We start from the raw sequence: 71,890 nt of genomic DNA on the forward strand, positions 1-71,890 counted from the left end.
TCCGGGCCTCGTGTCTGAGAGCTCCACAAGGTTTTGCTCTGTTGTGTGATGAACTGAGGCTAAGGCTGTGGGCCTGCACCAGTCCTCATTCCTGCGAGCTCCATGATGTTTTGCCCTGTTGCGTGATAAACTGGGGCCTAGGCTGTGGTCCCGCTCCGGTGGTTCCGGGCCTCGTGTCTGAGAGCTCCGCGAGGTTTTGCTCCACTGTGTGATGAACTGTGGTTGAGACTGTGGGCCTTCTCTGGGCCTTATGTCTGCAAGCTCCATGATGTGTGATGAACTGAGGCCAAGGCTGTGGGCCTGCTCTGGCTGCTCCGGGCCTCGTGCCTGAGAGCTCTGCGAGGTTTTGCTCCACTGTGTGATGAACTGTGGTTGAGACTGTGGGCCTGCTCCGGTGGCTCCAGGCCTCGTGTCTGAGAGCTCTGCGAGGTTTTGCTCCACTGTGTGATGAACTGTGGTTGAGACTGTGGCCTGCTCCGGTGGCTCCGGGCCTTTTGCCTTTTGATCCGAATGCCGTTGCTTGCTTTTATTTTTGCACAATTTGTGTTTTTTTTCTCTCTCTGCGCATTGCTGGTCTTCTTTTTAATGGGTTCTTTTGGATTTCTTGGTTCCTAGCTGCCTGTAAGGAGACAAGCCTCAAGGCTGTTTAATTTTCACAGACTTTGACAATAAATGTATTTTGAATTTTGAACTATTCATGCACCTGACCAAGTGTCCTTCAAACACGGTAATAGTGCACACATTGGACACCGAAAGCAAAGGAGCTGGTTGTGGATTACAGGAGGAATGGAGATGGGCTAACCCCCATTGACATCAATGGATCTGGGGTTGAGAGAGTGAACAGCTTTAGGTTCCTCAGCATAAACATCACTGAGGATCTCACGTGGTTTGTACATATTGGCTAGGTGGTGAAAAAGACACAACGGTGCCTCTTTCACCTCAGATGGTTGAGGAAGTTTGGTTTGGGCCCCCAAACCCCAAGAACTTTCTACAGGGGCACAACTGACAGCATCCTGACTGGCTGCATCACTGCCCGGTACGGGAACTGTACCTCCCTCAACCGCAGGACTCTGCGGAGAGTGGTGCGGACAGCCCAGCGCGTCTGTAGATGTGACCTTCCCACTCTTCAGGACATTTACAGTGACAGGTGCGTAAAAAGGGCCCCAAGGATCACTGGGGACCCGAGTCACCCCAACCACAAACTGCTCCAGCTGCTACCATCCGGGAAACGGTACCACAGTGTAAAAGCCAGGACCAACAGGCTCCGGGACAGCTTCTTCCACCAGGTCTTTAGACCGAGTAATTTGTGCTGATACAATTGTATTTCTATGTTATACTGAACATCCTATTGTACATAATATTGATGATAAATTGCTATAAATTGCACATTTAGATGGAGAGGTAACATAAATATCTTTTACTCCTCTTGTCTATGAAAGATGTAAGTAATAAAGCCAATTCAATTCAATTCTCATTCCATACTCCCACCTCTCTCCAAGTGTGAAAGTTAACCCTCGCTTCTCCCGTCTCACCTTAAACTATTGCTCTTTTGATTTGCTGTAGAGAAAAGGAGTCTCCTCATCTTTCCTGTCAATACCCCCCCCCTTCATATTTCTGTCACATCTCCAATATTATTGGAGATAATAATTGCAGAATAATATACTTGGCAGGATACTTGGTAGTGCGGAGGAGCAGAGGGATCTGGGGGGTACATGTCCACAGATCCCTGAAAGTTGCCTCACAGGTAGATAGGGTAGTTATGAAAGCTTTCTTAACTAGAGGCAGGTTCAGTATTGTCATTTAAAGTAAAATTGGATAGGTATATGGACAGGATAGAGGTGTATTAAGAGGAATAGATAGAGTGGACAGATACCCCCACCTTCCCCCCCCCCCCCCATTCCGGACAGTGATGCAGCCAGTCCAAATACTCTCTACAGTACATCATTGGAAGTTTTTGAGTGTTTTAGGTGACAAACCAAATCGCCTCAGACTCCTCATGAAATAGGCACAGAATGATAGCGTATTGGTTAGCATAATGCTAATATAGCGCCAGTAACTGACTGACCAGTCTGTCTTTGGATCATAGGAGGAGATTACAGTTAGCCTGACCTCGGTGGCTGGGAAAGTGTTGAAGTCAATTATTAAGCCTGAGGTTTTGACGTACTGGAAAACTAGTGACAAAATCAGTCAAAGTCAGCATGGTTTCTGGGAAAGGAAAATCTTGCTTGACTAATCTGTAGGAGTTCTTCGAGGAAGTAACAAGCAGAGTGGACAAAGGAGAGGCAGTGGGTGTCATTTACTTGGATTTTCAGAAGGCGTTAGATAAGGTACCTCGCATGAGGCTGCTTAACAACATATTCATGGTGTTACATGAAAGATAGATGGCTGACAGGCAGGAGGCAGCGAGCGGGAATAAAAGGGGCCTTTTCTAGTTGGCTGTCGGTGATGAGGTGTTCCTCAGGGGTCAGTATTGGGACCGCTACTTTTCACATTATTTGTCAATGATTTAGATAATAGAATTGATGCCTTTGTGGAAAAGTTCACGGATGATACGAAGATAGGTGGAGGGGTGGGTAGTGCTGAGGAATCAATGTGATTACAGCAGGACTTATACAATATTGGAAGAATGGGCGAAAAAGTGGCAGATGGAATACAGTGTTGAGAAATGTATGATAATGTATTTTGGTAAAAGGAACAATACTGCAAACTATTATCTAAATGGGGAGAAAGCTCAAACATCAGAGGAGCAGAAGGACAGGAGCCCTCGTGCAAGTCTCCCTGAAGGTTAATCTACGGTTGAGTCTGTGGTAAAGAAGGCAAATGCAAAGTTGGCATTTATTTCAAGCAGAATAGAATTTCAAAGCAAGGAGATTATGCAGAGTGTTTATAAGACACTAGTTAGGCTGCACTTGGAGTATTGTCAACAGTTTTGGGCCCCGTATCTCAGAAAGGACATGTTGTCTTTGGAGAGGGTCCAGAGGAGGTTCACGAGGATGATTCTGGGAATGAAGAGGTTAACATGTGAGGAGTGTTTGGCAGCTTTGGGCCGGTACTCACTGGAATTTCGAAGAATGCGTGGGGATCTCATTGGAACCTACCGAATGTTGAAAGGACTAAATGGGGGTGGATGTGGAGAGGATGTTTCCTGTGGTGGGGGTATCTAGAACTTGAGGGCACAGCCTCAGAAATGAGGGGCGACCCTTTAGAACAGAGGTAAGGAGGATTTTTTTTTTAGCCGGAGAGCAGTGAACCTGGGGAATGCTCTGCCCAGTGGAGGCATATTGAAGGTGGAAGTTGATGGTTTCCCGATCAGTCAGGGCACCAAAGGATATGGTGGGAAGGCAGGTGTGTGGGGTTGAGTGGGAGTCACAATGGAATATGTGCAATGGCCTAATTCTGCTCGTTTGTCTCATAGTTTTACGGGGTGTACAGGAGTGGCGTTGGCTGGCTGACCGAAGGGGGCTCGCAACAACAACCTCAACGTCAGCAAAACTAAAGAACAGATTATGGACTTCAGGAAGGGGGAGTCAGGCCACACACCGATCCTCACCGGAGGGTCTCTGGTGGAAAGGGTATCCGCACCTTAGAGATCCCATTCTGAGCCTCTACTTTCTCAGAAGTTCAGGCGAAGAAGCACGCCACCAAAAGCTCCGACAAACTTACAGGTGTACAGAGTTATGAGGGGTGTAGGTAGGGTCCAGGTGGGGGGGGGGGGGGTGGGTGGAAGACACTCCTTCCACCCCTCCCCTGAAGCAGGTGGTGGACGGTCGTACGAACAGCCGGTGCAGATCACAAGCCCTGGTTATGTGGCCATTGACGCCAGGCAGACAGTCTCTGAAGAGGATTGACAATGACTGGGGTGACCATTGTCTTGTAAAGACGCTGCCCAGAAGAAGACAATGACAAACCAGTTCTGTAGAAAAATTTGCCAAGGACGATCATGGTCAGGGTGCGCAACGGTGATGATAAAGGTGGATAAGGGTAGATGCAAGCAGGGTTTCACCACTGAGACTAGAACCAGAGGCTCATGGGTCAAGGGTGAAGGGTGAAACGTTCAGAAGCCGGTGAGAGCGTGGAACGAGCCGACAGTGCAAGTGGGGGAGGTAGGGTCGATTCCAGTGCTTGAGAGGGGTTTGGATAGGTACAAGGATGGGAGGGGTGTGGGGGGGGGGGGATCAGGTCTGGGTGCAGGTCGATGGGACAAGGGTCCATTTCTGTGCGGCATGTTTGAAGACTCTCTGGTGGAAAGGGCGTGTCCTGGTCTGGTACGGGAACTCCACTGCTCTGGAGTTCAGAAAGGGGAAACTCACGAGCATAGTCCCCCACCCCACCCCGACTGCTGAGAGCACACTCAAACGTTCATCCCTCTGAAGCATGGTGTCCCCCATCAATGGGGTCACGCCCTCTTGTCAAGGCCTGCTGTCAGGCCTCAGCTCCAGGAGCCTGACGGCCCTCATTTCCAACTCAGAGTCATAGACACAAACAAGTACAGCACAGAAACAGGCCGAACCATTTAAACAGCCTACTCCCATCGACCCGCACCGGGACCATAACCCTCCATAACCCCCCCTCCCATCCACGTACCTGCCCAAACTTCTCTTAAATGTTGAATGACATTTCCAGATGAGCTGAATAACTTCTACGCCCGTTCTGAGGTTGAAAGTGACGTGGCAGTGAGGACATCTTCAACATCTCCCTGAGCAGCGCCACCGTTCCAACAGGCTTCAAGGCCGCCACCATCGTCCCCGTGCCGAAGAAGTCTTCAGTGTCCTGCCTAACTGACCACCGTCCCGTTGCACTGACATCCATCATCATGAAGTGTTTTCAGAGGCTCGTCATGAGGCGTATCAAGACCCTGCTGCCCCCTCACTGGACCCCCTGCAGTTTGCGTACCGTCCCAACCACTCAGCAGATGACGCCATTGCCACCACCCTCCACCTGGCCCTAACCCACCTGGACAAAAAAGACACATACGTTCGGGCGCTGTTCATAGACTTTAGTTCAGCATTCAACACAATCATTCCTCAGAAACTGATGGGAAAGCTGAGCCCATTGGGCCTGAACACCTCCCTCTGCAACTGTATCCTAGACTGCCTGACTGGGAGATCTCAGTCAGTCCGGATCAGGAGCAGCATCTCCAACACCATCACACTGAGCACGGGGGCCCCCCAGGGCTGTGTGCTCAGTCCACTGCTGTTCACTCTGCTGACCCACGACTGTGCTGTAACACACAGCTCGAACCACATCATCAAGTTCATCGATAACACAACTGTGGTGGATCTCATCAGCAAGAACGACGAGTCAGCTTACAGAGAGGATGTGCAGCGGCTGACGGACTGGTGCAGAGCCAACAACCTGTCTCTTAATGTGAACAAAACAAAAGAGATGGTTGTTGACTTCAGGAGGGCATGGAGCGACCACTCCCCGCTGAACATCGACGGCTCCTTGGTAGAGATCGTTAAGAGCACCAAATTTCTTGGTGTTCACCTGTCGGAGAATTTCACCTGGTCCCTCAACACCAGCTCCATAGCAAAGAAAGATCAGCAACGTCTCTACTTTCTGCGAAGGCTGAGGAAAGTCCATCCCCCCCCCCCCCCTTCCTCATCACATTCTACAGTGGTTGTATTGAGAGCATCCTGAGCAACTGCATCACTGCCTGGTTCGGAAATTGTACCATCTCGGATCGCAAGACCCTGCAGCGGATAGTGAGGTCAGCTGAGAAGATCATCGGGGTCTCTCTTCCCGCCATCACGGGCATTTACACCACACGCTGCATCCGCAAAGCAAACAGCACTATGAAGGACCCCACGCACCCCTCATACAATCTCTTCTCCCTCCTGCCGTCTGGGAAAAGGCTCCGAAGCATTCGGGCTCTCACGACCAGACTGTGTAACAGTTTCTTCCCCCAAGCCATCAGACTCCTCAATACCCAGAGCCTGGACTGCCACCTTACTGCCCTATTGCCCTGTTTATTATTTATTGTAATGCCTGCACTGTTTTGTGCACTTTATGCAATCCTGGGTAGGTCTGTAGTCTAGTGTAGCTTTTTGTGTTGGATTACGTAGTTCAGACTAGTTTTTTGTACTGTGTCATGTAACACCATAGTCCTGAAAAACGTTGTCTCGTTTTTACTGTGCACTGTACCAGCAGTTGTGGTCGAAGTGACAATAAAAGTGACTCGACTTGAAATCGCTGAGCCCCCGAGGGAAGCTGCTGCTGCGATGCGACTGGCACCCTGGTCATCTCTGCGGCCGAAGTACGTGTTTCCAATGAGTGGACAGTCACGAGGCCGTGGGGACAGTCGGCATCCCAGGGCACGTACTCAGGACCTGCGCGGCACACTTTCAATCTCTCCCTCTCCCAGTGTGGAGTGCCCTCCTGCTTCAAACATCCACCATTGTCCCCTGTACCTAAAAAGACCAGGGTAACATGTCTGAGCGGCTGGCGCCCTGTCGCACTCGCCTCGGTAATAAGCAAATGCTTTGAGAGGCTGGTCAAGGATCACATCTGCAGCTTGCTACCACTCAAACTGGACCTCCTACAATTCGCCTACCGACACAACCGATCGACAGACGACGCAATAGCCACAGCCCTACACACCGTCCTTACACGTCTGGAGAGGAGGGAAGCTTATGTGAGAGTGCGGTTCTTGGACTACGGTTCAGCATTCGACACCATCATTCCCTCCAGGCTCGACAAGAAGCTCGGGGGCCTCGGCCCTCACCCTGCCTCGTGTAGCATCCTGGACTTCCTGGCTGATCGCCAGGCGGTGGTAAAAGTGATCCCTTGACGGTGTCGCCACCCACAGCTCCAATCTGCTAATTAAATTTGCTGTCCACTCTAACACTGATTGGCCCAATCTCAAATAACAACGAGGCAGCCCACAGAGAGGAAGTCATCACCCTGACACAGTGGTGTCAAGAAAACAACCTCTCCCTCAATGTCGCAAAAGCAAAGGAGCTGGTTGTGGATTACAGGAGGAATGGAGACGGGCTAACCCCTACTGACATCAATGGATCTGGGGTTGAGAGGGTGAACAGCTTTAATTCCTCAATACACATCTCCGAGGACCTCACGTGGTCTGCACACACCAGCTGTGTGGTGAAAAAGACACAACAGCACCTCTTTCACCTCAGACGGTTGAGAAAGTTTGGTTTGGGCCCCCCAGGTGCTTAAGAACTTTCTACAGGGGCACAATTGAGATCATCCTGACTGGCTGCATCACTGCCTGATACGAGAACTGTACCTCCCTCAATCGCAGGACTCTGCAGAGAGTGGTGCGGACAGCCCAGCGCGTCTGTAGATGTGAACTTCCCACTATTCAGGACATTTACAGTACAGGTGTGTAAAAAGGGCCCAAAGGATCATTGGGGACCCGAGTCACCCCAACCACAAACGGTTCCAGCTGCTTCTCTCTGGGAAACGGTACCGCAGCGTAAAAGCCAGGACCAGCAGGCTCCGGGACAGCTTCTTCCACCAGGCCGTCAGACTGATTAACTCGTGCTGATACAACTGAACGCGGGGTGATTGATAAGTCAGTGGCCTAAGGTAGAAGGAGTCGATTTTAGAAAACCTGGCACATTTATTTTTCAACATAATGCCCTCCTACATTTACACACTTAGTCCAGCGGTCGTGGAGCACACGGATCTTGGACCTCCAGAAAGTGGCCGCAGATGGGTGATTGATTATTTTGTGGCCTAGGGTAGAAGGAGGTGAGTTGTACAGGTCTCGTTACAGGCACTTATCATCTTATACAGAGAAAACTAGCTCTGACTGAAAACATAACAACAGAGTGTTGACTTGGATTTTCCAAAGGCCTTTGACAAGGCGCCGCACGAGGCTGCTAAGCAAGGTAAGAGCCCGTGGAATTACGGGGAAGATTCTCGCATGGGTAAAGCAATGGCTGACTGGCAGGAGACAAAAAGTGGGAATAAAGGGAGATTTTTCTGGTTGGTGCCAGTGACTCGTGCTGGGACTGAAGCTTTTTGCATTGTATGTCAATCGTTTGGCTGAATGGCTTTGTTGTGAAGTTTGTGAACGCGGAGGAGCAGGCGGTGTTGAGGGAGCAGGGAAGGACTCAGGACAGATTAAGAGAGTGGACAAAGGAGTGGCAGAGGGAATAGTGTCGGGAAGGGTCTGGTCATGCACTCCGGCAGAGGGAAGAAAAGTACAGACTGTTTTCGAAACGGGGAGGAAAAAAAAGATCAAAACTCTGGGTGCAAAGGGACTTGGGAGTCCTTGTGCCGGATCCCCCTGAAGGTTAGTTTGCAGGGTGGGTCTGTGGTGTCATTCCCAGAGGGCTGGGATGTAAAAGCAACCTTTCAAGGCAGAGGTGAGGCCCCACTCAGGGTGTCGTGAGCCTGGAAAGGACGTGCAGACATTTGAGGGGAGGTTAGACGAGTTAACTTAAAGAGTTAGCATACCAGCAACGATCGAAGGCTCTGGGCCTGTACTCACTGGGTAGATCTGAGAAAATCTCCGAGGATCTGCCCTGGACTCAAAATATCGATGCAGTCTGCAAAATCGGCACGGCAACAGCCATATTTCATCAGGAACTTGGGGAGATTTGGTATGGCACTAAAAACGCTAACAGATTTCCACAGGTCTACCGTGGAGAGCATTCTGAATGGCTGCATCACCGTCAAGGACCAGAGGACACAGACAGAGTGGATGTGGAGAGGATGTTTCCTATAGTGGGGGAGTCTAGGACCAGAGGACACAGACAGAGTGGATGTGGAGAGGATGTTTCCTATAGTGGGGGAGTCTAGGACCAGAGGACACAGATAGAGTGGATATGGAGAGGATGTTTCCTATAGTGGGGAGTCTAGGGCCAGAGGACACAGATAGAGTGGATGTGGAGAGGATGTTTCCTATAGCGGGGGAGTCTAGGATCACAGCACACAGATAGAGTGGATGTGGAGAGGATGTTTCCTATAGTGGGGGAGTCTAGGACCAGAGGGCACAGATAGAGTGGATGCGGAGAGGATGTTTCCTATAGTGGGGGAGTCTAGAACCAGAGGACACAGATAGAGTGGATGTGGAGAAGATGTTTCCTATAGTGGGGGAGTCTAGGACCAGAGGACACAGATAGAGTGGATGTGGAGAGGATGTTTCCTGTAGTGGGGGAGTCTAGGACCAGAGGACACAGATAGAGTGGATGTGGAGAGGATGTTTCCTGTAGTGGGGGAGTCTAGGACCAGAGGACACAGATAGAGTGGATGTGGAGAGGATGTTTCCTACAGTAGGGGAGTCTAGGACCAGAGGACACAGATAGAGTGGATGTGGAGAGGATGTTTCCTGTAGTGGGGGAGTCTAGGACCAGAGGACACAGATAGAGTGGATGTGGAGAGGATGTTTCCTATAGTGGGGGAGTCTAGGACCAGAGGACACAGATCGAGTGGATGTGGAGAGGATGTTTCCTGTAGTGGGGGAGTCTAGGACCAGAGGACACAGATCGAGTGGATGTGGAGAGGATGTTTCCTGTAGTGGGGGAGTCTAGGACCAGAGGACACAGATAGAGTGGATGTGGAGAGGATGTTTCCCATAGTGGGGGAGTCTAGACCAAGTGGCCTGGTTCTGCTCCACTGTCTTGTGGTCCGGCATTCTAATGATAACCGTGCCAGTCAGTGCGAAGTTATCGCAGTTCTGGTCGCTGTTGGTGAGGAGCCTCTGCACGTCCTCCTCGTGTGCCGGGTGCTGCCCTCCAGTGGGCACTCGGTGGAACGACAGGCCGGATTGCCGCGGACTGTCCTGTCAATCTGCGGGGTACGTCGCTCAGGGTCTTGGACAACATACCTGTGTTCTTGCATGGCCATGTCTTGTTCCCCCTACTTGCTCCTTTGAATGAGCTGCGTGTAGTTTTGCACCTTGGACCCAGACCAATGCGGTCTCGCTCGGCTGTCGCCCTGTCTGGTTGAACGACAATTAAACTTGTTTTGCTGGAGGGCAGCCAGGGACCATTCTGTGCCGTACCGTTAAATAAGTAAATGTAGATTAACCCATGAAATAGCTGTAACACCTGCTGTAGTTAAAATGAGAATCTTCCATGAAATAGAGAAGTGGCTGTGCTGCAGTTTCTGGGGAATTCACTGAACCGGAGATTATAAACAATTTAACTTCAATTTAACAATTAAACAAAAATTTAACTTCGATTAAATGAGCATTAAATGTGTAATCTAAAACTCTAGGGCTGTTGTAGCACTGATACACAGGGGCTCTGGAGTGGGGTGTACAATAACACTGATATCCAGAGGCCCAGGGGCTCTGGGGGGTGTTGTATCACTGATATCCAGAGGCCCAGTGGCTCAGGGGGGTTTTGTATCACTGATATCCAGAGGCCCAGTGGCTCAGGGGGGTGTTGTATCACTGATATCCAGAGGCCCAGGGGCTCTGGGTAGTGTTGTATCACTGATATCCAGAGGCCCAGGGGCTCTGGGGGGTGTTGTATCACTGATATCCAGAGGCCCAGGGGCTCCGGGGGGTGTTTTATCACCGATATCCAGAGGCCCAGAGGCTCTGGGGGGTGTTGTATCACTGATATCCAGAGGCCCAGGGGCTCTGGGGGGTGTTGTATCACTGATATCCAGAGGCCCAGGGGCTCTGGGGTGTGTTGTATCACTGATATCCAGATGCCCAGGGGCTCTGGGGGGTGTTGTATCACTGATATCCAGAGGCCCAGGGGCTCCGGGTGGTGTTGTATCACTGATATCCAGAGGCCCAGGGGCTCTGTGGAGTGTTGTATCACTGAAATCCAGAGGCCCAGGGGCTCTGGGGGGGGGGCGTAGTAACACTCATAATCAGAGGCTCTGGGGAGTGTTGTATCACTGATATCCAGAGGCCCAGGGGCTCTGGGGAGTGTTGTATCACTGATATCCAGAGGCCCAGGGGCTCTGGGTGGTGTTGTATCACTGATATCCAAAGGCCCAGGGGCTCTGGGTGGTGTAGTATCACTGATATCCAAAGGCCCAGGGGCTCCGGGGGGTGTTGTATCACTGATATCCAGAGGCCCAGGGGCTCTGGGTGGTGTTGTATCACTGATATCCAGAGGCCCAGGGGCTCTGGGGAGTGTTGTATCACTGATATCCAGAGGCCCAGGGGCTCTGGGGGGTGTTGTATCACTGATATCCAGAGGCCCAGGGGCTCTGGGGGGTGTTGTATCACTGATATCCAGACTCCCTGGGGCTCTGGGAGGTGTTGTATCACTGATATCCAGAGGCCCAGGGGCTCTGGGGGGTGTTGTATCACTGATATCCAGAGGCCCAGGGGCTCTGGGTGGTGTTGTATCACTGATATCCAAAGGCCCAGGGGCTCTGGGGGGTATAGTATCACTGATATCCAAAGGCCCAGGGGCTCCGGGGGGTGTTGTATCACTGATATCCAGAGGCCCAGGGGCTCTGGGGGGTGTTGTATCACTGATATCCAGAGGCCCAGGGGCTCTGGGTGGTGTTGTATCACTGATATCCAAAGGCCCAGGGGCTCTGGGGGGTGTAGTATCACTGATATCCAAAGGCCCAGGGGCTCCGGGGGGTGTTGTATCACTGATATCCAGAGGCCCAGGGGCTCTGGGGGGTGTTGTATCACTGATATCCAGAGGCCCAGGGGCTCTGGGGGGTGTTGTATCACTGATATCCAGACTCCCAGGGGCTCTGGGGGGTGTAGTATCACTGATATCCAGAGGCCCAGGGGCTCTGTGGAGTGTTGTATCACTGATATCCAGAGGCCCAGGGGCTCTGGCGGGGGGGGGGTGTTGTATCACTGATATCCAGACTCCCAGGGGCTCTGGGGGGTGTAGTATCACTGATATCCAGAGGCCCAGGGGCTCTGGGTGGTGTTGTATCACTGATATCCAAAGGCCCAGGGGCTCTGGGGGGTGTAGTATCACTGATATCCAAAGGCCCAGGGGCTCCGGGGGTGTTGTATCACTGATATCCAGAGGCCCAGGGGCTCTGGGGGGTGTTGTATCACTGATATCCAGACTCCCAGGGGCTCTGGGGGGTGTTGTATCACTGATATCCAGAGGCCCAGGGGCTCTGGGGGGTGTTGTATCACTGATATCCAGACTCCCAGGGGCTCTGGGGGGTGTTGTATCACTGATATCCAGAGGCCCAGAGGCTCTGGGGGGTGTTGTATCACTGATATCCAGAGGCCCAGATGCTCTGTGGGGGGGGGGGGGGTATCATAGCACTGATATCCAGAGGCCTTGGGGCTATGGAGAGTGTTGTATCACTGATATCCAGAGGCCCAGAGGCTAGAGTCTAGGACCTGAAGACACAGATAGAGTGGATGTGGAGAGGATGTTTCCTATAGTGGGGGAGGCTAGGACCAGAGGACACAGGTAGAGTGGATGTGGAGAGGATGTTTCCTATAGTGGGGGAGTCTAGGACCAGAGGACACAGGTAGAGTGGATGTGGAGAGGATGTTTCCTATAGTGGGGGAGTCTGGGACCAGAGGACACAGATAGAGTGGATGTGGAGAGGATGTTTCCTATAGTGGGGGAGTCTATGACCAGAGGACACAGATAGAGTGGATGTGGAGAGGATGTTTCCTTTGGTGGGGGGAGTCTAGGAGCAGAGGACACAGATAGAGTGGATGTGGAGAGGATGTTTCCTTTAGTGGGGGAGTCTAGGACCGGAGGACACAGATAGAGTCGATGTGGAGAAGATGTTTCCTATAGTGGGGGAGTCTGGGACCACAGCACACAGATAGAGTGGATGTGGAGAGGATGTTTCCTTGAGTGGTGGAGTCTTCGACCAGAGGACACAGATAGAGTGGATGTGGAGAGGATGTTTCCTATCGTGGGGGAGTCTGGGACCAGAGGACACAGATAGAGTGGATGTGGAGAGGATGTTTCCTAGAGTGGGGGAGTCTGGGACCAGAGGGCACAGATAGAGTTAATGTGGAGAGGATGTTTCCTTTAGTGGGGGAGTCTAGGACCGGAGGACACAGATAGAGTCGATGTGGAGAAGATGTTTCCTATAGTGGGGGAGTCTGGGACCACAGCACACAGATAGAGTGGATATGGAGAGGATGTTTCCTTGAGTGGTGGAGTCTTCGACCAGAGGACACAGATAGAGTGGATGTGGAGAGGATGTTTCCTATCGTGGGGGAGTCTGGGACCAGAGGACACAGATAGAGTGGATGTGGAGAGGATGTTTCCTAGAGTGGGGGAGTCTGGGACCAGAGGGCACAGATAGAGTTAATGTGGAGAGGATGTTTCCTATAGTGGGGGAGTCTATGACCAGAGGACACAGATAGAGTGGATGTGGAGAGGATGTTTCCTATCGTGGGGGAGTCTAGGACCAGAGGACACAGATAGAGTGGATGTGGAGAGGATGTTTCCTAGAGTGGGGGAGTCTGGGACCAGAGGGCACAGATAGAGTTAATGTGGAGAGGATGTTTCCTATAGTGGGGGAGTCTATGACCAGAGGACACAGATAGAGTGGATGTGGAGAAGATGTTTCCTATAGTGGGGGAGTCTGGGACCACAGCACACAGATAGAGTGGATGTGGAGAGGATGTTTCCTATAGTGGGGGAGTCTGGGACCAGAGGACACAGACAGAGTGGATGTGGAGAGGATGTTTCCTATAGTGGGGGAGTCTAGGACCAGAGAACACAGATAGAGTGGATGTGGAGAGGATGTTTCCTATAGTGGGGGAGTCTAGGACCAGAGGACACAGATAGAGTGGATGTGGAGAGGATGTTTCCTTGAGTGGTGGAGTCTTCGACCAGAGGACACAGATAGAGTGGATGTGGAGAGGATGTTTCCTATCGTGGGGGAGTCTGGGACCAGAGGACACAGATAGAGTGGATGTGGAGAGGATGTTTCCTAGAGTGGGGGAGTCTGGGACCAGAGGGCACAGATAGAGTTAATGTGGAGAGGATGTTTCCTATCGTGGGGGAGTCTGGGACCAGAGGACACAGATAGAGTGGATGTGGAGAGCATGTTTCCTAGAGTGGGGGAGTCTGCGACCAGAGGACACAGATCGAGTTAATGTGGAGAGGATGTTTCCTATAGTGGGGGAGTCTATGACCAGAGGACACAGATAGAGTGGATGTGGAGAATGTTTCCCATAGTGGGGGAGTCTAGGACCGGAGGACACAGATAGAGTGGATGTGGAGAAAATGTTTACTATAGTGGGGGAGTCTAGGACCAGAGGACACAGATAGAGTGGATGTGGAGAGGATGTTTCCTATAGTGGGGGAGTCTAGGACCAGAGGACACAGATAGAGTGGATGTGGAGAAGATGTTTCCTATAGTGGGGGAGTCTAGGACCAGAGGACACAGATAGAGTGGATGTGGAGAGGATGTTTCCTATAGTGGGGGAGTCTAGGACCAGAGGACACAGATAGAGTGGAAGTGGAGAAGATGTTTCCTATAGTGGGGGAGTCTAGGACCAGAGGACACAGATAGAGTGGATGTGGAGAATGTTTCCCATAGTGGGGGAGTCTAGGACCGGAGGACACAGATAGAGTGGATGTGGAGAAAATGTTTACTATAGTGGGGGAGTCTAGGACCAGAGGACACAGATAGAGTGGATGTGGAGAGGATGTTTCCTATAGTGGGGGAGTCTAGGACCAGAGGAACTTCTTTACACAATGGGTGGTGAATCTATGTCATTCCTTGCCACAGTCGGCTGTGGAGGACAAGTCACTGTGTATATTTAAGGTGGAGGTTGACGAGTTTTTGAATAGTCAAGGCAAGAAGGGATACGTGGAGAAGAATATGTGTTGGCGCGTGGCCAAGTGGTTAAGGCGTTTGTCTGGTGATCTGAAGGTCGCTAGTTCGAGCCCTGGCTGGGGCTGCGTGTGTGTCCTTCCGCAACTTACTTAACCACACATTGCTCTGCGATAACACCGGTGCCAAGCTGTATGGGTCCTAATGCCCTTCCCTTGGACAACATCGGTGGCGTGGAGAGGGGAGACTTCCAGCTTGGACAACTGCCGGCCTTTCATTAAAAACAAACCCTGCCCAGGCTTTCCCCTCCAAGCTTCCAAGGTGCAAATCCATGGTCTATCGAGACTAACGGAGGCCTACGCGTTGGGGGGGCCGGATATTTGGGCTGAGAGGGTAAAAGGATCGGCCAAGATGAAATGGTGGAGCAGACTGGACGGTCCAAGTGGCCTGGTTCTGCTCCACTGACTTGTGGTCCGGCATTCTAATGATAACCGTGCCAGTCAGTGCGAAGTTATCGCAGTTCTGGTCGCTGTTGGTGAGGAGCCTCTGCACGTCCTCCTCGTGTGCCGGGTGCTGCCCTCCAGTGGGCACTCGGTGGAACGACAGGCCGGATTGCCGCGGACTGTCCTGTCAATCTGCGGGGTACGTCGCTCAGGGTCTTGGACAACATACCTGTGTTCTTGCATGGCCATGTCTTGTTCCCCCTACTTGCTCCTTTGAATGAGCTGCGTGTAGTTTTGCACCTTGGACCCAGACCAATGCGGTCTCGCTCGGCTGTCGCCCTGTCTGGTTGAACGACAATTAAACTTGATTTGCTGGAGGGCAGCCAGGGACCATTCTGTGCCGTACCGTTAAATAAGTAAATGTAGATTAACCCATGAAATAGCTGTAACACCTGCTGTAGATAAAATGAGAATCTTCCATGAAATAGAGAAGTGGCTGTGCTGCAGTTTCTGGGGAATTCACTGAACCGGAGATTGTAAGCAAACAGAAGAAAGATGAAATTTCAATTAAAAAAATTACATGTGTAATCTAACACTCTGGTCAGTATTGTAGCCCAGAGGCTCTGGTGGGGGTGTTGTAACGCTGATAACCAGAGGCCCAGGGGCTCTGGGGGGGGGTGTTATAACACTGATATCCAGAGGCCCAGGGGCTCTGGGCGGTGTTGTATCACTGATATCCAGACTCCCAGGGGCTCTGGGGGGTGTTGTATCACTGATATCCAGAGGCCCAGGGGCTCTGGGGGGTGTAGTATCACTGATACCCAAAGGCCCAGGGGCTCTGGGGGGGGGGTGTTGTAACACTGATATCCAGATGTTAATGGGCTCTGGGGGGTGATGTATCTCTTTTATCCAGAGGCCCCGGGGCTCTGGGGGGTGTTGTATCACTGATATCCAGAGGCCCAGGGGCTCTGGGGGGTGTTGTATCACTGATATCCAGAGGCCCAGGGGCTCTGGGCGGTGTTGTATCACTGATATCCAGACTCCCAGGGGCTCTGGGGGGTGTTGTATCACTGATATCCAGAGGCCCAGGGGCTCTGGGGGGTGTAGTATCACTGATACCCAAAGGCCCAGGGGCTCTGGGGGGGGGGTGTTGTAACACTGATATCCAGATGTTAATGGGCTCTGGGGGGTGATGTATCTCTTTTATCCAGAGGCCCCGGGGCTCTGGGGGGTGTTGTATCACTGATATCCAGAGGCCCAGGGGTTCTGGGGGGGGGTGTTGTATCACTGATATCCAGATGTTAATGGGCTCTGGGGGGTGATGTATCTCTTTTATCCAGAGGCCCCGGGGCTCTGGGGGGTGTTGTATCACTGATATCCAGACTCCCAGGGGCTCTGGGGGGTGTTGTATCACTGATATCCAGAGGCCCAGGGGCTCTGGGGGGGGGGGTGTTGTATCACTGATATCCAGACTCCCAGGGGCTCTGGGGGGTGTTGTATCACTGATATCCAGAGGCCCAGAGGCTCTGAGGGGTGTTGTATCACTGATATCCAGAGGCCCAGGGGCTCTGGGGGGGGGTGTCGTATCACTGATATCCAGATGCCCAGGGGCTCTGGGGGGTGTTGTATCACTGATATCCAGAGGCCCAGGGGCTCTGGGGGGTGTTGTATCACTGATATCCAGAGGCCCAGGGGCTCTGGGGGGTGTTGTATCACTGATATCCAGATGCCCAGGGGCTCTGGGGGGTGTTGTATCACTGATATCCAGAGGCCCAGGGGCTCTGGGGAGGGGGTGTTGTATCACTGATATCCAGAGGCGCAGGGACTCTGGGGGGGGGGGTGTTGTATCACTGATATCCAGAGGCCCAGGGGCTCTGGGGGGGGTGTTGTATCACTGATATCAAGAGGCGCAGGGACTCTGGGGGGGGGGGTGTTGTATCACTGATATCCAGAGGCCCAGGGGCTCTGGGGGGTGTTGTATCACTGATATCCAGAGGCCCAGAGGCTCTGGGAAACATCATATCACTGATATCCAGAGGCCCAGGGGCTCTGGGGGGTGATGTATCACTGATATCCAGAGGCCCAGGGGCTCTGGGGGGTGTTGTATCACTGATATCCAGAGGCCCAGAGGCTCTGAGGGGTGTTGTATCACTGATATCCAGAGGCCCAGGGGCTCTGGGGGGGGGGGTGTCGTATCACTGATATCCAGATGCCCAGGGGCTCTGGGGGGTGTTGTATCACTGATATCCAGAGGCCCAGGGGCTCTGGGGGGTGTTGTATCACTGATATCCAGAGGCCCAGGGGCTCTGGGGGGTGTTGTATCACTGATATCCAGATGCCCAGGGGCTCTGGGGGGTGTTGTATCACTGATATCCAGAGGCCCAGGGGCTCTGGGGAGGGGGTGTTGTATCACTGATATCCAGAGGCGCAGGGACTCTGGGGGGGGGGGTGTTGTATCACTGATATCCAGAGGCCCAGGGGCTCTGGGGGGGGTGTTGTATCACTGATATCAAGAGGCGCAGGGACTCTGGGGGGGGGTGTTGTATCACTGATATCCAGAGGCCCAGGGGCTCTGGGGGGTGTTGTATCACTGATATCCAGAGGCCCAGAGGCTCTGGGAAACATCATATCACTGATATCCAGAGGCCCAGGGGCTCTGGGGGGTGATGTATCACTGATATCCAGAGGCCCAGGGGCTCTGGGGGGTGTTGTATCACTGATATCCAGAGGCCCAGGGGCTCTGGGGGGTGTTGTATCACTGATATCCAGAGGCCCAGGGGCTCTGGGCGGTGTTGTATCACTGAGATCCAGAGGCCCAGGGGCTCTGGGTGGGGGGGTGTCGTATCACTGATATCCAGATGCCCAGGGGCTCTGGGGGGTGTTGTATCACTGATATCCAGACTCCCAGGGGCTCTGGGGGGTGTTGTATCACTGATATCCAGAGGCCCAGGGGCTCTGGGGGGGGGGGTGTTGTATCACTGATATCCAGACTCCCAGGGGCTCTGGGGGGTGTTGTATCACTGATATCCAGAGGCCCAGAGGCTCTGAGGGGTGTTGTATCACTGATATCCAGAGGCCCAGGGGCTCTGGGGGGGGGTGTCGTATCACTGATATCCAGATGCCCAGGGGCTCTGGGGGGTGTTGTATCACTGATATCCAGAGGCCCAGGGGCTCTGGGGGGTGTTGTATCACTGATATCCAGAGGCCCAGGGGCTCTGGGGGGTGTTGTATCACTGATATCCAGATGCCCAGGGGCTCTGGGGGGTGTTGTATCACTGATATCCAGAGGCCCAGGGGCTCTGGGGGGTGTTGTATCACTGATATCCAGAGGCGCAGGGACTCTGGGGGGGGGGGGTGTTGTATCACTGATATCCAGAGGCGCAGGGACTCTGGGGGGGGGGTGTTGTATCACTGATATCCAGAGGCCCAGGGGCTCTGGGGGGGGTGTTGTATCACTGATATCAAGAGGCGCAGGGACTCTGGGGGGGGGGGTGTTGTATCACTGATATCCAGAGGCCCAGGGGCTCTGGGGGGTGTTGTATCACTGATATCCAGAGGCCCAGAGGCTCTGGGAAACATCATATCACTGATATCCAGAGGCCCAGGGGCTCTGGGGGGTGATGTATCACTGATATACAGAGGCCCAGGGGCTCTGGGGGGTGTTGTATCACTGATATCCAGAGGCCCAGAGGCTCTGAGGGGTGTTGTATCACTGATATCCAGAGGCCCAGGGGCTCTGGGGGGGGGGTGTCGTATCACTGATATCCAGATGCCCAGGGGCTCTGGGGGGTGTTGTATCACTGATATCCAGAGGCCCAGGGGCTCTGGGGGGTGTTGTATCACTGATATCCAGAGGCCCAGGGGCTCTGGGGGGTGTTGTATCACTGATATCCAGATGCCCAGGGGCTCTGGGGGGTGTTGTATCACTGATATCCAGAGGCCCAGGGGCTCTGGGGAGGGGGTGTTGTATCACTGATATCCAGAGGCGCAGGGACTCTGGGGGGGGGTGTTGTATCACTGATATCCAGAGGCCCAGGGGCTCTGGGGGGGGTGTTGTATCACTGATATCAAGAGGCGCAGGGACTCTGGGGGGGGGGGTGTTGTATCACTGATATCCAGAGGCCCAGGGGCTCTGGGGGGTGTTGTATCACTGATATCCAGAGGCCCAGAGGCTCTGGGAAACATCATATCACTGATATCCAGAGGCCCAGGGGCTCTGGGGGGTGATGTATCACTGATATCCAGAGGCCCAGGGGCTCTGGGGGGTGTTGTATCACTGATATCCAGAGGCCCAGGGGCTCTGGGGGGTGTTGTATCACTGATATCCAGAGGCCCAGGGGTCTGGGCGGTGTTGTATCACTGATATCCAGAGGCCCAGGGGCTCTGGGCGGTGTTGTATCACTGAGATCCAGAGGCCCAGGGGCTCTGGGTGGGGGGGTGTCGTATCACTGATATCCAGATGCCCAGGGGCTCTGGGGGGTGTTGTATCACTGATATCCAGAGGCCCAGGGGCTCTGGGGGGTGTTGTATCACTGATATCCAGAGGCCCAGGGGCTCTGGGGGGTGTTGTATCACTGATATCCAGATGCCCAGGGGCTCTGGGGGGTGTTGTATCACTGATATCCAGAGGCCCAGGGGCTCTGGGGAGGGGGTGTTGTATCACTGATATCCAGAGGCGCAGGGACTCTGGGGGGGGGGTGTTGTATCACTGATATCCAGAGGCCCAGGGGCTCTGGGGGGGGTGTTGTATCACTGATATCAAGAGGCGCAGGGACTCTGGGGGGGGGGGTGTTGTATCACTGATATCCAGAGGCCCAGGGGCTCTGGGGGGTGTTGTATCACTGATATCCAGAGGCCCAGAGGCTCTGGGAAACATCATATCACTGATATCCAGAGGCCCAGGGGCTCTGGGGGGTGATGTATCACTGATATCCAGAGGCCCAGGGGCTCTGGGGGGTGTTGTATCACTGATATCCAGAGGCCCAGGGGCTCTGGGGGGTGTTGTATCACTGATATCCAGAGGCCCAGGGGCTCTGGGCGGTGTTGTATCACTGATATCCAGAGGCCCAGGGGCTCTGGGCGGTGTTGTATCACTGATATCCAGAGGCCCAGGGGCTCTGGGGGGTGTTGTATCACTGATATCCAGAGGACCAGGGGCTCTGTGGAGTGTTGTATCACTGATATCCAGAGGCCCAGGGGCTCTGGGGGGGGTGTGTTGTAACACTGATATCCAGAGGTCCAGGGGCTCTGGGCGGTGTTGTATCACTGATATCCAGAGGCCCAGGGGCTCTGGGTGGTGCTGTATCACTGATATCCAGAGGCCCAGGGGCTCTGGGTGGTGTTGTAATACTGATATCCAGAGGCCCAGTGGCTCTGTGGAGTGTTGTATCATTGATATCCAGAGGCCCAGGGGCTCTGGGGGGGGGTGTTGTATCACTGATATCCAGAGGCCCAGGGGCTCTGGGGGGTGTTGTATCACTGATATCCAGAGGCCCAGGGGCTCTGGGGGGGGGGGTGTCGTATCACTGATATCCAGATGCCCAGGGGCTCTGGGGGGTGTTGTATCACTGATATCCAGAGGCCCAGGGGCTCTGGGGGGTGTTGTATCACTGATATCCAGAGGCCCAGGGGCTCTGGGGGGTGTTGTATCACTGATATCCAGATGCCCAGGGGCTCTGGGGGGTGTTGTATCACTGATATCCAGAGGCCCAGGGGCTCTGGGGAGGGGGTGTTGTATCACTGATATCCAGAGGCGCAGGGACTCTGGCGGGGGGGGTGTTGTATCACTGATATCAAGAGGCCCAGGGGCTCTGCGGGGGGGGGTGTTGTATCACTGATATCCAGAGGCCCAAGGGCTCTGGGGGGTGATGTATCACTGATATCCAGAGGCCCAGGGGCTCTGGGGGGTGTTGTATCACTGATATCCAGAGGCCCAGGGGCTCTGGGGGGTGTTGTATCACTGATATCCAGAGGCCCAGGGGCTCTGGGCGGTGTTGTATCACTGATATCTAGAGGCCCAGGGGCTCTGGGCGGTGTTGTATCACTGATATCCAGAGGCCCAGGGGCTCTGGGGGGTGTTGTATCACTGATATCCAGAGGACCAGGGGCTCTGTGGAGTGTTGTATCACTGATATCCAGAGGCCCAGGGGCTCTGGGGGGGGGGGTGTTGTAACACTGATATCCAGAGGTCCAGGGGCTCTGGGCGGTGTTGTATCACTGATATCCAGAGGCCCAGGGGCTCTGGGTGGTGCTGTATCACTGATATCCAGAGGCCCAGGGGCTCTGGGTGGTGTTGTAATACTGATATCCAGAGGCCCAGTGGCTCTGTGGAGTGTTGTATCATTGATATCCAGAGGCCCAGGGGCTCTGGGGGGGGGTGTTGTATCACTGATATCCAGAGGCCCAGGGGCTCTGGGGGGTGTTGTATCAATGATATCCAGAGGCCCAGGGGCTCTGTGGTGTGTTGTATCACTGATATCCAGAGGCCCAGGGGCTCTGGCGGGGCGGGGGGGGTGTTTGTATCACTGATATCCAGAGGTCCAGGGGCTCTGGGGAGTGTTGTATCACTGATATCCAGAGGCCCAGGGGCTCCGGGGGGTGTTGTATCACTGACATCCAGAGGCCCAGGGGCTCTGTGGAGTGTTGTATCACTGATATGCAGAGGCCCAGGGGCTCTGGAGGGGTGTTGTATCACTGATATCCAGAGGCCCAGGGGCTCTGGGGGGTGTAGTAACACTGATATCCAGAGGCCCAGGGGCTCTGGGGGGTGTTGTATCACTGATATCCAGAGGCCCAGGTGCTCTGTGGAGTGTTGTATCACTGATATCCAGAGGCCCAGGGGCTCTGGGTGGTGTTGTATCACTGATATCCAGAGGCCCAGTGGCTCTGTGGAGTGTTGTATCATTGATATCCAGAGGCCCAGGGGCTCTGGGGGGGGGTGTTGTATCACTGATATCCAGAGGCCCAGGGGCTCTGGGGAGTGTTGTATCACTGATATCCAGAGGCCCAGGGGCTCTGGGGGGTGTTGTATCACTGATATCCAGAGGCCCAGTGGCTCTGTGGAGTGTTGTATCATTGATATCCAGAGGCCCAGGGGCTCTGGGGGGGGGTGTTGTATCACTGATATCCAGAGGCCCAGGGGCTCTGGGGGGTGTTGTATCACTGATATCCAGAGGCCCAGTGGCTCAGGGGGGTGTTGTATCACTGATATCCAGAGGCCCAGTGGCTCTGTGGAGTGTTGTATCATTGATATCCAGAGGCCCAGGGGCTCTGGGGGGGGGTGTGTTGTATCACTGATATCCAGAGGCCCAGGGGCTCTGGGGGGTGTTGTATCACTGATATCCAGAGGCCCAGGGGCTCTGTGGAGTGTTGTATCACTGATATCCAGAGGCCCAGGGGCTCTGGCGGGGGGGGGGGTGTTGTATCACTGATATCCAGAGGTCCAGGGGCTCTGGGGAGTGTTGTATCACTGATATCCAGAGGCCCAGGGGCTCCGGGGGGTGTTGTATCACTGACATCCAGAGGCCCAGGGGCTCTGTGGAGTGTTGTATCACTGATATCCAGAGGCCCAGGGGCTCTGGAGGGGTGTTGTATCACTGATATCCAGAGGCCCAGGGGCTCTGGGGGTGTGTAGTAACACTGATATCCAGAGGCCCAGGGGCTCTGGGGGGTGTTGTATCACTGATATCCAGAGGCCCAGGGGCTCTGTGGAGTGTTGTATCACTGATATCCAGAGGCCCAGGGGCTCTGGGTGGTGTTGTATCACTGATATCCAGAGGCCCAGTGGCTCTGTGGAGTGTTGTCATCATTGATATCCAGAGGCCCAGGGGCTCTGGGGGGGTGTTGTATCACTGATATCCAGAGGCCCAGGGGCTCTGGGGAGTGTTGTATCACTGATATCCAGAGGCCCAGGGGCTCTGGGGGGTGTTGTAACACTGATATCCAGAGGCCCAGTGGCTCTGTGGAGGGTTGTATCATTGATATCCAGAGGCCCAGGGGCTCTGGGGGGTGTTGTATCACTGATATCCAGAGGCCCAGGGGCTCTGTGGAGTGTTGTATCACTGATATCCAGAGGCCCAGGGGCTCTGGGGGGGGGGTGTTGTATCACTGATATCCAGAGGTCCAGGGGCTCTGGGGAGTGTTGTATCTGATATCCAGAGGCCCAGGGGCTCCGGGGGGGTGTTGTATCACTGACATCCAGAGGCCCAGGGGCTCTGTGGAGTGTTGTATCACTGATATCCAGAGGCCCAGGGGCTCTGGGGGGTGTTGTATCACTGATATCCAGAGGCCCAGGGGCTCTGGGGGGTGTTGTATCACTGATATCCAGAGGCCCAGGGGCTCTGGGGGTGTTGTATCACTGATATCCAGAGGCCCAGGGGCTCTGTGGAGTGTTGTATCACTGATATCCAGAGGCCCAGGGGCTCTGGGGGGTGTAGTAACACTGATATCCAGAGGCCCAGGGGCTCTGGGGGGTGTTGTATCACTGATATCCAGAGGCCCAGGGGCTCTGGGGAGTGTTGTATCACTGATATCCAGAGCCCGGGCTCTGGGGGGTGTTGTATTACTGATATCCAGAGGCCCAGGGCTCTGGGAGTGTTGTATCACTGATATCCAGAGGCCCGGGGCTCTGGGGGGTGTTGTATCACTGATATCCAGAGGCCCAGGGGCTCTGGGGAGTGTTGTATCACTGATATCCAGAGGCCCAGGGGCTCTGGGGGGTGTTGTATCACTGATATCCAGAGGCCCAGGGGCTCTGGGGGGTGTTGTATCACTGATATCCAGAGGCCCAGGCTCTGGGAGTGTTGTATCACTGATATCCAGAGGCTCCGGGGCTCTGGGGGGTGTTGTATCACTGATATCCAGACTCCCAGGGCTCTGGGGGGTGTTGTATCACTGATATCCAGAGGCCCAGGGGCTCTGGGGGGGGGTGTTGTATCACTGATATCCAGACTCCCTGGGGCTCTGGGGGGTGTTGTATCACTGATATCCAGAGGCCCAGAGGCTTCTGAGGGGTGTTGTAACACTGATATCCAGACTCCAGGGGCTCTGGGGAGGTGTTGTAATCACTGATATCCAGATGCCCAGGGGCTCTGGGGGTGTTGTATCACTGATATCCAGAGGCCCAGAGGCTCTGGGAAACATCATATCACTGATATCCAGAGGCCCAGGGGCTCTGGGGGGTGATGTATCACTGATATCAGAGGCCCGAGGGGCTCTGGGGGGTGTTGTATCACTGATATCCAGAGGCCCAGGGCTCTGGGGGTGTTGTATCACTGATATCCAGAGGCCCAGGGCTCTGGGCGGTGTTGTATCACTGATATCCAGAGGCCCAGGGGCTCTGGGCGGTGTTGTATCACTGATATCCAGAGGCCCAGGGGCTCTGGGGGGTGTTGTATCACTGATATCCAGAGGACCAGGGGCTCTGTGGAGTGTTGTATCACTGATATCCAGAGGCCCAGGGGCTCTGGGGGGGGGGGGTGTTGTAACACTGATATCCAGAGGTCCAGGGGCTCTGGGCCGGTGTTGTATCACTGATATCCAGAGGCCCAGGGCTCTGGGGGGGGGTGTTGTATCACTGATATCCAGAGGCCCAGGGGCTCTGGGGAGTGTTGTATCACTGATATCCAGAGGCCCAGGGGCTTGGGTGGTGTTGTAATACTGATATCCAGAGGCCCCAGTGGCTCTGTGGAGTGTTGTATCATTGATATCCAGAGGCCCAGGGGCTCTGGGGGGTGTTGTATCACTGATATCCAGAGGCCCAGGGGCTCCGGGGGGTGTTGTATCACTGACATCCAGAGGCCCAGGGGCTCTGGAGGGGTGTTGTATCACTGATATCCAGAGCCCGGGGCTCTGGGGGTGTGTAGTAACACTGATATCCAGAGGCCCAGGGGCTCTGTGGAGTGTCTGTATCACATGATATCCAGAGGCCCAGGGGCTCTGGGGGGGGGTGTTGTATCTCCTGATATCCAGAGGTCCAGGGGCTCTGGGGAGTGTTGTATCACTGATATCCAGAGGCCCAGGGGCTCCGGGGGGTGTTGTATCACTGACATCCAGAGGCCCAGGGGCTCTGTGGAGTGTTGTATCACTGATATCCAGAGGCCCAGGGGCTCTGGGGGGGTGTTGTAACACTGATATCCAGAGGCCCAGTGGCTCTGTGGAGTGTTGTATCATTGATATCCAGAGGCCCAGGGCTCTGGGGGGTGTTGTATCACTGAAATCCAGAGGCCCAGGGGCTCTGTGGAGTGTTGTATCACTGATATCCAGAGGCCCAGGGGCTCTGGGGGGGGGGGGGTGTTGTATCACTGATATCCAGAGGCCCAGGGGCTCTGGGGAGTGTTGTATCACTGATATCCAGAGGCCCAGGGGCTCCGGGGGGTGTTGTATCACTGACATCCAGAGGCCCAGGGGCTCTGTGGAGTGTTGTATCACTGATATCCAGAGGCCCAGGGGCTCTGGGGTGTGTAGTAACACTGATATCCAGAGGCCCAGGGCTCTGGGGGTGTTGTATCACTGATATCCAGAGGCCCAGGGCTCTGGGTGGTGTTGTAATACTGATATCCAGAGGCCCAGTGGCTCTGTGGAGTGTTGTATCATTGATATCCAGAGGCCCAGGGGCTCTGGGGGGTGTTGTATCACTGATATCCAGAGGCCCAGGGGCTCCGGGGGGTGTTGTATCACTGACATCCAGAGGCCCCAGGGGCTCTGTGGAGTGTTGTAGTCACTGATATCCAGAGGCCCAGGGGCTCTGGAGGGGTGTTGTATCACTGATATCCAGAGGCCCAGGGGCTCTGGGGTGTGTAGTAACACTGATATCCAGAGGCCCAGGGGCTCTGTGGAGTGTTGTATCACTGATATCCAGAGGCCCAGGGGCTCTGGGGGGGGTGTTGTATCACTGATAGTCCAGAGGTCCAGGGGCTCTGGGGAGTGTTGTATCACTGATATCCAGAGGCCCAGGGGCTCCGGGGGGTGTTGTATCACTGACATCCAGAGGCCCAGGGGCTCTGTGGAGTGTTGTATCACTGATATCCAGAGGCCCAGGGGCTCTGGGGGTGTTGTAACACTGATATCCAGAGGCCCAGTGGCTCTGTGGAGTGTTGTATCATTGATATCCAGAGGCCCAGGGGCTCTGGGGGGTGTTGTATCACTGATATCCAGAGGCCCAGGGGCTCTGTGGAGTGTTGTATCACTGATATCCAGAGGCCCAGGGCTCTGGGGGGGGGGTGTTGTATCACTGATATCCAGAGGTCCAGGGGCTCTGGGGAGGTGTTGTATCACTGATATCCAGAGGCCCAGGGGCTCCGGGGGGTGTTGTATCACTGACATCCAGAGGCCCAGGGGCTCTGTGGAGTGTTGTATCACTGATATCCAGAGGCCCAGGGGCTCTGGGGTGTGTAGTAACACTGATATCCAGAGGCCCAGGGGCTCTGGGGGGTGTTGTATCACTGATATCCAGAGCCCAGGGGCTCTGTGGAGTGTTGTATCACTGATATCCAGAGGCCCAGGGGCTCTGGGTGGTGTTGTATCACTGATATCCAGAGGCCCACAGTGGCTCTGTGGAGTGTTGTATCACTGATATCCAGAGGCCCCGGGCTCTGGGGGGTGTTGTATCACTGATATCCAGAGGCCCAGGGGCTCTGGGGAGTGTTGTATCACTGATATCCAGAGGCCCAGGGGCTCTGGGGGGTGTTGTATCACTGATATCCAGAGGCCCAGGGGCTCTGGGGGGTGTTGTATCACTGATATCCAGAGGCCCAGGGGCTCTGGGGGGTGTTGTATCACTGATATCCAGAGGCCCAGGGCTCTGTGGAGTGTTGTATCACTGATATCCAGAGGCCCAGGGGCTCTGGGGGGTGTAGTAACACTGATATCCAGAGGCCCAGGGGCTCTGGGGGGTGTTGTATCACTGATATCCAGAGGCCCAGGGGCTCTGGGGAGTGTTGTATCACTGATATCCAGAGGCCCCGGGCTCTGGGGGGTGTTGTATCACTGATATCCAGAGGCCCAGGGGCTCTGGGGAGTGTTGTATCACTGATATCCAGAGGCCCCGGGGCTCTGGGGGGTGTTGTATCACTGATATCCAGAGGCCCAGGGGCTCTGGGGAGTGTTGTTATCACTGATATCCAGAGGCCCAGGGGCTCTGGGGGGTGTTGTATCACTGATATCCAGAGGCCCAGGGGCTCTGGGGGGTGTTGTATCACTGATATCCAGAGGCCCAGGGCTCTGGGGAGTGTTGTATCACTGATATCCAGAGGCCCCGGGGCTCTGGGGGTGTTGTATCACTGATATCCAGACTCTCCAGGGGCTCTGGGGGTGTTGTATCACTGATATCCAGAGGCCCAGGGGCTCTGGGGGGGGGGGTGTTGTATCACTGATATCCAGACTCCCAGGGGCTCTGGGGGGTGTTGTATCACTGATATCCAGAGGCCCAGAGGCTCTGAGGGGTGTTGTATCACTGATATCCAGACTCCCAGGGGCTCTGGGGGGTGTTGTATCACTGATATCCAGATGCCCAGGGGCTCTGGGGGTGTTGTATCACTGATATCCAGAGGGCCCAGAGGCTCTGGGAAACATCATATCACTGATATCCAGAGGCCCAGGGGCTCTGGGGGGTGATGTATCACTGATATCCAGAGGCCCAGGGGCTCTGGGGGTGTTGTATCACTGATATCCAGAGGCCCATGGGGCTCTGGGGGGTGTTGTATCACTGATATCCAGAGGCCCAGGGGCTCTGGGCGGTCTTGTATCACTGATATCCAGAGGCCCAGGGGCTCTGGGCGGTGTTGTATCACTGATATCCAGAGAGCCCAGGGGCTCTGGGGGGTGTTGTATCACTGATATCCAGAGGACCAGGGGCTCTGTGGAGTGTTGTATCACTGATATCCAGAGAGCCCAGGGGTCTCTGGGGGGGGGGTGTTGTAACACTGATATCCACAGAGGTCCAGGGGCTCTGGGCGGTGTTGTATCACTGATATCCAGAGGCCCAGGGGCTCTGGGGGGGGTGTTGTATCACTGATATTCCAGAGGCCCAGGGGCTCTGGGGAGTGTTGTATCACTGATATCCAGAGGCCCAGGGGCTCTGGGTGGTGTTGTAATACTGATATCCAGAGGCCCAGTGGCTCTGTGGAGTGTTGTATCATTGATATCCAGAGGCCCAGGGGCTCTGGGGGGTGTTGTATCGACTGATATCCAGATTGCCCAGGGGCTCTGTGAGTGTTGTATCACTGATATCCAGAGGCCCAGGGGCTCTGGGGGGGGGTGTTGTATCACTGATATCCAGAGGTCCAGGGGCTCTGGGAGTGTTGTAATCACTGATATCCAGAGGCCCAGGGGCTCCGGGGGGTGTTGTATCACTGACATCCAGAGAGGGGCTCTGGGGGGTGTCACTGATATCCAGAGGCCCAGGGGCTCTGTGGAGTGTTGTATCACTGATATCCAGAGGCCCAGGGGCTCTGGCAGGGGGGGGGGGTGTTGTATCACTGATATCCAGAGGTCCAGGCGCTCTGGGGAGTGTTGTATCACTGATATCCAGAGGCCCAGGGGCTCCGGGGGGTGTTGTATCACTGACATCCAGAGGCCCAGGGGCTCTGTGGAGTGTTGTATCACTGATATCCAGAGGCCCAGGGGCTCTGGAGGGGTGTTGTATCACTGATATCCAGAGGCCCAGGGGCTCTGGGGGGTGTAGTAACACTGATATCCAGAGGCCCAGGGGCTCTGGGGGGTGTTGTATCACTGATATCCAGAGGCCCAGGGGCTCTGTGGAGTGTTGTATCACTGATATCCAGAGGCCCAGGGGCTCTGGGTGGTGTTGTATCACTGATATCCAGAGGCCCAGTGGCTCTGTGGAGTGTTGTATCATTGATATCCACAGGCCCAGGGGCTCTGGTGGGGGGGTGTTGTATCACTGATATCCAGAGGCCCAGGGGCTCTGGGGAGTGTTGTATCACTGATATCCAGAGGCCCAGGGGCTCTGGGGGGTGTTGTATCACTGATATCCAGAGGCCCAGTGGCTCTGTGGAGTGTTGTATCATTGATATCCAGAGGCCCAGGGGCTCTGGGGGGGGGGTGTTGTATCACTGATATCCAGAGGTCCAGGGGCTCTGGGGAGTGTTGTATCACTGATATCCAGAGGCCCAGGGGCTCCGGGGGGTGTTGTATCACTGACATCCAGAGGCCCAGGGGCTCTGTGGAGTGTTGTATCACTGATATCCAGAGGCCCAGGGGCTCTGGAGGGGTGTTGTATCACTGATATCCAGAGGCCCAGGGGCTCTGGGGTGTGTAGTAACACTGATATCCAGAGGCCCAGGGGCTCTGGGGGGTGTTGTATCACTGATATCCAGAGGCCCAGGGGCTCTGTGGAGTGTTGTATCACTGATATCCAGAGGCCCAGGGGCTCTGGGTGGTGTTGTATCACTGATATCCAGAGGCCCAGTGGCTCTGTGGAGTGTTGTATCACTGATATCCAGAGGCCCCGGGGCTCTGGGGGGGGGGGTGTTGTATCACTGATATCCAGAGGCCCAGGGGCTCTGGGGAGTGTTGTATCACTGATATCCAGAGGCCCCGGGGCTATGGGGGGTGTTGTATCACTGATATCCAGAGGCCCAGGGGCTCTGGGGAGTGTTGTATCACTGATATCCAGAGGCCCAGGGGCTCTGGGGGGTGTTGTATCACTGATATCCAGAGGCCCAGGGGCTCTGGGGGGTGTAGTAACACTGATATCCAGAGGCCCAGGGGCTCTGGGGGGTGTTGTATCACTGATATCCAGAGGCCCAGGGGCTCTGTGGAGTGTTGTATCACTGATATCCAGAGGCCCAGGGGCTCTGGGTGGTGTTGTATCATTGATATCCAGAGGCCTAGGGGCTCTGGGGGGGGGTGTTGTATCACTGATATCCAGAGGCCCAGGGGCTCTGGGGAGTGTTGTATCACTGATATCCAGAGGCCCAGGGGCTCTGGGGGGTGTTGTATCACTGATATCCAGAGGCCCAGTGGCTCTGTGGAGTGTTGTATCACTGATATCCAGAGGCCCAGGGGCTCTGGGGGGGGGGTGTTGTATCACTGATATCCAGAGGCCCAGGGGCTCTGGGGGGTGTTGTATCACTGATATCCAGAGGCCCAGGGGCTCTGTGGAGTGTTGTATCACTGATATCCAGAGGCCCAGGGGCTCTGGGGGGGGGGGGGGTGTTGTATCACTGATATCCAGAGGTCCAGGGGCTCTGGGGAGTGTTGTATCACTGATATCCAGAGGCCCAGGGGCTCCGGGGGGTGTTGTATCACTGACATCCAGAGGCCCAGGGGCTCTGTGGAGTGTTGTATCACTGATATCCAGAGGCCCAGGGGCTCTGGAGGGGTGTTGTATCACTGATATCCAGAGGCCCAGGGGCTCTGGGGGGTGTAGTAACACTGATATCCAGAGGCCCAGGGGCTCTGGGGGGTGTTGTATCACTGATATCCAGAGTCCCAGGGGCTCTGTGGAGTGTTGTATCACTGATATCCAGAGGCCCAGGGGCTCTGGGTGGTGTTGTATCACTGATATCCAGAGGCCCAGTGGCTCTGTGGAGTGTTGTATCATTGATATCCAGAGGCCCAGGGGCTCTGGGGGGGGGTGTTGTATCACTGATATCCAGAGGCCCAGGGGCTCTGGGGAGTGTTGTATCACTGATATCCAGAGGCCCAGGGGCTCTGGGGGGTGTTGTATCACTGATATCCAGAGGCCCAGTGGCTCTGTGGAGTGTTGTATCATTGATATCCAGAGGCCCAGGGGCTCTGGGGGGAGTGTTGTATCACTGATATCCAGAGGCCCAGGGGCTCTGGGGGGGGGTGTTGTATCACTGATATCCAGAGGTCCAGGGGCTCTGGGGAGTGTTGTATCACTGATATCCAGAGGCCCAGGGGCTCCGGGGGGTGTTGTATCACTGACATCCAGAGGCCCAGGGGCTCTGTGGAGTGTTGTATCACTGATATCCAGAGGCCCAGGGGCTCTGGAGGGGTGTTGTATCACTGATATCCAGAGGCCCAGGGGCTCTGGGGGGTGTAGTAACACTGATATCCAGAGGCCCAGGGGCTCTGGGGGGTGTTGTATCACTGATATCCAGAGGCCCAGGGGCTCTGTGGAGTGTTGTATCACTGATATCCAGAGGCCCAGGGGCTCTGGGTGGTGTTGTATCACTGATATCCAGAGGCCCAGTGGCTCTGTGGAGTGTTGTATCACTGATATCCAGAGGCCCCGGGGCTCTGGGGGGTGTTGTATCACTGATATCCAGAGGCCCAGGGGCTCTGGGGGGTGTTGTATCACTGATATCCAGAGGCCCAGGGGCTCTGGGGGGTGTTGTATCACTGATATCCAGAGGCCCAGGGCTCTGGGGAGTGTTGTATCACTGATATCCAGAGGCCCCGGAGCTCTGGGGGGTGTTGTATCACTGATATCCAGACTCCCAGTGGCTCTGGGGGGTGTTGTATCACTGATATCCAGAGGCCCAGGGGCTCTGGGGGGGGGGTGTTGTATCACTGATATCCAGACTCCCAGGGGCTCTGGGGGGTGTTGTATCACTGATATCCAGAGGCCCAGAGGCTCTGAGGGGTGTTGTATCACTGATATCCAGACTCCCAGGGGCTCTGGGGGGTGTTGTATCACTGATATCCAGATGCCCAGGGGCTCTGGGGGGTGTTGTATCACTGATATCCAGAGGCCCAGAGGCTCTGGGAAACATCATATCACTGATATCCAGAGGCCCAGGGGCTCTGGGGGGTGATGTATCACTGATATCCAGAGGCCCAGGGGCTCTGGGGGGTGTTGTATCACTGATATCCAGAGGCCCAGGGGCTCTGGGGGGTGTTGTATCACTGATATCCAGAGGCCCAGGGGCTCTGGGCGGTGTTGTATCACTGATATCCAGAGGCCCAGGGGCTCTGGGCGGTGTTGTATCACTGATATCCAGAGGCCCAGGGGCTCTGGGGGGTGTTGTATCACTGATATCCAGAGGACCAGGGGCTCTGTGGAGTGTTGTATCACTGATATCCAGAGGCCCAGGGGCTCTGGGGGGGGGGGGTGTTGTAACACTGATATCCAGAGGTCCAGGGGCTCTGGGCGGTGTTGTATCACTGATATCCAGAGGCCCAGGGGCTCTGGGGGGGGGTGTTGTATCACTGATATCCAGAGGCCCAGGGGCTCTGGGGAGTGTTGTATCACTGATATCCAGAGGCCCAGGGGCTCTGGGTGGTGTTGTAATACTGATATCCAGAGGCCCAGTGGCTCTGTGGAGTGTTGTATCATTGATATCCAGAGGCCCAGGGGCTCTGGGGGGTGTTGTATCACTGATATCCAGAGGCCCAGGGGCTCTGTGGAGTGTTGTATCACTGATATCCAGAGGCCCAGGGGCTCTGGGGGGGGGTGTTGTATCACTGATATACAGAGGTCCAGGGGCTCTGGGGAGTGTTGTATCACTGATATCCAGAGGCCCAGGGGCTCCGGGGGGTGTTGTATCACTGACATCCAGAGGCCCAGGGGCTCTGTGGAGTGTTGTATCACTGATATCCAGAGGCCCAGGGGCTCTGGGGGGTGTTGTATCACTGATATCCAGAGGCCCAGGGGCTCTGGGGGGTGTTGTATCACTGATATCCAGAGGCCCAGGGGCTCTGGGGGGTGTTGTATCACTGATATCCAGAGGCCCAGGGGCTCTGTGGAGTGTTGTATCACTGATATCCAGAGGCCCAGGGGCTCTGGGGGGTGTAGTAACACTGATATCCAGAGGCCCAGGGGCTCTGGGGGGTGTTGTATCACTGATATCCAGAGGCCCAGGGGCTCTGTGGAGTGTTGTATCACTGATATCCAGAGGCCCAGGGGCTCTGGGTGGTGTTGTATCACTGATATCCAGAGGCCCAGTGGCTCTGTGGAGTGTTGTATCACTGATATCCAGAGGCCCCGGGGCTCTGGGGGGGGGTGTTGTATCACTGATATCCAGAGGCCCAGGGGCTCTGGGGAGTGTTGTATCACTGATATCCAGAGGCCCCGGGGCTCTGGGGGGTGTTGTATCACTGATATCCAGAGGCCCAGGGGCTCTGTGGAGTGTTGTATCACTGATATCCAGAGGCCCCGGGGCTCTGGGGGGTGTTGTATCACTGATATCCAGAGGCCCAGGGGCTCTGGGGAGTGTTGTATCACTGATATCCAGAGGCCCAGGGGCTCTGGGGGGTGTTGTATCACTGATATCCAGAGGCCCAGGGGCTCTGGGGGGTGTTGTATCACTGATATCCAGAGGCCCAGGGCTCTGGGGAGTGTTGTATCACTGATATCCAGAGGCCCCGGGGCTCTGGGGGGTGTTGTATCACTGATATCCAGACTCCCAGGGGCTCTGGGGGGTGTTGTGTCACTGATATCCAGAGGCCCAGGGGCTCTGTGGGGGGGGGTGTTGTATCACTGATATCCAGACTCCCAGGGGCTCTGGGGGGGGGGGTGTTGTATCACTGATATCCAGACTCCCAGGGGCTCTGGGGGGTGTTGTATCACTGATATCCAGAGGCCCAGAGGCTCTGAGGGGTGTTGTATCACTGATATCCAGAGGCCCAGGGGCTCTGGGGGGGGGGTGTCGTATCACTGATATCCAGATGCCCAGGGGCTCTGGGGGGTGTTGTATCACTGATATCCAGAGGCCCAGGGGCTCTGGGGGGTGTTGTATCACTGATATCCAGAGGCCCAGGGGCTCTGGGGGGTGTTGTATCACTGATATCCAGATGCCCAGGGGCTCTGGGGGGTGTTGTATCACTGATATCCAGAGGCCCAGGGGCTCTGGGGGGTGTTGTATCACTTATATCCAGAGGCCCAGAGGCTCTGGGAAACATCATATCACTGATATCCAGAGGCCCAGGGGCTCTGGGGGGTGATGTATCACTGATATCCAGAGGCCCAGGGGCTCTGGGGGGTGTTGTATCACTGATATCCAGAGGCCCAGGGGCTCTGGGGGGTGTTGTATCACTGATATCCAGAGGCCCAGGGGCTCTGGGCGGTGTTGTATCACTGATATCCAGAGGCCCAGGGGCTCTGGGCGGTGTTGTATCACTGATATCCAGAGGCCCAGGGGCTCTGGGGGGTGTTGTATCACTGATATCCAGAGGACCAGGGGCTCTGTGGAGTGTTGTATCACTGATATCCAGAGGCCCAGGGGCTCTGGGGGGGGGGTGTTGTAACACTGATATCCAGAGGTCCAGGGGCTCTGGGCGGTGTTGTATCACTGATATCCAGAGGCCCAGGGGCTCTGGGGGGGGGGTGTTGTATCACTGATATCCAGAGGCCCAGGGGCTCTGGGGAGTGTTGTATCACTGATATCCAGAGGCCCAGGGGCTCTGGGTGGTGTTGTAATACTGATATCCAGAGGCCCAGTGGCTCTGTGGAGTGTTGTATCATTGATATCCAGAGGCCCAGGGGCTCTGGGGGGTGTTGTATCACTGATATCCAGAGGCCCAGGGGCTCTGTGGAGTGTTGTATCACTGATATCCAGAGGCCCAGGGGCTCTGGGGGGGGGTGTTGTATCACTGATATCCAGAGGTCCAGGGGCTCTGGGGAGTGTTGTATCACTGATATCCAGAGGCCCAGGGGCTCTGGGGGGTGTTGTATCACTGATATCCAGAGGCCCAGGGGCTCTGTGGAGTGTTGTATCACTGATATCCAGAGGCCCAGGGGCTCTGGGTGGTGTTGTATCATTGATATCCAGAGGCCCAGGGGCTCTGGGGGGGGGTGTTGTATCACTGATATCCAGAGGCCCAGGGGCTCTGGGGAGTGTTGTATCACTGATATCCAGAGGCCCAGGGGCTCTGGGGGGTGTTGTATCACTGATATCCAGAGGCCCAGTGGCTCTGTGGAGTGTTGTATCATTGATATCCAGAGGCCCAGGGGCTCTGGGGGGGGGTGTTGTATCACTGATATCCAGAGGCCCAGGGGCTCTGGGGGGTGTTGTATCACTGATATCCAGAGGCCCAGGGGCTCTGTGGAGTGTTGTATCACTGATATCCAGAGGCCCAGGGGCTCTGGCAGGGGGGGGGGGTGTTGTATCACTGATATCCAGAGGTCCAGGGGCTCTGGGGAGTGTTGTATCACTGATATCCAGAGGCCCAGGGGCTCCGGGGGGTGTTGTATCACTGACATCCAGAGGCCCAGGGGCTCTGTGGAGTGTTGTATCACTGATATCCAGAGGCCCAGGGGCTCTGGAGGGGTGTTGTATCACTGATATCCAGAGGCCCAGGGGCTCTGGGGGGTGTAGTAACACTGATATCCAGAGGCCCAGGGGCTCTGGGGGGTGTTGTATCACTGATATCCAGAGGCCCAGGGGCTCTGTGGAGTGTTGTATCACTGATATCCAGAGGCCCAGGGGCTCTGGGTGGTGTTGTATCACTGATATCCAGAGGCCCAGTGGCTCTGTGGAGTGTTGTATCATTGATATCCACAGGCCCAGGGGCTCTGGTGGGGGGGTGTTGTATCACTGATATCCAGAGGCCCAGGGGCTCTGGGGAGTGTTGTATCACTGATATCCAGAGGCCCAGGGGCTCTGGGGGGTGTTGTATCACTGATATCCAGAGGCCCAGTGGCTCTGTGGAGTGTTGTATCATTGATATCCAGAGGCCCAGGGGCTCTGGGGGGGGGGTGTTGTATCACTGATATCCAGAGGCCCAGGGGCTCTGGGGGGTGTTGTATCACTGATATCCAGAGGCCCAGGGGCTCTGTGGAGTGTTGTATCACTGATATCCAGAGGCCCAGGGGCTCTGGGGGGGGGGTGTTGTATCACTGATATCCAGAGGTCCAGGGGCTCTGGGGAGTGTTGTATCACTGATATCCAGAGGCCCAGGGGCTCCGGGGGGTGTTGTATCACTGACATCCAGAGGCCCAGGGGCTCTGTGGAGTGTTGTATCACTGATATCCAGAGGCCCAGGGGCTCTGGAGGGGTGTTGTATCACTGATATCCAGAGGCCCAGGGGCTCTGGGGTGTGTAGTAACACTGATATCCAGAGGCCCAGGGGCTCTGGGGGGTGTTGTATCACTGATATCCAGAGGCCCAGGGGCTCTGTGGAGTGTTGTATCACTGATATCCAGAGGCCCAGGGGCTCTGGGTGGTGTTGTATCACTGATATCCAGAGGCCCAGTGGCTCTGTGGAGTGTTGTATCACTGATATCCAGAGGCCCCGGGGCTCTGGGGGGGGGTGTTGTATCACTGATATCCAGAGGCCCAGGGGCTCTGGGGAGTGTTGTATCACTGATATCCAGAGGCCCCGGGGCTCTGGGGGGTGTTGTATCACTGATATCCAGAGGCCCAGGGGCTCTGGGGAGTGTTGTATCACTGATATCCAGAGGCCCAGGGGCTCTGGGGGGTGTTGTATCACTGATATCCAGAGGCCCAGGGGCTCTGGGGGGTGTAGTAACACTGATATCCAGAGGCCCAGGGGCTCTGGGGGGTGTTGTATCACTGATATCCAGAGGCCCAGGGGCTCTGTGGAGTGTTGTATCACTGATATCCAGAGGCCCAGGGGCTCTGGGTGGTGTTGTATCATTGATATCCAGAGGCCCAGGGGCTCTGGGGGGGGGGTGTTGTATCACTGATATCCAGAGGCCCAGGGGCTCTGGGGAGTGTTGTATCACTGATATCCAGAGGCCCAGGGGCTCTGGGGGGTGTTGTATCACTGATATCCAGAGGCCCAGTGGCTCTGTGGAGTGTTGTATCACTGATATCCAGAGGCCCAGGGGCTCTGGGGGGGGGGTGTTGTATCACTGATATCCAGAGGCCCAGGGGCTCTGGGGGGTGTTGTATCACTGATATCCAGAGGCCCAGGGGCTCTGTGGAGTGTTGTATCACTGATATCCAGAGGCCCAGGGGCTCTGGCGGGGGGGGGGGGTGTTGTATCACTGATATCCAGAGGTCCAGGGGCTCTGGGGAGTGTTGTATCACTGATATCCAGAGGCCCAGGGGCTCCGGGGGGTGTTGTATCACTGACATCCAGAGGCCCAGGGGCTCTGTGGAGTGTTGTATCACTGATATCCAGAGGCCCAGGGGCTCTGGGTGGTGTTGTATCACTGATATCCAGAGGCCCAGTGGCTCTGTGGAGTGTTGTATCATTGATATCCAGAGGCCCAGGGGCTCTGGGGGGGGGTGTTGTATCACTGATATCCAGAGACCCAGGGGCTCTGGGGAGTGTTGTATCACTGATATCCAGAGGCCCAGGGGCTCTGGGGGGTGTTGTATCACTGATATCCAGAGGCCCAGTGGCTCTGTGGAGTGTTGTATCATTGATATCCAGAGGCCCAGGGGCTCTGGGGGGGGGGTGTTGTATCACTGATATCCAGAGGCCCAGGGGCTCTGGGGGGTGTTGTATCACTGATATCCAGAGGCCCAGGGGCTCTGTGGAGTGTTGTATCACTGATATCCAGAGGCCCAGGGGCTCTGGGGGGGGTGTTGTATCACTGATATCCAGAGGTCCAGGGGCTCTGGGGAGTGTTGTATCACTGATATCCAGAGGCCCAGGGGCTCCGGGGGGTGTTGTATCACTGACATCCAGAGGCCCAGGGGCTCTGTGGAGTGTTGTATCACTGATATCCAGAGGCCCAGGGGCTCTGGGTGGTGTTGTATCACTGATATCCAGAGGCCCAGTGGCTCTGTGGAGTGTTGTATCACTGATATCCAGAGGCCCGGGGCTCTGGGGGGGGGGTGTTGTATCACTGATATCCAGAGGCCCAGGGGCTCTGGGGAGTGTTGTATCACATATCCAGAGGCCCCGGGGCTCTGGGGGGTGTTGTATCACTGATATCCAGAGGCCCAGGGGCTCTGGGGAGTGTTGTATCACTGATATCCAGAGGCCCAGGGGCTCTGGGGGGTGTTGTATCACTGATATCCAGAGGCCCAGGGGCTCTGGGGGGTGTTGTATCACTGATATCCAGAGGCCCGGGGCTCTGGGGGGTGTTGTATCACTGATATCCAGAGGCCCAGGGGCTCTGTGGAGTGTTGTATCACTGATATCCAGAGGCCCAGGGGCTCTGGGGGGTGTAGTAACACTGATATCCAGAGGCCCAGGGGCTCTGGGGGGTGTTGTATCACTGATATCCAGAGGCCCAGGGGCTCTGTGGAGTGTTGTATCACTGATATCCAGAGGCCCAGGGGCTCTGGGTGGTGTTGTATCACTGATATCCAGAGGCCCAGTGGCTCTGTGGAGTGTTGTATCACTGATATCCAGAGGCCCCGGGGCTCTGGGGGGGGGGGTGTTGTATCACTGATATCCAGAGGCCCAGGGGCTCTGGGGAGTGTTGTATCACTGATATCCAGAGGCCCCGGGGCTCTGGGGGGTGTTGTATCACTGATATCCAGAGGCCCAGGGGCTCTGTGGAGTGTTGTATCACTGATATCCAGAGGCCCAGGGGCTCTGGGGGGTGTTGTATCACTGATATCCAGAGGCCCAGGGGCTCTGGGGGGTGTTGTATCACTGATATCCAGAGGCCCAGGGGCTCTGGGGGGTGTTGTATCACTGATATCCAGAGGCCCAGGGGCTCTGGGGAGTGTTGTATCACTGATATCCAGAGGCCCAGGGGCTCTGGGGGGTGTTGTATCACTGATATCCAGCGGCCCAGGGGCACCCCGCGTTGTAACCGGACGGCCTCTGGCGGGCGCTCAGCTGTGCGCTGTTCTGGTTGCACAGCCGTCGGAAGGATGCTGTTAAGTACGTCTCCCTCTGCGGCCAAGTGGTGACCGAAATGCCCCCCGCGCACGTAACCCTCATCGCCACGCAGCCAGAACTCCCTTTGATCTACGATAAAAGCATCGACTCAAAACTATCGCGGCGATTTCAAATGCGTCATTTCTCAGCAAGTTCAAACTGGTTCAGTCACCACAGTCACTGATATGCCGAACTTGTAAACGGAGAATCTGTGGAACTGACAATTCTGCTCAACATCCCCTGGAACATATCAGGCTGCTGATGCCGGCTGTGAACGTGCATTCCGTCTTAGGGACTCAATCTAATACAAATCCAGAAGCAGACTGGATGATCTGAGGGGGATTGAGACGTACCTTTCATCGGGATGAGAAATTAATCTGGACAGCGTTTACAGGCGACGGATTTGTAATAAAGACAGACGAGAAAAAGTATACGGAAGCAGGAAAGAAGATCTTTGTTGTCCTGTATTTCTTTAAATCCTTCAGTTAATACATAAAATCAGAAGTACGTGAGTTTTCAGTTTTCATTCTGAACGTTCATAGTACGCATTTAAATCATTTAAAGAACCGTGCAGTTGTCGAATTTCTCGCTCGGAGCAATGGTTGTTCTGTGCAGATGTAAGAATAAATTCAATGGACTGTTGTTGTTCGGCTGGGGAAATCTGGAAGAGATTCACAAGGAACGAGGAGTCTTGATTAATAAGGAGACTCTGGGACTCGAGCGTCGGTCTCTCTCCATCCTGTGTGACTCTGTGACACCAGCGAATCATTTACCTTCCCCACTGCTGACAGGGGCCTGTCACTGTCGGATAATTCGGCCGAAGGATGTCCATGTCCCTCCAAGCAGGAACAGGTTGGGCCGAATGGCTTCTATCCTTGCTCTGTGACTCCAGCGAATCATTTACCTTCCCCACTGCTGGCAGGGGCCTGTCACTGTTGGATAATTCGGCCGAAGCATGTCCAGACTGACCAGACCCTCACCATTTCAAACCACTTGCCCCATCTACTTGCCCCATCTGCACAGCGGGTGAACCCACACATTCCCTCACAGACCCGTCACTGCATTAACACTTCCATAACTTTGCATTACAATGGACTTAGTTTTCTTCTAATTGTATTCTTTCTTGTAGAATGTATGTGTTTTTTTGTGAATATTGTGTACCAGCGATGTGTATCTGTGATGTGTATCTGGTGACGTGTATCTGTGATGTGTATCTGGTGACGTGTATCTGTGATGTGTATCTGGTGACGTGTATCTGGTGACGTGTATCTGGTGACGTGTATCTGGTGACGTGTATCTGTGATGTGTATCTGGTGAAAGTAAGATTTTTCATTGCACAGGTACTGGAGTCTCAGGTCCCACACCACCAGGTTCAGGAACAGTTATTACCCCTCAACCATCAGGAAGGAGGTACAGGAGCCTCAGGACCCACACCACCAGGTTCAGGAACAGTTATTACCCCTCAACCATCAGGAATGTGGTACAGGAGTCTCAGGACCCACACCACCAGGTTCAGGAACAGTTATTACCCCTCAACCATCAGGAAGGAGGTACGGGAGCCTCAGGACCCACACCACCAGGTTCAGGGACAGTTATTACCCCTCAACCATCAGGAAGGAGGTACGGGAGCCCCAGGACCAACACCACCAGGTTCAGGAACAGTTATTACCCCTCAACCATCAGGAAGGAGGTACAGGAGCCTCAGGATCCACACCACCAGGTTCAGGAACAGTTATTACCCCTCAACCATCAGGAAGGAGGTACAGGAGCCCCAGGACCCACACCACCAGGTTCAGGAACAGTTATTACCCCTCAACCATCAGGAAGGAGGTACAGGAGCCTCAGGATCCACACCACCAGGTTCAGGAACAGTTATTACCCCTCAACCATCAGGAATGTGGTACAGGAGCTTCAGGACCCACACCACCAGGTTCAGGAACAGTTATTACCCCTCAACCATCAGGAAGGAGTTACAGGAGCCTCAGCTCCCACAATACCAGGTTCAGGAACAGTTATTACCCCTCCAACAATAGGAAGGAGGTACAGGAGCCTCAGGTCCCACACCACCAGGTTCAGGAACAGTTATTACCCCTCAACCATCAAGAATGAGGTACAAGAGCCTCAGGACCCACACCACCAGGTTCAGGAACAGTTATTACCCCTCAACCATCAGGAATGTGGTACAGGAGCTTCAGGACCCACACCACCAGGTTCAGGAACAGTTATTACCCCTCAACCATCAGGAAGGAGGTACGGGAGCCTCAGGACCCACACCACCAGGTTCAGGGACAGTTATTACCCCTCAACCATCAGGAAGGAGGTACGGGAGTCTCAGGACCCACACCACCAGGTTCAGGAACAGTTATTACCCCTCAACCATCAGGAAGGAGGTACGGGAGCCTCAGGACCCACACCACCAGGTTCAGGGACAGTTATTACCCCTCAACCATCAGGAAGGAGGTACGGGAGCCTCAGGACCCACACCACCAGGTTCAGGAACAGTTATTACCCCTCAACTATCAGCAAGGAGGTACAGGAGCCTCAGGACCCACTCCACCAGGTTCAGGAACAATTATTACCACTCAACCATCAGGAAGGAGGTACGGGAGCCTCAGGACCCACACCACCAGGTTCAGGAACAGTTATTACCCCCTCAACCATCAGGAAGGAGGTACAGGAGCCTCAGGACCCACACCACCAGGTTCAGGAACAGTTATTACCCCTCACCCATCAGGAAGGAGGTACAGGAGCCTCAGGACCCACACCACCAGGTTCAGGAACAGTTATTACCCCTCAACCATCAGGAATGTGGTACAGGAGCTTCAGGACCCACACCACCAGGTTCAGGAACAGTTATTACCCCTCAACCATCAGGAAGGAGGTACGGGAGCCTCAGGACCCACACCACCAGGTTCAGGGACAGTTATTACCCCTCAACCATCAGGAAGGAGGTACGGGAGCCTCAGGACCCACACCACCAGGTTCAGGAACAGTTATTACCCCTCAACCATCAGGAATGTGGTACAGGAGTCTCAGGACCCACACCACCAGGTTCAGGAACAGTTATTACCCCTCAACCATCAGGAAGGAGGTACGGGAGCCTCAGGACCCACACCACCAGGTTCAGGAACAGTTATTACCCCTCAACCATCAGGAAGGAGGTACGGGAGCCTCAGGACCCACACCACCAGGTTCAGGGACAGTTATTACCCCTCAACCATCAGGAAGGAGGTACGGGAGCCTCAGGACCCACACCACCAGGTTCAGGAACAGTTATTACCCCTCAACCATCAGGAATGTGGTACAGGAGTCTCAGGACCCACACCACCAGGTTCAGGAACAGTTATTACCCCTCAACCATCAGGAAGGAGGTACGGGAGCCTCAGGACCCACACCACCAGGTTCAGGGACAGTTATTACCCCTCAACCATCAGGAAGGAGGTACGGGAGCCTCAGGACCCACACCACCAGGTTCAGGAACAGTTATTACCCCTCAACTATCAGCAAGGAGGTACAGGAGCCTCAGGACCCACTCCACCAGGTTCAGGAACAATTATTACCACTCAACCATCAGGAAGGAGGTACGGGAGCCTCAGGACCCACACCACCAGGTTCAGGAACAGTTATTACCCCCTCAACCATCAGGAAGGAGGTACAGGAGCCTCAGGACCCACACCACCAGGTTCAGGAACAGTTATTACCCCTCAACCATCAGGAAGGAGGTACTGGAGTCTCAGGACCCACACCACCAGGTTCAGGAACAGTTATTACCCCCTCAACCATCAGGAATGTGGTACAGGAGCCTCAGGACCCACACCACCAGGTTCAGGAACAGTTATTACCCCTCAACCATCAGGAATGTGGTACAGGAGCTTCAGGACCCACACCACCAGGTTCAGGAACAGTTATTACCCCTCAACCATCAGGAAGGAGGTACGGGAGCCTCAGGACCCACACCACCAGGTTCAGGGACAGTTATTACCCCTCAACCATCAGGAAGGAGGTACGGGAGCCTCAGGACCCACACCACCAGGTTCAGGAACAGTTATTACCCCTCAACCATCAGGAATGTGGTACAGGAGTCTCAGGACCCACACCACCAGGTTCAGGAACAGTTATTACCCCTCAACCATCAGGAAGGAGGTACGGGAGCCTCAGGACCCACACCACCAGGTTCAGGGACAGTTATTACCCCTCAACCATCAGGAAGGAGGTACGGGAGCCTCAGGACCCACACCACCAGGTTCAGGAACAGTTATTACCCCTCAACTATCAGCAAGGAGGTACAGGAGCCTCAGGACCCACTCCACCAGGTTCAGGAACAATTATTACCACTCAACCATCAGGAAGGAGGTACGGGAGCCTCAGGACCCACACCACCAGGTTCAGGAACAGTTATTACCCCCTCAACCATCAGGAAGGAGGTACAGGAGCCTCAGGACCCACACCACCAGGTTCAGGAACAGTTATTACCCCTCAACCATCAGGAAGGAGGTACTGGAGTCTCAGGACCCACACCACCAGGTTCAGGAACAGTTATTACCCCTCAACCATCAGGAATGTGGTACAGGAGCTTCAGGACCCACACCACCAGGTTCAGGAACAGTTATTACCCCTCAACCATCAGGAAGGAGGTACGGGAGCCTCAGGACCCACACCACCAGGTTCAGGGACAGTTATTACCCCTCAACCATCAGGAAGGAGGTACGGGAGCCTCAGGACCCACACCACCAGGTTCAGGAACAGTTATTACCCCTCAACCATCAGGAATGTGGTACAGGAGTCTCAGGACCCACACCACCAGGTTCAGGAACAGTTATTACCCCTCAACCATCAGGAAGGAGGTACGGGAGCCTCAGGACCCACACCACCAGGTTCAGGGACAGTTATTACCCCTCAACCATCAGGAAGGAGGTACGGGAGCCTCAGGACCCACACCACCAGGTTCAGGAACAGTTATTACCCCTCAACTATCAGCAAGGAGGTACAGGAGCCTCAGGACCCACTCCACCAGGTTCAGGAACAATTATTACCACTCAACCATCAGGAAGGAGGTACGGGAGCCTCAGGACCCACACCACCAGGTTCAGGAACAGTTATTACCCCCTCAACCATCAGGAAGGAGGTACAGGAGCCTCAGGACCCACTCCACCAGGTTCAGGAACAGTTATTACCCCTCAACCATCAGGAAGGAGGTATGGGAGCCTCAGGACCCACACCACCAGGTTCAGGGACAGTTATTACCCCTCAACCATCAGGAAGGAGGTACGGGAGCCTCAGGACCCACACCACCAGGTTCAGGAACAGTTATTACCCCTCAACCATCAGGAATGTGGTACAGGAGCCTCAGGACCCACACCACCAGGTTCAGGGACAGTTATTACCCCTCAACCATCAGGAAGGAGGTACGGGAGCCTCAGGACCCACACCACCAGGTTCAGGAACAGTTATTACCCCTCAACTATCAGCAAGGAGGTACAGGAGCCTCAGGACCCACTCCACCAGGTTCAGGAACAGTTATTACCCCCTCAACCATCAGGAAGGAGGTACAGGAGCCTCAGGACCCACAACACAAGGTTCAGGAACAGTTATTACCCCTCAACCATCAGGAAGGAGGAACAGGAGCCCCAGGACCCACACCACCAGGTTCAGGGACAGTTATTACCCCTCAACCATCAGGAAGGAGGTACAGGAGCCTCAGGTCCCACACCACCAGGTTCAGGGACAGTTATTACCCCCTCAACCGTCAGGAAGGAGGTACTGGAGCCTCAGGACCCACACCACCAGGTTCAGGAACAGTTATTACCCCTCAACTATCAGCAAGGAGGTACAGGAGCCTCAGGTCTCACTCCACTAGGTTCAGGAACAGTTATTACCCCTCAACCATGAGGAAGGAGGTACAGGAACCTCAGGACCCACACCACCAGGTTCAGGAACAGTTATTACCCCTCAACCATCAGGAAGGAGGTACAGGAGCCTCAGGACCCACGCCACCAGGTTCAGGACCAGTTATTACCCCTCAACCATCAGGAAGGAGGTACAGGAGCCTCAGGTCCCACTCCACCAGGTTCAGGACCAGTTATTACCCCTCAACCATCAGGAAGGACGTACAGGAGCCTCAGGTCCCACACCACCAGGTTCAGGGACAGTTATTACCACTCAACCATCAGGAAGGAGGTACTGGAGCCCCAGGACCCACACCACCAGGTTCAGGGACAGTTATTACCCCTCAACCAGCGGGCACCTGAACCTCACCTCAACTCTGAACTGATTCCACAACCTGCAGTCTCACTCTCAAGGACTCTACAACTCATCTTCTCAGAGATTTCCGTTTACTTTTTCTTTACACTTTGGTTGTTTGCTAGTCTTGTCTGCGTGTATTTTTTTTCATCGATTTTAGTGTATTTTAGACCAGAAGATATAGGAGCAAATTTAGGCCATTTGGCCCATCGAGTCTGCTCCACCATTTTCCCTCTCAGCCCCAATCTCCTACCTTCTCCCCGTATCTCTTCATACCCTGACCACTCACCTCTTGCCCGAACTTGACCACCACAGCTACCTGTGGCAAAGAATTCCACAGATTCACCACCCTCTGGCTAAAGAAACCCCTCCGTTCTAAATGGACGCCCCTCCGTTCTGAGTCTTTGTCCTCTGGTCTCAGACTCCCTCTCCAGAACCACTCCGTCAAACCCTTTCAAAGTCCGGTCAGTTTCAGTTTGATTCCCCCCAGTGGGTACGGGCACTGAGGGATCAAACTCTCCTCCCGTGCTCACCCTTTCACTTCTGGAATCATACTTGTGAACTTCTGAACCCTCTCCAGTTTCAGCACATCCATTCTCGGATAAGGGGCCCGAAACTGCCCACAATACTCCCGGTGAGGCCTCAGCATTGCATCCTTGCCTTTATATTCCAGTCCTCTTGAAACGAATGCTAACATAGCATTTGCCCTCCTCACCACCGACTCAACCTGCATATTAACCTTCAGGGGATCCTGCACAAATACCCCCGTCCCTTTGCACCTCCTTTTTTTGAATTTTCTCTCCCTTTAGAAAATAGTCTACGCTTTTATTTCTTCTACCAAAGTGCACGACTGTACACTTTCCTCCACGGTATTCCATCTGCCACTTTGCCCGTTCTTCTAATCTGTCTGAGTCCTTCTGTAGCCTCTCTACTCCCTCAGAACCACCCGCCCCTTCGCCTATCTTCATATCGTCCACAAACTTGGCCACAAAGCCATCAATCCCAGCATCCAGATCACTGACATATAATGTAGGAAGTACTGGTCCCACACCGACCCCTGTGGAACACCACTGGTCACCGGCAGCCAACCAGAAAAGGCTCCCTTCACCCCACTCTTTGCCCCCTGCCAATCAGCCACTGCTCTATCCATGCTGGAATCTTTCCTGTAATGCCACGGGTTCATATTTTGTTTGGCAGCCTCTTGTGAGGTGCCTTCTGAAAATCCAAGATCACAACACCCACCTTTGTCTGCCCTGCTTGTTATTTCTTCAAAGAATTCCAACTTTCTCAAGAATTTAATGAGTACTTTAGATCTGTCTTCACTAAGGAAGACACAAGCAATCTCCCAGATCTATGGATGGGCCAAGGACATAGGGTAACAGAGGAAAGAAAACAGATTGACATTGGGAAGGAAACGGTGATGAGTAGACTGATGGGACTGAAGGCTGACAAATCCCCAGGTCCAGATGGTCTGCACCCTAGGGTACTAAAGGAGGTGGCCCTGGAAATTGCGGATGCATTGGTAATCATTTTCCATTGTTCCTTAGATTCAGGATCAGTTCCTGAGGATTGGAAAATCGCTAATTTTATCCCACTTTTTAAGAAAGGAGGGAGGGAGAAAACAGAGAACTATCGACCTGTCAGCCTGACATCGGTGGTGGGGAAGATGCTAAAGTCCATTATTAAGGATGAAATAGTGGCATATCTAGATAGCAGTGATAGGATTGGGCTGAGCCAGCATGGATTTACCAAGGGTAAATCATGCTTGACTACTCTGTTGGAGTTTTTCGAGGATGTAACCAGGAAGTTAGACAGGGGAGATCCAGTGGATGTAGTGTACCTCGATTTTCAGATAGATTTTCAGATTCCCACATAGAAGATTGGTGGGTAAAATCAGAGCTCAGGGCATTGGGGGAAAGATATTGACATGGATAGAAAACTGGTTGGCAGATGGAAAGCAAAGGGTAGCGGTGAATGGGTGTTTCTCGAAATGGCAGGTGGTGACTAGTGGGGTGCCACAGGGCTCGGTATTGGGACCACAGCTGTTTACAATTTACATCAACGATTTAGATGAAGGCATTGAGAATAACATCAGCAAGTTTGCTGATGATACTAAGCTGGGTGGCAGTGTGACATGTGATGAGGATGTTAGGAGAATTCAGGGTGACTTGGACAGGCTGGGTGAGTGGGCAGATACTTGGCAGATGGCGTTTAATGTGAATTAAGTGTGAGGTTATCCACTTTGGGAGTAAGAACAGGAAGGCAGATTACTATCTGAACGGTGTAGGGTTGGATAAGGGAGAAATACAAAGAGATCCAGGAGTCCTTGTTCATCAGTCACTGAAGGTGAATGAGCAAGTGCAGCAGGCAGTGAAGAAGGCTAATGGAATGTTGGCCTTTATTACAAAGGGAATTGAGTACAAGAGCAAGGAAATCCTCTTGCATTTGTACAGGGCCCTGGTGAGACCACAGCTGGAGTATTGTGTACAGTTTTGGTCTCCAGGGTTAAGGAAGGACATCCTGGCTGTAGAGGAAGTGCAGCGTAGATTCATGAGATTAATTCCTGGGATGTCTGGACTGTCTTACACAGAGAGGTTAGAGAGACTGGGCTTGTACACGCTGGAATTAAGGAGATTGAGAGGGGATCTGATTGAAACATATAAGATTATTAAGGGATTGGACAAGATAGAGGCAGGAAATATGTTCCAGATGCTGGGAGAGTCCAGTACCGGAGGGCATGGTTTGAGAATAAGGGGTAGGTGATTTAGGACAGAGTTAAGGAAAAACTTCTTCTCCCAGAGAGTTGTGGGGGTCTGGAATGCACTGCCTCGGAAGGCAGTGGAGGCCAATTCTCTGGATGCTTTCAAGAAGGAGCTAGATAGGTATCTTATGGATAGGGGAATCAAGGGATATGGGGACAAGGCAGGAACCGGGTATTGATAGTAGATGATCAGCCTTGATCTCAAAATGGCGGTGCAGGCTCGAAGGGCCGAATGGTCTACTTCTGCACCTATTGTCTATTTTCCCTTGAGGAAACCATGCTGACTACGACCTGTTTCATCAAGTGCCTCCAAGTACCCCGTGACCGACTCCAACATCTCCCCGGCCGCTGAGGTCAGACTAGCTGGCCGACAGTTTCCTTCCTTCTGTCCCTCTCCCTGCTTGAAGAGTGGAGTGACATTCCTCAGGAACCATGTCAGATTCTTGACAGACCATTAGTAATTGAACGTGGAAATCTTCAGCACATTACGGGTCCTTCAGCCTCAATAATGTACCGGCTGTGAGAAACTGCCTAGTAGCCCTCAATTTTCCTAAGCTCCACGTACCTATCCAAGAGTCTCTATCGTATCCGCCTCCACCACCTTCGCTGGCAGTGCGTCCCGCGCACCCACCCCTCTCTGTGTGAAAAGCTTACCCTGATATCCCCCTTGTACCTACTTCCAAGCACCTGCCTCCACAGTCTCTTCAGCCGCCTCTTTCAGCACCCGGGGGTGTACACCATCGGGCCCACCTACAGACCTTTCAGCTTCCCAGGTACCTTCTCCTGAGTAACAGCAGAGACACTCACTCCTGCCCCCCCCCCCGGCCCTCGTGAACTTCAGGCATACTGCTGGTTTGTTCCACCGTGAAGACCGGCGTATTCAGTTCATCTGACGTTTCTTTATCTTACCGTGAACGCCTGCAAGAAGGCAAATCTCGGGGTTGTTAGTGATGACATTGTACCCACGACAATCAACTTGACTTTAAGTCTGGAAGTTGCACTTTACCCTCCCCACAGCTCACACTGCCACCTGGTGGTAGAGAGCAGTATCTGTTCCCCCACTCTGCCAGGACAGTGTACCCCAGTCCACTACCCCAGCCCTCACGGGCCAGTGCTGTCGCCCCTTCACCCACCCCTTCTTTACCCTCCCCACAGCTCACACTGCCACCTGGTGGTAGAGAGCAGTATCTGTTCCCCCACTCTGCCGGGACAGTGTACCCCAGTCCACTACCCCAGCCCTCACGGGCCAGTGCTGTCGCCCCTTCACCCACCCCTTCTTTACCCTCCCCACAGCTCACACTGCCACCTGGTGGTAGAGAGCAGTATCTGTTCCCCCACTCTGCCGGGACAGTGTACCCCAGTCCACTACCCCAGCCCTCACGGGCCAGTGCTGTCGCCCCTTCACCCACCCCTTCTTTACCCTCCCCACAGCTCACACTGCCACCTGGTGGTAGAGAGCAGTATCTGTTCCCCCACTCTGCCGGGACAGTGTACCCCAGTCCACCACCCCAGCCTTCACTGGCCAGTGCTGTTGCCCCTTCACCCACCCCTTCTTTACCCTCCCCACAGCTCACACTGCCACCTGGTGGTAGAGAGCAGTATCTGTTCCCCCACTCTGCTGGGACAGTGTACCCCAGTCCACTACCCCAGCCCTCACTGGCCAGTGCTGTCGCCCCTTCACCCACCCCTTCTTTACCCTCCCCACAGCTCACACTGCCACCTGGTGGTAGAGAGCAGTATCTGTTCCCCCACTCTGCCGGGACAGTGTACCCCAGTCCACTACCCCAGCCCTCACGGGCCAGTGCTGTCGCCCCTTCACCCACCCCTTCTTTACCCTCCCCACAGCTCACACTGCCACCTGGTGGTAGAGAGCAGTATCTGTTCCCCCACTCTGCCGGGACAGTGTACCCCAGTCCACTACCCCAGCCCTCACGGGCCAGTGCTGTCGCCCCTTCACCCACCTCTGCTCTCGTTCACACAGCGTGTAAGGCGCCTTGTGTCTCCCGGACAAACGAGGGACGTGCCACCCCTCCAACGTCTCTCTAGCAGAGCCACGACCAACTTTGTTCAAGTTTATACCTAACGGTCCCTCGGAACCGGCCCACAGTACATCAGAGACAAGCTTGTTATCACTGAGCGTAAGTCCTTAAATTTCATGTGGCAGCCGTACAGTGCACGACGTGAAATATACTATAAATTACAATAAGGATATATCAACAGAAATAGATCATGCAAAAAGAGAACAAAATAGTGAGTTTGTGTTCATGGGTTCAGGGACCATTCAGAAATCGCATGGCAGAGGGGAAGAGGCTGTTCCTGAGTCATTGAGTGGGTGTCTTCAGGCTCCTGTACCTCCTCCCTGATGGCGAAGGGGAAGAAGCTGTTCCTGAATCATTGAGTGTGTGTCTTCAGGCTCCTGTACCTCCTCCCTGATGGCAGAGGGGAAGAAGCTGTTCCTGAATCGTTGAGTGTGTGTCTTCAGGCTCCTGTACCTCCTCCCTGATGGCAGAGGGGAAGAAGCTGTTCCTGAATCATTGAGTGTGTGTCTTCAGGCTCCTGTACCTCCTCCCTGATGGCAGAGGGGAAGAAGCTGTTCCTGAATCGTTGAGTGTGTGTCTTCAGGCTCCTGTACCTCCTCCCTGATGGCAGAGGGGAAGAAGCTGTTCCTGAATCGTTGAGTGTGTGTCTTCAGGCTCCTGTACCTCCTCCCTGATGGCAGAGGGGAAGAAGCTGTTCCTGAGTCGTTGAGTGTGTGTCTTCAGGCTCCTGTACCTCCTCCCTAATGGCAGAGGGGAAGAAGCTGTTCCTGAATCGTTGAGTGTGTGTCTTCAGGCTCCTGTACCTCCTCCTTGATGGCAGAGAGGAAGAAGCTGTTCCTGAATCGTTGAGTGTGTGTCTTCAGGCTCCTGTACCTCGCCCCAAAGGTGGGAATGAGAAGAGGGTGTGTCCTGGGTGATGGGGTCCCTTAATGATGGACGCTGCCTTCTTGAGGCATCGTGTTTTGAAGACGTCCTGGATGCTGGGGAGGCTGGTGCCCACGATGGAGCCGACTGAGTCTACAACCCTCTGCAGCCGTTACTAACCCCGCGCATTAACGAAGCCAGTCGGAACGCTCTCCGCGGTTCGTCTGTGGGGATTTACGGGAGACTACCAAGTCCTCTCTAAACTCCGAATGAAACACAGCCACCGCCGTGCCTCCTTCACAATTGCATCGACGTGTCGGGGCTCGGAGAGATCCTCGGAGGTGTCAGCAGCCAGCGACTTGGGACGGGCCACCCTTTCCGCTGCTGACCCCTCGATGAGGACGGGTGCGTGTCCCCTCGACTTCCCCTTCCTGAAGTCCACCATCAGTTCCTCGGTCTGACCGAAGCTGAGTGCAAATTTGTGGTTTCGACGCCACTCAACCAGCCGATCTGCTCCTGCCAGCTGCCACTGTCCTCCGTCTGAGGGTCCTGTCTCCACCTTCAGGCGAAGTGCTTGTGGTGAACTACGTGTGTCTGTCTGGACACGTCCCCTGCTGACCGCTCCTGTGGCTCCTCCCACAGACCCCGGTATAAAGGCGATCGAGGCCTGTGCCCGGCCTCTCAGTCTCCAGGATGTAGTATGGTGGTCAACCACTGCTGGTTCCTTCTTCCAGTCAATAAAAGCCGATATCTCGCCTTTACGTCTCAGAGTGAGTTATTGATGGTGCATCAATGCTGGCATAACATTCCCCTGACGTCTCACTGCGGAGCAACCCACCAGGGTAAAGGTGATTCTGACTGAATGCTGTGTCATGCACCAGCTTTGATTAGGGAGCTTATATCAGGTAAAGGATTTACTGTTTAATGGCGTATATGAATCTGGTGCATTGCCCGACAATCTCTTGAAATGAGCATTTATAACTCTGCCAAAAATTCCTGGAACTATCGATTGTGAAAATCATGGAACAATCAGTCTTATGAGTCACATAATGAAGATTTTGTTGAGGATTATCCTGAGTCGAATTAAAAACAAGTTAAGGCCAGAAACTTCTAAACTGCAATATGGGTTTACTGAGGACAGAGGAGCTCGGAACGCCATTTTCATACTACGAATGCTTTCAGAAAGGGCAATTGAATATCAGAATGACGTCTTCTTATGTTTTATTGATTTCTATAAAGCTTTCGACAAAGTGCAACATGAAAAATGATTTCAAATTCTCGCTGAGCTGAACATTGACGGAAGGGACCAACAACTGCTTCAAAATTTATATCGGAATCAAATGGCGACGGTAAAAATTGATGATAATATAAGCAGTTGGACTAAAATTCAGTTAGACAGGGATGCATTGCCTCACCGGAATTATTTAATATCTATACCGAAATGATTCTCAGAGAAGCAGAAGACCTAGATGGAATAAAAATTGGAGGTGTCAACATCAACGATGTAAGATATGCAGACGATACCACCCTAATAGCAAATGCTGCAGAAGACCTACAGATCCTCCGAGACAAAGTAGTATAAACAGGTGCAGATTTTGGTCTAACCATCAACTGTAAAAAAAAACAAATGTATGGTAATATCAAAACAGCAGAATACTCCCAACTGCCAATTGTATATCGGTAACCAAGAGATTGAACAAAGAACCAGCTTTAAGTACCTTGGTAGCTTTGTATCAGTAAGTAAAGTAGAAATAAAAAGAATTGCCAATGCCAAAACCAACTTCCAGAAAAATGAGACCCATTTTTACCAACAGACACATTTCTATGACAACAAGGCTTAGGCTACTAAAATGTTACGTCTAGTCAATCTTGCCGTGTGCTTCTGAAACACGGACAACAACACCAGAACTCCAGAGAAACTTAGAAGCAAATGAAGTGTGGTTTCTTAGAAGAACGCTGAGCATATCGTATAGCGATAGGGTGACTAATGAGGCAGTACTCCAACGTGCCCACACGAAAAGATCTTTGATGAGAATATTAAATGAGAGGGAAACTTAATTTCCTGGGCCGTGTCATCAGAAAGGGAGGAACGGAAAGCCTGACATTACGAGGCCGTTTGCCTGGGAGACGCGGAAAGGGGAAGGCAAAGAGGAAAATACATGGAAAGAATTAACAGATCTGCGCGGGATCGTTTGATGTGGCGAGCCATGATCGCCCACGAGGGATGTAATGCACGAGACACATGAAGAGAAGAAGGAGGTAAAGGAACCCTTTGGAGACAGTGATTGGATTCACCCGGTAATTGGAGAGGGAGAAGCTGAAGTCAGATGTATCAGCACTACAGTGGGGTAAAGGGAATTACAGACACACGAGAGAGGAGCTGGCCAAAGTTGATTGGAAGGGGACACTAGCAGGGACGATGGCAGAGCAGCAACGGCTGGAGCTTCTGGTGGAATTCGGAAGGTGCAGGATAGATACATCCCAAAGAAGAAGAAGTTTTTTAAAGGCAGGGCCATACAATTGTGGCTGACAAGGACAGCATATACGCTGATGAGAGGGCATACGATAGAGCAAAATTTAATGAGGTGTTAGAGGATTGGGAAGCTTTTGTAAACCAACAGAAGGTAACTGTAGAGAGAGTAAATATGAAGATTATCTAGCCAATAACATAAATGTTGAAATCTTTTTTTTTTGAGACATATAAAAAGAGAGTCAAGAGCTGATATTGGACTGCTGGAAAATGATGCTGGAGAGATAGTGATGAGAGACAAAGAAGTGGCGGACAAACTGAACAACTACTTTAGACCATAAGACATAGGAGCAAATTAGGCCATTCAGCCCATAGAGTCTGCTCTGTCATTCCACCATGACTTATTTATTTACCCTCTCAACCCCATTCTCCTGCTGTCTCCCCGTAACCTTTGACGCCCTGACTAATCAAGAAGCTATTGCCCTCCCCTTTAAAATTGGCCTCCATAGCCGTCCTTGGCAATGGATTCCATCGATTCATCACCCTCTGTCTGAAGGAATTCCTCCTCGTCCCAGTTCTAAAGGGACGTCCTTTTATTGTAAGGTTGTGCCCTCCGGTCCGAGACTTTCTCCCACCCTCCCAGTGTAGGAAACATCCTCTCCTTCAGACCGTTCAGAGACCCAAGCATCTTCTCCATAGTAATAGAGTCTACACTCCCTTCTGCCCCCCGACCAGCTCGAATTTCTGGCACTCTGCCGTTGTGAAGACTGACACAAAACAGATGATTGGCTGACCAGCAGGAGTGGGAATGAAGGAGGTCTGTTCTGGTCAGCTACTGGTATCCCACAGGGGTCAGCGTTAGCACCGCTTCTTTTCGCGTTATATGTCAATGACTTGGGTGACGAAATGGATGGCTTTGTGCTCAAGTTTGCAGATGACAGGTGGTGGGGCAAGTAATGTTGAGGAAGCAGGGAGTCTCAGAAAGACCCAGGGAGATTAGGAGAATGGGCAAAGAAGTGGCAGATGGAATACGAGGGAGGATTGATAAGTTTGTGGCCCAAGGTAGAAGGAGTCAATTTTAGAAAACCTGGTACCCTGATCTTTCAACATAATGCCCTCCTGCATTTACACACTTAGTCCAGCGGTCGTGGAGCATACGGATCTTGGACCTCCAGAAAGCGGGGTGATTGATAAGTTTGTAGCCTAAAGTAGGAGATGAGTTATAACAGCTCTTGTTACATTCACACGCAGTTGAACTCTTTCAGTGATTATGCAGAAAGTTTGAAGTTAATAACTCATGTGGCGTGATTGATAAGTTCATGGCCCAAGGTAGAAGGAGATGAGTTAATAAATGACCTGGATGAGGAAGTGGAGGGGGGGATGGGTCAGTAAGTTTGCTGATGACACAAAGGTTGGGGGTGTTGCGGATTGTGTGGAAGGCTGTCAGAGGTTACAGCGGGACGTTGATAGGATGCAAAACTGGGCTGAGAAGTGGCAGGTGGAGTTCAACCCAGATAAGTGTGAAGTGGTTCATTTTGGTAGGTCAAATATGATGGCAGAATATAGTATTAATGATAAGACTCTTGGCAGTGTGGAGGATCAGAGGGCTCTTGGGGTCCGAGTCCATAGGACACTCAAAGCAGCTGCGCAGGTTGACTCTGTCATTAAGAAGACATACAACGTCTCGGCCTTCATCAATCACGGAATGGAATTTAGGAGCCGAGAGGTAATGTCGCAGCTATGTGGGACCCTGGTCGCATTAGGGTTAGGGTTAGGGAACATGCCTTATGAGAATAGGTTGAGTGAACTCGGCCTTTTCTCCTCGGAGCGACGGAGGACGAGAGGTGACCTGATAGAGGTGTATAAGATGATAAGAGGCATTGATCGTGTGGATAGTCAGAGGCTTTTCTCCCGGGGCTGAAATGGCTGTGACAAGAGGGCACAGGTTTAAGGTGCTGGGGAGCAGGTACAGAGGAGATGTCGGGGGTAAGTTTTTTACTCAGAGAGTGGTGAGTGTGTGGAATGGGCTGCTGGCAACGGTGGTGGAGGCGGATACGATAGGGACTTTTAAGAGACTTTTGGATAGGTACATGAAGGTTAGAAAAATAGAGGGCTACAGGTAAGCCTAGTAATTTCTAAGGTAGGGACATGTTCGGCACAACTTTGTGGGCCGAAGGGCCTGTATTGTTCTGTAGATTTTCTAAAACAAATCTCATGGTTGAGAATCATGACGGACACGTGCTTTGATAATAAATTTACTTTTTCTAAATGGGGAAAATTCAAAAATCAGACGTGCAATGGGGGCAAACACGAGGAAATCTGCAGATTTGGGAATTCAAACAACACACACAAAATGCTGGTGGGACGCAGCAGGCCAGGCAGCATCTACAGGGAGAAGCGCTGTCGACATTTCGGGCCGAGACCCTTCGTCAGGACTAACCGAAAGGAAAGTTAGTAAGAGATTTGAAAGTAGTGGGGGGAGGGTGAAATGCGAAATGATGGGAGATGACCGGAGGGGTTGGGATGAAGCTAAGAGCTGGAAAGGTGATTGGTGAAAGGGATACAGAGCTGGAGAAGGGAAAGGATCATGGGACGGGAGGCGTTAGGAGAAAGAAAGGGGGTGGGGAGCACCAGAGGGAGATGGAGAACAGGCAAACAACTAAGTATGTCAGGGATGGGGTAAGAAGGGGAGGAGGGGCATTAAGTGATTCTTAAGGTTGTACTAGCCAGGAGAGGTAGTGGGGACAAGCTCTCACCACCTATTAAATGCTCCCAATGGCCTGCACCTCAAACAGCCTCTGAGAACCAAGTGCAGCTCCTGGGTTCTCGTGTGAATTAGCTACTAACCCCGACAGAACCGTTTCTACTGACAGGGGAAGGGGCTTAAAGCCAGTCGCTCCGGGCAGGTGGGGTTGGTCAGCCGTGGTCGGCAGGGCGTCCGGGAGAAGGAGAACCCTGATCCCAAACCTCCCGCCGCCTGGCGGCTGTACCCAGTCACGGGGAGCGGGGCGGGGGGGGGGGGGGGCTTCGGGAGTGAATCCCGGGGGACGAATCCGGAGCTGGGGCCCCTCAGGCAGCCCCGCGTTGAGTTCAACGCCGACCGGCAACTCCCGCGACGGGGACGGGGAGAACCCGCTGCGTGGGCAACAGCTTACCGTACCGCCCCGGCTCGCGAATCACGTCGGCAGCTGTCGAAGTGGCTTGGCAGTCCCTGTGCGGGACTGCCTGAAGTTCGGTAGTGAGGAAGGGAAATACGATGCCATTCCGGGACGACCGGAATATAAAAGCGAGGAGGTGATGCTGAGGCTCTGGTCAGACCCCACTTGGAGGGGTGGTGGGGGGGGGGGGGGTTCCCTGCCCTGAGAAAGGACGTGCGGACACTGGGGAGGGTCCGGAGAAAGTTAGTGACAATGAACCCAGGAAACGAAGGGTTAACATATGAGGAGCATTTGACGGTTCTGGGCCTGTACTCACTGGAATTCAGAAGAATGGGGAAGGTGCAGGAATCTCATTGAAATCCATTGAATGTCGAAAGGTCTGGATAGAGAGGATGTGGAGAGGATGTTTCCTGTGGTGGGGAGTCTAGGACCAGAGGACACAGATAGAGTGGATGTGGAGAGAATGTTTCCTGTAGTGGGGGAGTCTAGGACCAGAGGACACCGATAGAGTGGATGTGGAGAGGATGTTTCCTGTAGTGGGGGAGTCTAGGACCAGAGGACACCGATAGAGTGGATGTGGAGAGGATGTTTCCTGTAGTGGGGGAGTCTAGGACCAGAGGACACTGATAGAGTGGATGTGGAGAGGATGTTTCCTGTAGTGGGGGAGTCTAGGACCAGAGGACACCGATAGAGTGGATGTGGAGAGGATGTTTCCTGTAGTGGGGGAGTCTAGGACCAGAGGACACAGACAGAGTGGATGTGGAGAGGATGTTTCCTACAGTGGGTGAGTCTAGGACCAGAGGACACAGACAGAGTGGATGTGGAGAGGATGTTTCCTATAGTGGGGAGTCTAGGACCAGAGGACACAGACAGAGTGGATGTGGAGAGGGTGTTTCCTATAGTGGGGGAGTCTAGGAGCAGAGGACACAGATAGAGTGGATGTGGAGAGGATGTTTCCTGTGGTGGGGGAGTCTAGGACCAGAGGACACAGATAGAGTGGATGTGGAGAGAATGTTTCCTGTAGTGGGGGAGTCTAGGACCAGAGGACACCGATAGAGTGGATGTGGAGAGGATGTTTCCTGTAGTGGGGGAGTCTAGGACCAGAGGACACCGATAGAGTGGATGTGGAGAGGATGTTTCCTGTAGTGGGGGAGTCTAGGACCAGAGGACACTGATAGAGTGGATGTGGAGAGGATGTTTCCTGTAGTGGGGGAGTCTAGGACCAGAGGACACCGATAGAGTGGATGTGGAGAGGATGTTTCCTGTAGTGGGGGAGTCTAGGACCAGAGGACACAGACAGAGTGGATGTGGAGAGGATGTTTCCTACAGTGGGTGAGTCTAGGACCAGAGGACACAGACAGAGTGGATGTGGAGAGGATGTTTCCTATAGTGGGGAGTCTAGGACCACAGACAGAGTGGATTTGGAGAGGGTGTTTCCTATAGTGGGGGAGTCTAGGAGCAGAGGACACAGATAGAGTGGATGTGGAGAGGATGTTTCCTGTGGTGGGGGAGTCTAGGACCAGAGGACACAGATAGAGTGAATGTGGAGAGGATGTTTTCTATAGTGGGGGAGTCTAGGACCAGAGGACACAGATAGAGTGGATGTGGAGAGGATGTTTCCTGTAGTGGGGGAGTCTAGGACCAGAGGACACAGATAGAGTGGATGTGGAGAGGATGTTTCCTGTAGTGGGGGAGTCTAGGACCAGAGGACACAGACAGAGTGGATGTGGAGAGGATGTTTCCTACAGTGGGTGAGTCTAGGACCAGAGGACACAGACAGAGTGGATGTGGAGAGGATGTTTCCTATAGTGGGGAGTCTAGGACCAGAGGGCACAGATAGAGTGGATGTGGAGAGGATGTTTCCTGTGGTGGGGAGTCTAGGACCAGAGGACACAGACAGAGTGGATGTGGAGAGGGTGTTTCCTATAGTGGGGGAGTCTAGGAGCAGAGGACACAGATAGAGTGGATGTGGAGAGGATGTTTTCTATAGTGGGGGAGTCTAGGACCAGAGGACACAGACAGAGTGGATGTGGAGAGGGTGTTTCCTATAGTGGGGGAGTCTAGGAGCAGAGGACACAGATAGAGTGGATGTGGAGAGGATGTTTTCTATAGTGGGGGAGTCTAGGACCAGAGGACACAGATAGAGTGGATGTGGAGAGGATGTTTCCTGTAGTGGGGGAGTCTAAGACCAGAGGAGACAGATAGAGTGGATGTGGAGAGGATGTTTCCTGTGGTGGGGGAGTCTAGGACCAGAGGACACAGATAGAGTGGATGTGGAGAGGATGTTTCCTATAGTGGGGGAGTCTAGGACCAGAGGACACAGATAGAGTGGATGTGGAGAGGATGTTTCCTATAGTGGGGGAGTCTAGGACCAGAGGACACAGATAGAGTGGATGTGGAGAGGATGTTTCCTGTGGTGGGGGAGTCTAGGACCAGGGGACACAGATAGAGTGGATGTGGAGAGGATGTTTCCTGTGGTGGGGGAGTCTAGGACTAGGGGACACAGATAGAGTGGATGTGGAGAGGATGTTTCCTATAGTGGGGGAGTCTAGGACCAGAGGACACAGATAGAGTGGATGTGGAGAGGTTGTTTCCTGTAGTGGGGGAGTCTAAGACCAGAGGAGACAGATAGAGTGGATGTGGAGAGGATGTTTCCTATAGTTGGGGAGTCTAGGACCAGAGGACACAGATAGAGTGAATGTGGAGAGGCTGTTTCCTATACTGGGGGAGTCGAGGACCAGAGGACACAGATAGAGTGGATGTGGAGAGGATGTTTCCTATAGTGGGGGAGTCTAGGAGCAGAGGACACAGATAGAGTGGATGTGGATAGGATGTTTCCTATAGTGGGGGAGTCTAGGACCAGAGGACACAGATAGAGTGGATGTGGAGAGGATGTTTCCTGTAGTGGGGGAGTCTAGGACCAGAGGACACAGATAGAGTGGATGTGGAGAGGATGTTTCCTGTGGTGTGGGAGTCTAGGACCAGAGGACACAGTTAGAGTGGATGTGGAGAGGATGTTTCCTGTGTTGGGGGAGTCTAGGACCAGGGGACACAGATAGAGTGGATGTGGAGAGGATGTTTCCTGTGGTGGGGGAGTCTAGGACCAGGGGACACAGATAGAGTGGATGTGGAGAGGATGTTTCCTATAGTGGGGGAGTCTAGGACCAGAGGACACAGATAGAGTGGATGTGGAGAGGATGTTTCCTGTGGTGGGGGAGTCTAGGACCAGGGGACACAGATAGAGTGGATGTGGAGAGGATGTTTCCTGTGGTGGGGGAGTCTAGGACTAGGGGACACAGATAGAGTGGATGTGGAGAGGATGTTTCCAAAAGTGGGGGAGTCTAGGACCAGAGGACACAGATAGAGTGGATGTGGAGAGGATGTTTCCTGTAGTGAGGGAGTCTAAGACCAGAGGAGACAGATAGAGTGGATGTGGAGAGGATGTTTCCTATAGTGGGGGAGTCTAGGACCAGAGGACACAGATAGAGTGAATGTGGAGAGGATGTTTCCTATACTGGGGGAGTCTAGGACAAGAGGACACAGATAGAGTGGATGTGGAGAGGATGTTTGCTATAGTGGGGGAGTCTAGGAGCAGAGGACACAGATAGAGTGGATGTGGAGAGGATGTTTCCTATAGTGGGGGAGTCTAGGACCAGAGGACACAGATAGAGTGGATGTGGAGAGGATGTTTCCTGTAGTGGGGGAGTCTAGGACCAGAGGACACAGATAGAGTGGATGTGGAGAGGATGTTTCCTATAGTGGGGGAGTCTAGGACCAGAGGACACAGATAGAGTGGATGTGGAGAGGATGTTTCCTGTAGTGGGGGAGTCTAGGACCAGAGGACACAGATAGACTGGATGTGGAGAGGATGTTTCCTATAGTGGGGGAGTCTAGGACCAGAGGACACAGATAGAGTGGATGTGGAGAGGATGTTTCCTGTAGTGGGGGAGTCTAAGACCAGAGGACACAGATAGAGTGAATGTGGAGAGGATGTTTCCTGTAGTGGGGGAGTCTAGGACCAGAGGACACAGATAGAGTGGATGTGGAGAGGATGTTTCCTATAGTGGGGGAGTCTAGGACCAGAGGACACAGATAGAGTGGATGTGGAGAGGATGTTTCCTGTAGTGGGGGAGTCTAAGACCAGAGGAGACAGATAGACTGGATGTGGAGAGGATGTTTCCTATAGTGGGGGAGTCTAGGACCAGAGGACACAGATAGAGTGGATGTGGAGAGGATGTTTCCTGTAGTGGGGGAGTCTAGGACCAGAGGACACAGACAGAGTGGATGTGGAGAGGATGTTTCCTATAGTGGGGGAGTCTAGGACCAGAGGACACAGATAGAGTGGCTGTGGAGAGGATGTTTCCTGTAGTGGGGGAGTCTAGGACCAGAGGACACAGACAGAGTGGATGTGGAGAGGATGTTTCCTATAGTGGGGGAGTCTAGGACCAGAGGACACAGATAGAGTGGATGTGGATAGGATGTTTCCTATAGTGGGGGAGTCTAGGACCAGAGGACACAGATAGAGTGGATGTGGAGAGGATGTTTCCTGTAGTGGGGGAGTCTAGGACCAGAGGACACAGATAGAGGGGATGTGGAGAGGATAATTTTTCCGCGGACGCGGCCTGGCCTGCTGAGCTGCTCCCCGTTTTGTCTGTGCGTTGCTGTGGATTTCCAGGATCTGCGGATTTCCCTCTCGCTTGGCCAGTCCGTCTGCGGTGTCTTCCCCCAAGTTCCTGTGGCTCAGGGGTGAAGCATTGGTTTCAGTTCCAGCTTGGGCGACCTAATAACCTCCGGAGCTGACAACTGGTAGCTGGCTACTAACTTACAGTGGTGGCCCAGTTCTGCAGAATGCTGCCTATTATTAAGACGTGCATTTATGTTGGTGGGGTGGGGGGGTTTGTTTAAAGAAGGTGTGTGGACCAAACTTTTCAGAGTTGTACGTGTGCACTGGGAATGCTTTATAAAACCTCAGAGTACAGCCGTGTTTTAATATTTTAGTCCTATCAAGATGCAGGCCAGAGGCAGTTCGAAGTAAATTTGTTATCAAAGTCCGTACACAACCCCGAGATTGACTTTCCTGTGGGCATTCGCAGTAAATGCAGAGAAATGCGGTGGAATCAAGGGAAACAGCATGAAGAGAGACAAGTAGTTAATATGCAGAAGAAGGTTAAAAAAAAACCGTAACCAAACAAATACTGAGAACATGAGTTGTCGACTCCTTGGACCAAGTTCGGGAATCAGTTCAGGTCCGAGGTGAGTGAAGTCATCCCTTTTGGTTCAGGAACATAGTGACTGAGGGGTAATGACTGTTCCTGAACCTGGTGGTGTGGGTCCTGAGGCTCCTGTACCTCCTTCCTGACGATTGAGGGGTAATAACTGTCCCTGAACCTGGTGTTGTGGGTCCTGAGGCTCCTGTACCCCCTTCCTGATTTTTGAGGGGTAATAACTGTTCCTGAACCTGGTGGTGTGGGTCCTGAGGCTCCTGTACCCCCTTCCTGATGGTTGAGGGGTAATAACTGTTCCTGAACCTGGTGATGTGGGTCCTGAGGCTCCTGTACCTCCTTCCTGACGGTTGAGGGGTAGTATCTGTTCCTGAACCTGGTGGTGTGGGCCCTGAGGCTCCTGTACCTCATTCCTGATGGTTGAGGGGTAATAACTGTCCCTGAACCTGGTGGTGTGGGCCCTGAGGCTCCTGTACCTCCTTCCTGACGGTTGAGGGGTAATAACTGTCCCTGAACCTGGTGGTGTGGGTCCTGAGGCTCCTGTACCTCCTTCCTGATGGTTGAGGGGCAATAACTGTCCCTGAACCTGGTGGTGTGGGTCCTGAGGCTCCTGTACCTCCTTCCTGATGGGTGAGGGGTAATAACTGTTCCTGAACCTGGAGGTGTGGGTCCTGAGGCTCCTGTACCTCCTTCCTGATGGTTGAGGGGTAATAACTGTTCCTGAACCTCGTGATGTGGGTCCTGAGGCTCCTGTACCTCCTTCCTGACGGTTGACGGGTAATAACTGTTCCTGAACCTGGTGGTGTGGGTCCTAAGGCTCCTGTACCTCCTTCCTGATGGTTGAGGGGTAATAACTGTTCCTGAACGTGGTGGTGTGGGTCCTGAGGCTCCTGTACCTCCTTCCTGACGGTTGACGGGTAATAACTGTTCCTGAACCTGGTGGTGTGGGTCCTAAGGCTCCTGTACCTCCTTCCTGATGGTTGAGGGGTAATAACTGTTCCTGAACGTGGTGGTGTGGGTCCTGAGGCTCCTGTACCTCCTTCCTGATGGTTGAGGGGTAATAACTGTTCCTGAACGTGGTGGTGTGGGTCCTGAGGCTCCTGTACCTGCTTCCTGATGGTTGAGGGGTAATAACTGTTCCTGAACCTGGTGTTGTGGGTCCTGAGGCTCCTGTACCTCCATCCTGATGGTTGAGGGGTAATAACTGTTCCTGAACCTGGTGTTGTGGGTCCTGAGGCTCCTGTACCTCCTTCCTGACGGTTGAGGGGTAATAACTGTCCCTGAACCTGGTGTTGTGGGTCCTGAGGCTCCTGTACCTTCCTCCTGAAGGCAGCAGTGAGAAGAGAGCTGGTCTTTGGTGGCGAAAGTCCTTGTGGATGGATGCTGCTCTCTTGCTGAGTGCTCCTTGCAGATGTGCTCAGCGCTGGGGAGGTCTGGGCCGTATACATCACTTCTGTTAGGATTTCCCATTCCTGGGCCTTGCTGTTTCCGTACTGGGACAGGACACGTTGCACCCACCATCTACAGCAGGGTGTGGCAGTTTTAGATATCATGCCAAATCTCCGTAAATGTCGATGAAGGTCAAGGCACAAAGGTACTTCTTTGTAACGGAACTTTTGGCTGGACCCAGGAACAAGTCCCCTGAAATGATAACACCATCTCTGACCTCAGAAGGATCTCTCACTTTCTCCTCCCGCAGTCAATAATCAGCCCTTTGGTTTTGCAGGGTTTGCTCTGTCCCCTTAACACAGACTGTCCAGTCTCTGTCCCCGTAACCCAGACTGTCCGGTCCCTGTCCCCGTAACCCAGACTGTCCGGTCTCTGTCCCCTTAACACAGACTGTCCGGTCTCTGTCCCCTTAAACCAGACTGTCCAGTCTCTGTCCCCGTAACCCAGACTGTCCGGTCCCTGTCCCCGTAACCCAGACTGTCCGGTCCCTGTCCCCGTAACTCAGACTGTCCGGTCTCTGTCCCCTTAACCCAGACTGTCCGGTCTCTGTCCCCGTAACCCAGACTGTCCGGTCTCTGTCCCCTTAACACAGACTGTCCGGTCTCTGTCCCCTTAACCCAGACTGTCCGGTCTCTGTCCCCGTAACCCAGACTGTCCGGTCTCTGTCCCCGTAACCCAGACTGTCCGGTCTCTGTCCCCGTAGCCCAGACTGTCCGTTCTCTGTCCCCGTAGCCCAGACTGTCCGGTCTCTGTCCCCGTAGCCCAGACTGTCCGGTCTCTGTCCCCGTTATCCAGACTGTCCGGTCTCTGTCCCCTTAACACAGACTGTCCGGTCTCTGTCCCCGTAACCCAGACTGTCCGGTCCCTGTCCCCGTAACCCAGACTGTCCGGTCTCTGTCCCCGTAACCCAGACAGTCCGGTCTCTGTCCCCGTAACCCAGACTGTCCGGTCTCTGTCCCCGTAACCCAGACAGTCCGGTCCCTGTCCCCGTAACCCAGACTGTCCGGTCTCTGTCCCCGTAGCCCAGACTGTCCGGTCTCTGTCCCCGTAACCCAGACTGTCCGGTCCCTGTCCCCGTAGCCCAGACTGTCCGGTCTCTGTCCCCGTAGCCCAGACTGTCCGGTCTCTGTCCCCGTAGCCCAGACTGTCCGGTCTCTGTCCCCGTAACCCAGACTGTCCGGTCCCTGTCCCCGTAGCCCAGACTGTCCGGTCTCTGTCCCCGTAGCCCAGACTGTCCGGTCTCTGTCCCCGTAGCCCAGACTGTCCGGTCTCTGTCCCCGTAATCCAGACTGTTCGGTCTCTGTCCCCGTAATCCAGACTGTCCGGTCTCTGTCCCCGTAACCCAGACTGTCCAGTCTCTGTCCCCATAGCCCAGACTGTGTATTCTCTGTCCCCGTAGCTCAGACTGTCCAGTCTCTGACCCCGTAGCCCAGACGGTCCAGTCTCTGTCCCCGTAACCCAGACCGTCCGGTCTCTGTCCCCATAACACAGACCGTCCAGTCTCTGTCCCCATAACACAGACCATCCGGTCTCTGTCCCCGTAAACCAGACCGTCCGGTCTCTGTCACCGTAACCCAGACTGTCCGGTCCCTGACCCCGTAACACAGACTGTCCGGTCCCTGTCCCCGTAACCCAGACCGTCCGGTCTCTGTCCCCGTAACCCAGACTGTCCGGTCTCTGTCCCCGTAGGCCAGACTGTCCGGTCTCTGTCCCCGTAACCCAGACTGTCCGGTCTCTGTCCCCGTAGCCCAGACTGTCCGGTCTCTGTCCCCGTAACCCAGACTGTCCGGTCTCAGTCCCCGTAGCAGACTGTCCGGTCTCTGTCCCCGTAACCCAGACTGTCCGGTCTCTGTCCCCGTAACCCAGACTGTCCGGTCTCTGTCCCCGTAGCCCAGACTGATGGGTCTCTGTCCCCGTAGCCCAGACTGATGGGTCTCTGTCCCCGTAGCCCAGACTGTCCGGTCTCTGTCCCCGTAACCCAGACTGTCCGGTCTCTGTCCCCGTAACCCAGACTGTCCGGTCTCTGTCCACGTAGCAGACTGTCCGGTCTCTGTTCCCGTAACCCAGACTGTCCGGTCTCTGTACCCGTAATCCTGACTGTCTGGTCTCTGTCCCCGTAGCCCAGACTGTCCGGTCTCTGTCCCCGTAACCCAGACTGTCCAGTCTCTGTCCCCGTAACCCAGACTGACCGGTCTCTGTCCCCATAACCCAAACTGTACGGACTCTGTCCCCGTAACACAGACCGTCCGGTCTCTGTCCCCGTAACACAGACCGTCCGGTCTCTGTCCCCGTAGCCCAGACTGTCCGGTCTCTGTCCCCTTAACCCAGACTGTCCGGTCCCTGTCCCCGTAACTCAGACTGTCCGGTCCCTGTCCCCGTAACCCAGACTGTCCGGTCTCTGTCCCCATTGCACAGACCGTCCGGTCTCTGTCCCCGTAACCCAGACTGTCCGGTCTCTGTCCCCGTAGCCCAGACTGTCCGGTCCTGTCCCCGTAACCGAGACTGTCCATTCTCTGTCCCCGTAGCCCAGACTGTCCGGTCCCTGTAACCGTAACCCAGACTGTCCGGTCCCTGTATCCGTAACCCAGACTGTGTATTCTCTGTCCCCGTAACCCAGACCGTTCGGTCTCTGTACCCGTAACCCAGACTGTGTATTCTCTGTCCCCGTAACCCAGACCGTCCGGTCTCTGTCCCCGTAGCCCGGACTGTCCGGTCTCTGTCCCCTTAACCCAGACTGTCCGGTCCCTGTCCCCGTAACTCAGACTGTCCGGTCCCTGTCCCCGAAACCCAGACTGTCCGGTCTCTGTCCCTATAGCACAGACCGTCCGGTCTCTGTCCCCGTAACCAAGACCGTCCGGTCTCTGTCCCCGTAACCCAGACCGTCTGGTCTCTGTCCCCGTAACCCAGACTGTCCGGTCTCTGTCCCCGTAGCCCAGACTGTCCGGTCCCTGACCCCGTAACCGAGACTGTCCATTCTCTGTCCCCTTAGCCCAGACTGTCCGGTCCCTGTATCCGTAACCCAGACTGTCCGGTCCCTGTATCCGTAACCCAGACTGTGTATTCTCTGTCCCCGTAACCCAGACCGTTCGGTCTCTGTACCCGTAACCCAGACTGTGTATTCTCTGTCCCCGTAACCCAGACGGTCCGGTCTCTGTCCCCATAGCCCAAACTGTGTACTCTCTGTCCTCGTAACCCAGACTGTCCGGTCTCTGTCCCCGTAGCCCAAACTGTGTATTCTCTGTCCCCGTAACCAAGACTGTCCGGTCTCTGTCCCCGTAACCCAGACAGTCCGGTCTCTGTCCCCGTAGCCCAGACAGTCCGGTCTCTGGCCCCGTAACCCAGACTGTCCAGTCTCTGTCCCCGTAGCCCAGACTGTCCGGTCTCTGTCCCCGTAGCCCAGACTGTCCGGTGTCTGTCCCCGTAACCCAGACTGTCCGGTCTCTGTCCCCGTTATCCAGACTGTCCGGTCTCTGTCCCCGTAGCCCAGACTGTCCGGTCTCTCTCCACGTAGCGCAGACTGTCCGTTCTCTGTCCCCGTAGCCCAGACTGTCCGGTCTCTGTCCCCGTAGCCCAGACTGTCCGGTCTCTGTCCCTGTAACCCAGACTGTCCGGTGTCTGTCCCCGTAACCCAGACTGTCCGGTCTCTGTCCCCATAACACAGACCGTCTGGTCTCTGTCCCGATAACACAGACCGTCCGGTCTCTGTCCCCATAACACAGACCGTCCGGTCTCTGTCCCCATAACACAGACTGTCCGGTCTCTGTCCCCATAACACAGACTGTCCGGGCTCTGTCCCCGTAACCCAGACTGTCCGGTCTCTGTCCCCGTAACCCAGACTGTCCGGTCTCTGTCCCCGTAGCCCAGACTGATGGGTCTCTGTCCCCGTAACCCAGACTGTCCGGTCTCTGTCTCCGTAACCCAGACTGTCCAGTCTCTGTCCCCGTAACCCAGACTGTCCGGTCTCTATCCCCATAGCCCAGACTGATGGGTCTCTGTCCCCGTAACCCAGACTGTCCGGTCTCTGTCTCCGTAACCCAGACTGTCCAGTCTCTGTCCCCGTAACCCAGACTGTCCGGTCTCTGTCCCCGTAACCCAGACTGTCCGGTCTCTGTCCACGTAGCAGACTGTCCGGTCTCTGTTCCCGTAACCCAGACTGTCCGGTCTCTGTACCCGTAATCCTGACTGTCTGGTCTCTGTCCCCGTAACCCAGACTGTCCGGTCTCTGTCCCCGTAACCCAGACTGTCCGGTCTCTGTCCCCGTAACACAGACTGTCCAGTCTCTGTCCCCATAACACAGACCGTCCGGTCTCTGTCCCCATAACACAGACTGTCCGGTCTCTGTCCCCATAACACAGACCGTCCGGTCTCTGTCCCCGTAAACCAGACCGTCCGGTCTCTGTCCCCGTAACCCAGACTGTCCGGTCCCTGACCCCGTAACACAGACTGTCCGGTCCCTGTCCCCGTAACCCAGACTGTCCGTCTCTGTCCCCGTAACCCAGACTGTCCGGTCTCTGTCCCCGTAGCCCAGACTGTCCGGTCTCTGTCCCCGTAACCCAGACTGTCCGGTCTCAGTCCCCGTAGCAGACTGTCCGGTCTCAGTCCCCGTAACCCAGACTGTCCGGTCTCTGTCCCCATAACCCAGACTGTCCGGTCTCTGTCCCCGTAGCCCAGACTGATGGGTCTCTGTCCCCGTAGCCCAGACTGTCCGGTCTCTGTCCCCGTAGCCCAGACTGTCCGGTCTCTGTCCCCGTAACCCAGACTGTCCAGTCTCTGTCCCCGTAACCCAGACTGACCGGTCTCTGTCCCCATAACCCAGACTGTACGGACTCTGTCCCCGTAACACAGACCGTCCGGTCTCTGTCCCCGTAACCCAGACCGTCCGGTCTCTGTCCCCGTAGCCCAGACTGTCCGGTCTCTGTCCCCTTAACCCAGACTGTCCGGTCCCTGTCCCCGTAACTCAGACTGTCCGGTCCCTGTCCCCGTAACCGAGACTGTCCATTCTCTGTCCCTGTAGCCCAGACTGTCTGGTCCCTGTATCCGTAACCCAGACTGTCCGGTCCCTGTATCCGTAACCCAGACTGTGTATTCTCTGTCCCCGTAACCCAGACCGTTCGGTCTCTGTACCCGTAACCCAGACTGTGTATTCTCTGTCCCCGTAACCCAGACCGTCCGGTCTCTGTCCCCGTAGCCCGGACTGTCCGGTCTCTGTCCCCTTAACCCAGACTGTCCGGTCCCTGTCCCCGTAACTCAGACTGTCCGGTCCCTGTCCCCGAAACCCAGACTGTCCGTCTCTGTCCCCATAGCACAGACCGTCCGGTCTCTGTCCCCGTAACCAAGACCGTCCGGTCTCTGTCCCCGTAACCCAGACCGTCTGGTCTCTGTCCCCGTAACCCAGACTGTCCGGTCTCTGTCCCCGTAGCCCAGACTGTCCGATCCCTGTCCCCGTAACCGAGACTGTCCATTCTCTGTCCCCTTAGCCCAGACTGTCCGGTCCCTGTATCCGTAACCCAGACTGTGCGGTCCCTGTATCCGTAACCCAGACTGTGTATTCTCTGTCCCCGTAACCCAGACCGTTCGGTCTCTGTACCCGTAACCCAGACTGTGTATTCTCTGTCCCCGTAACCCAGACGGTCCGGTCTCTGTCCCCATAGCCCAAACTGTGTACTCTCTGTCCTCGTAACCCAGACTGTCCGGTCTCTGTCCCCGTAGCCCAGGCTGTCCGGTCTCTGTCCCCGTAGCCCAAACTGCGTATTCTCTGTCCCCGTAACCCAGACCGTCCGGTCTCTGTCCCCGTAACCCAGACTGTCCGGTCACGGTCCCCGTAACCCAGACTGTCCGGTCCCTGTCCCCCTAGCCCAGACTGTCCGGTCCCTGTCCCCGTAACCGAGACTGTCCATTCTCTGTCCCCGTAGCCCAGACTGTGTATTCTCTGTCCCCGTAACCCAGACTGTCCGGTCTCTGTCCCCGTAGCCCAGACTGTCCGGTCTCTGTCCCCGTAGCACAGACTGTACGGTCCCTGTATTCGTAACCCAGACTGTCCGGTCCCTGTATCCGTAACCTAGACTGTGTATCCTCTGTCCCCGTAACCCAGACCGTTCGGTCTCTGTACCCGTAACCCAGACTGTGTATTCTCTGTCCCCGTAACCCAGACTGTCCGGTCTCTGTCCACATAGCCCTAACTGTGTACTCTCTGTCCTCGTAACCCAGACTGTCCGGTCTCTGTCCCCGTAGCCCACACTGTCCGGTCTCTGTCCCCGTAGACCAGACTGTCCGGTCTCTGTCCACGTAGCCCAGACTGTCCGGTCTCTGTCCCCGTAACCCAGACTGTCCGGTCTCTGTCCCCATAACACAGACTGTCCGGTCTCTGTCCACGTAGCAGACTGTCCGGTCTCTGTTCCCGTAACCCAGACTGTACGGTCTCTGTTCCCATAACCCAGACTGTCCAGTCTCTGTCCCCATAGCCCAGACTGTGTATTCTCTGACCCCGTAGCCCAGACTGTCCAGTCTCAGTCCCCGTAACCCAGACTGTCCGGTCTCTGTCCCCGTAATCCAGACTGTCCGGTCTCTGTGCCCGTAACCCAGACTGTCCAGTCTCTGTCCCCATAGCCCAGACTGTGTATTCTCTGTCCCCGTAGCCCAGACTGTCCAGTCTCTGACCCCGTAGCCCAGACGGTCCAGTCTCTGTCCCCGTAACCCAGACAGTCCGATCTCTGTTCCCGTAACCCAGACTGTACGGTCTCTGTCCCCGTAACCCAGACTATCCAGTCTCTGTCCCCATAGCCCAGACTGTGTATTCTCTGTCCCCGTAGCCCAGACTGTCCAGTCTCTGTCCCCGTAACCCAGACTGTCCGGTCTCTGTCCCCGTAACCCAGACTGTCCGGTCTCTGTCCCCGTTATCCAGACTGTCCGGTCTCTGTCCCCGTAGCCCAGTCTGTCCGGTCTCTCTCCACGTAGCGCAGACTGTCCGTTCTCTGTCCCCGTAGCCCAGACTGTCCGGTCTCTGTCCCCGTAGCCCAGACTGTCCGGTCTCTGTCCCCGTAACCCAGACTGTCCGGTCTCTGTCCACGTAGCCCAGACTGTCCGGTCTCTGTCCCCGTAACCCAGACTGTCCGGTCTCTGTCCCCGTAACACAGACTGTCCGGTCTCTGTCCACGTAGCAGACTGTCCGGTCTCTGTTCCCGTAACCCAGACTGTCCGGTCTCTGTCCCAATAACACAGACTGTCCGGTCTCTGTCCCCGTAGCCCAGACTGTCCGGTCTCTCTCCACGTAGCGCAGACTGTCCGTTCTCTGTCCCCGTAGCCCAGACTGTGTATTCTCTGTCCCCGTAGCCCAGACTGTCCAGTCTCTGTCCCCGTAACCCAGACTGTCCGGTCTCTGTCCCCGTAACCCAGACTGTCCGGTCTCTGACCCCGTTATCCAGACTGTCCGGTCTCTGTCCCCGTAGCCCAGACTGTCCGGTCTCTCTCCACGTAGCGCAGACTGTCCGTTCTCTGTCCCCGTAGCCCAGACTGTCCAGTCTCTGACCCCGTAGCCCAGACGGTCCAGTCTCTGTCCCCGTAACCCAGACAGTCCGGTCTCTGTTCCCGTAACCCAGACTGTACGGTCTCTGTCCCCGTAACCCAGACTATCCAGTCTCTGTCCCCATAGCCCAGACTGTGTGTTCTCTGTCCCCGTAGCCCAGACTGTCCGGTCTCTGTCCCCGTAACCCAGACTGTCCGGTCTCTGTCCACGTAGCCCAGACTGTCCGGTCTCTGTCCCCGTAACCCAGACTGTCCGGTCTCTGTCCCCATAACACAGACTGTCCGGTCTCTGTCCACGTAGCAGACTGTCCGGTCTCTGTTCCCGTAACCAAGACTGTACGGTCTCTGTCCCCGTAACCCAGACTGTCCAGTCTCTGTCCCCATAGCCCAGACTGTGTATTCTCTGTCCCCGTAGCCCAGACTGTCCAGTCTCTGTCCCCGTAATCCAGACGGTCCGGTCTCTGTCCCCGTAACCCAGAATGTCCAGTCTCTGTCCCCATAGCCCAGACTGTGTATTCTCTGTCCCCGTAGCCCAGACTGTCCAGTCTCTGACCCCGTAGCCCAGACGGTCCAGTCTCTGTCCCCGTAACCCAGACAGTCCGGTCTCTGTTCCCGTAACCCAGACTGTCCGGTCTCTGTCCCCATAGCACAGACCGTCCGGTCTCTGTCCCCGTAGCCCAGACTGTCCGGTCTCTGACCCCTTAACCCAGTCTGTCCGGTCCCTGTCTCCGTAACTCAGACTGTCCGGTCCCTGTCCCGGTAACCCAGACTGTCCGGTCTCTGTCCCCATAGCACAGACCGTCTGGTCTCTGTCCACGTAACCCAGACCGTCTGGTCTCTGTCCCCGTAACCCAGACTGTCCGGTCACTGTCCCCGTAACCCAGACTGTCCGGTCCCTGTCCCCGTAACCGAGACTGTCCGGTCCCTGTATCCGTAACCTAGACTGTGTATTCTCTGTCCCCGTAACCCAGACCGTTCGGTCTCTGTACCCGTAACCCAGACTGTGTATTCTCTGTCCCCGTAACCCAGACTGTCCGGTATCTGACCCATAGCCCAAACTGTGTACTCTCTGTCCTCGTAACCCAGACTGTCCGGTCTCTGTCCCCGTAGCCCACACTGTCCGGTCTCTGTCCCCGTAGACCAGACTGTCCGGTCTCTGTCCACGTAGCCCAGACTGTCCGGTCTCTGTCCCTGTAACCCAGACTGTCCGGTCTCTGTCCCCATAACACAGACTGTCCGGTCTCTGTCCACGTAGCAGACTGTCCGGTCTCTGTTCCCGTAACCCAGACTGTACGGTCTCTGTCCCCGTAACCCAGACTGTCCAGTCTCTGTCCCCATAGCCCAGACTGTGTATTCTCTGTCCCCGTA

Source organism: Hypanus sabinus (genome assembly GCF_030144855.1).
Source record: "Hypanus sabinus isolate sHypSab1 chromosome X1 unlocalized genomic scaffold, sHypSab1.hap1 SUPER_X1_unloc_2, whole genome shotgun sequence".
In the NCBI taxonomy this organism is placed as follows: Eukaryota; Metazoa; Chordata; class Chondrichthyes; order Myliobatiformes; family Dasyatidae; genus Hypanus; species Hypanus sabinus.